Source organism: Thalia democratica, chromosome 8, assembly GCF_965202585.1.
Source record: "Thalia democratica chromosome 8, ktThaDemo2.hap1.1, whole genome shotgun sequence".
NCBI classification, from domain to species: domain Eukaryota; kingdom Metazoa; phylum Chordata; class Thaliacea; order Salpida; family Salpidae; genus Thalia; species Thalia democratica.
The window spans coordinates 21,554,323-21,626,411 of NC_139172.1; the positions used below are offsets into that span (position 1 = coordinate 21,554,323).

The 72,089-nt window shown below is 27.1% G+C and overlaps 5 protein-coding genes across 6 annotated transcripts; 1 reads left to right on the forward strand and 4 right to left on the reverse strand.

The window, feature by feature from the left end:
- Positions 1 to 13,988: 13,988 nt before the first annotated feature.
- Positions 13,989 to 26,427, forward strand: LOC145842329 (protein Wnt-10a-like). The gene is made up of 8 exons (XM_082949754.1): positions 13,989 to 14,145; positions 17,203 to 17,362; positions 19,257 to 19,374; positions 22,209 to 22,357; positions 22,534 to 22,728; positions 23,082 to 23,236; positions 25,546 to 25,680; positions 25,906 to 26,427. The coding sequence occupies exons 1-8, from the start codon at positions 14,108 to 14,110 to the stop codon at positions 26,084 to 26,086; spliced, it is 1,131 nt and encodes a 376-aa protein (XP_082805880.1). The 5' UTR covers positions 13,989 to 14,107; the 3' UTR covers positions 26,087 to 26,427.
- Positions 26,428 to 37,564: 11,137 nt separating this feature from the next.
- LOC145842769 (iron-sulfur cluster assembly 1 homolog, mitochondrial-like) lies at positions 37,565 to 47,906 on the reverse strand. Of its 2 annotated transcripts, XM_082950251.1 has the most exons (4): positions 47,708 to 47,906; positions 44,511 to 44,570; positions 42,667 to 42,775; positions 37,565 to 39,581 (listed from the first exon to the last, which is right to left on the reverse strand). In XM_082950251.1, the coding sequence occupies exons 1-4, from the start codon at positions 47,810 to 47,812 to the stop codon at positions 39,433 to 39,435; spliced, it is 423 nt and encodes a 140-aa protein (XP_082806377.1). In that variant the 5' UTR covers positions 47,813 to 47,906; the 3' UTR covers positions 37,565 to 39,432. The 2 variants fall into 2 exon arrangements, with proteins under 2 accessions (XP_082806377.1, XP_082806378.1); XM_082950252.1 differs by lacking the exon at positions 44,511 to 44,570.
- On the reverse strand, positions 47,834 to 48,350 carry LOC145842770 (uncharacterized). Its single transcript, XM_082950253.1, has one exon. The coding sequence runs from the start codon at positions 48,329 to 48,331 to the stop codon at positions 48,041 to 48,043; it is 291 nt and encodes a 96-aa protein (XP_082806379.1). The 5' UTR covers positions 48,332 to 48,350; the 3' UTR covers positions 47,834 to 48,040.
- A 6-nt stretch (positions 48,351 to 48,356) lies between these two features.
- On the reverse strand, positions 48,357 to 49,581 carry LOC145842768 (vacuolar protein sorting-associated protein 37B-like). Its single transcript, XM_082950249.1, has one exon. The coding sequence runs from the start codon at positions 49,509 to 49,511 to the stop codon at positions 48,801 to 48,803; it is 711 nt and encodes a 236-aa protein (XP_082806375.1). The 5' UTR covers positions 49,512 to 49,581; the 3' UTR covers positions 48,357 to 48,800.
- A 17,730-nt stretch (positions 49,582 to 67,311) lies between these two features.
- LOC145843001 (uncharacterized) lies at positions 67,312 to 67,845 on the reverse strand. The gene has a single exon (XM_082950471.1). The coding sequence runs from the start codon at positions 67,843 to 67,845 to the stop codon at positions 67,312 to 67,314; it is 534 nt and encodes a 177-aa protein (XP_082806597.1).
- Between the last annotated feature and the right edge of the window lie 4,244 nt (positions 67,846 to 72,089).

A 72,089-nucleotide genomic window follows, 5' to 3' on the forward strand; every position in this document is an offset into this window, starting at 1 on the left:
CAACTTAATATCTTGTTTTTTTATGTTGTTCGTTTTTTTATTTGCTTTATTTACTAGTAAGTTTCAACGTTGTTACTACCTAATTATTTTTTATTTGAAACTAAAACATGCGAACTTATTAGTATAATACAATACTAACTTTGGTACAAAGTTTTACTCCTTTGCTAAATTTTTTTCTATCGGTTTGATCTTGTATAAACTTTTTTAACCATTTTAAACTTAAATTAAAACGTGTAATATGCATAGAAATTTATCATTACATTAAAGTCTACTTTTAATTGTCACAAACTACTTTGATAATAAAATTAAAACACTTCACAAACAAGTAAAAATACATTTGAGGAAAAATATTTGCGTAATTTTAAAACACCTATATTAATACTATTAGATCTTAGTTAAATGTTGATAAGCTGCTCAATTTGCTGTGAGGATATCAACTTTGTTGATCATCAAATATCTTCTACAACTTGTGGGCATTTGTTTCACTACGCGTGCCTGAAAAAATGGTTGGAAAACAGTTCAACTTGCCCGGAGTGCCGTGTCAAAATAAATGAAAATACTTTTGTTAAGAAACTGTATGCTAACACGAATAAAAGCAATGTTGTAGTTTATAAGAACTTTTCCGACGAGACTAAAAAGGTTTTCAATGATTTTGACGACCAAACGAAAAAAATGAAAGAAGCGTTTGCAAATAGAATAAGTTTTCTTGAAAAAGAAAATTCAAAATTAGTGGATAATTTAAAGAAGTCTTTAGAAGATAAAAACGCAGCGACACAAGAGGTTTTACGTTTACAAAGAAGTGCATCCGTAGCTTATATCCTAGCAAGGTGCCAAGAAAATAGATTCACGGTATTGAAAAACAAAAACAATAGTATTCAAGCAGACCTTACAAAATTTTTAAAAACGACTTGGTTTCAAAAAGTTGACAGTGAAAAATTTGGTTCATCAAATGAAAATAACTTTAGTCTGTTAAAAATACAAAAAGAAATGCTAATGAAAAAGTTGTCGGCTGTGAAAGATTTGCTGGGAGATTCCAGTTGCTTACTTAGTGATAAAGTTCGTAGCCCTGGTAAGTCGTTTTTTATACTATGAATTAATAAGTAATAATTAAATCTGTTATAAAAAATATTGTAAAGTATCTGTGGAAAAAGCAAAAGCATTTTCTAACAAATAATTTGTTTATATTTAACTTATTAAACCATAACTTTTATTTTGCATGTCGGTCTGTCTTTTAATTTAAGTTAACTTTAAGTTAACTTGATTCTTTTTTTTTTTTCAACTGCTATTATCAACTAAGATGGTCATAAAAAATGATATAATCAAAAAATCTATTTTTTTAAATGTATAGATAATTTTGTTAAAACAAACTTAAGGCTAGTACCTTCTGTAGCTGTTATTTTATACTTAAATTATTACTGAGTCAATATAATTATTAATTTTTAGTATATTGGTTGAAGCCGTTAATATTAAAAGCAAACTTTTAAAGAAAAAGTAGCTTGCAGGCCGCAACGTATAAAAAAAAGTCTTCTACAAGCTAATAAAATAATTATAACTGTCAAAAACAAACTATAATTTAACAAAAAACTTGAGATAGTTTACATTTATAAATCACTAGTAGTAAACAGGTATTAACAATCATGTCCTGACATAACGTTAAACTGTTCTGGTGCATGACTCGATAACCAAAATGATTTTTCGTCCACTAGGTCCTTGGATCAAACTTGAGTATTTTTTGTCGTTCAATATTAACTTAAAAGCGTTATTGCAAGTTTAAACACAAAAACGTTTTTTTATTCTATTTTAAAAGACTATTTTTCAGCTGAAGTTATATCACGGTTTAATGACCCCCCTTTTACTATCATTTCTGCATTAAATTTAGCTTTAAAAACGTTATACATTGTATATAAAAAGACACTAAATATTTCGCACAAACGGTGGTCGTTTGAATAAATAGTTAAATACAGTAAAATTAAAATTTCGAAAAACAGTAGATTATCCTACTGCTGCATATGAATATCAAAAAATAATAATTTCAAATAAAAGCATATTATATACATTATGGAAGATTTTGTTTCTCGGTTTTTTATTACTTTAAGATATGAGATTCATTTTTTTTAAGTCAGTATCGTAAAAATAATTTAAATGTCCTATTTTATCTAAAACACTAGAGCTAGTTCTACTTTGTTTCAGGCCTTAAACCATTTTATAAAAACTAACAAATTTTGATCTAAAGTGTTTTATTTAGATTACTTTCAAAATATTCAAAAGATGTAGAAATAATATGTAAAGGGTTTTTTTTAAGTATTTAGTCAGTTAAAGGTTTTATGTTGTTATACAAAATTAATTTAAAGTAGCTTTCTGACATAAGTAGTCATGAAAAATCTAAAAGTTTAAACATCATATATACAGTTCACATTTTTGACAACTTTATTTTTGAAACAAAAATTTTTCATTCAACAGGTGAAAACCGTTTTATTTTCAACGGCCAGCAAGAAGAAGTAAAAGAAATATTAGTTAGAGATAATCCAAAAGCAGTTGTTTATAAATATAGACTAGGAGAAAAAGTATGGAAAAGAATAAATTGTGATAAACATGAAGGTTACGTTTATGGGATGTATGAAATTGACAAAGTCTTTTATTTAGTTTTCGGCAACCGAATCGTGAATTGGTCACAACAAAATGTGCTCAACGGTTTTCCGTCGGATTTAACAGTTAAAACTACCTGCCAGTTCAAAAAGCAAATACTGTTATTCAGTCTAAACGACCAAGTCAAAAGCAGACTTTTTGACACAAAAAACAAAGTTTGGAGAAATTCGAGCGTCAAACATCCTGGACACTCGTTTGCCATCGAGTACCAGGACAAGGTCTGGATGATCGGAGGCTTGAACCGTGACGGCCCGGGGGTGACCAATCGGATCGAAGTATACGATCCGGTCACAGACACTCAATCTCTTTCCCGTGTGAAACTGATCTATGCGAGGTACTTGCACCAGGCGGTCGCCTACCGGGACAAGTTGTACGTGTTCGGAGGAAACAGCGACCATGGCTTGCTGGACACCGTTGAGGTGCTTTCCCCGAATGCGAACAGCTTCGTCACGGTGGCCCCGATGCTGACAGCTCGCAGTTTTTTTGGCTGCTGCAGGGCGAACAACCTAGTGTACGTCGTCGGGGGATCCGGCATCAGGGGTTACACGAGATCAGTGATGGTCTACGATCTCGACAAGGACGCTTGGTCCGATTGCGTCGATTTTCCCTGCGAAACCTATCTAAATCGCACTTGCGCTATTACCTGTCCTTTTCAAAATGTTTAGAGTTTCTTTATAAACAAATATTCAATGTTTCGTTATAGTGTACGTGTTTCGGAAATAAAAATTTTTAAGGATGATTTGGTAAAAAAAAATAATACTATAGAACCTGACATGCAACAGTTTTTTAAGTTCTAGATTTATTTTATTAACTTACTTTACTTATTACTATTCCATTTCACAAAGTAATTCGTATAACTTTTCACCTTTTAAAAACACTTAGATTTTATAAAACTATTTGTGGAAGAGATAGTTATAAATCTAATTTCAGATTGCAAAAAATAATAACGAAACTTTAACAAATATTGTTTTCATATTTTATTTTGTGAGTTTTGCTTACCAGGATATACTTGTAACATTAATTTACTTGAAACATATTTTTTTACCTCTAAAAGCCTTAAAACAGTGTTTTTTATTACTTCGATATTTTACGTTATTATAAAAAATATTTACTAAACTTTTTGTTTAATTTTCTTTAAATTAAAGTTTAAAAATTATATATCTGAAGTGAAAATATTTTTCCAAATTAAAATATATTCTGATATTTAAAACAAAGTAAGGTTGTTTTACTTAAATGGAGTTTTTTATTTCTATTTATACTACTTTAAAAAAATATTTAGTAACTAGATTCTTTTTTCATAAAACGACTTCTTACTCTGTTAGTCAATGAAATGAATAGTTACAATATAATTCTAAAAAAATTTAAAATATAAAGGGCTTAACTTAAGTTTAGAAACTATATAAACCAGACAAAAAACCTAATGTAAACTGATAAAAACACTTAAGGTTACTATGAATTTAATTTTTAGAGAAATACGCTAACAAATTAAAGGTAAATAAACACATTTGAAGATTTTATCTACTGAATTGAGTTGTAAATGCTAATTTAATATTAAATAAGTTTATAATTAAAGTTGAGGTAAAATCTAATAAAAACTAGAGAAAAGCTTCAATTAAAATAATACAACAACAAAATGTAACTAAACTATGGAATAAACTTACCACACAAAATCTGAACATTAGTGAATAATTTTAAGCTACCAAGTTTAAGTGGTGTTTTCTTACTTAACACTAAAAACAGTATAAAAGCTAAACTCAAACTTAAAAACTATACTTGGGAATAAAAACTTGAATGATAATAAAATTTTTGGTAAAAAGTTTAAATCTGCTTTGGATGAAAATATATAAAAAACTTACTAAATGATACCAGATTTTTTTAAAACAGTTTTTAATCAATCGATTTTTTGTAAAGTTAGTTGTAAAAATGGCCATTATAACAGCTTCATAAAATTTTGTTATCATACACATGAATAGAAATAAGTTGCAAATTTTTTAACATCTCAAAAAGTTATTTTTTACATTAATAAATAAACTGAAATGCATTAAATTAATTGTTGTTAATTTCATTAGTCTTAGAGATATTTAGGAAAAAAGATTTACTTTTTGAGAAGCTCAAAACTCCGAAAACAAAATATAAAAGCCCTTGTTTTATATTGCCTTATACTAATCTATAAGCTGATTATAATAAGACGAATTTACTTAAATTTATGAATAGCCTTTTTTAACGTCACAACATAACTGATTAAGATTTTCTTAAAATACGTGTCTAATAAGTACTAAAATTTAAGTAAAAATTATTTGTATCAGGCTTAAAGTTATCAGACTTATAGGTCAAAACCGATGTTATAAATTTTTGCTGGAAATCCTCTTAATGACTTTTAGGTGCAGCTAATTTTAGTTGTAAGATAACTTTTTAACTAGCTATTAATAGTCAAAAGCATAATTTCCAGCTGGTTATAAAAATATGACATTTTTTTGTTGAGATAGGTTTTGTTTCAGAAAAGTTTTTTTATCTTTATTTCATCGTTAAGATAACTTGTTTAAGACCATATAACTTTAATAACTTATATCAAATATTTTTACTACGGTAATTTTTTTTTTTGGGTTTACATCCGAATTCGTTTTTTATTATCATTACATTTAATTTTACTTCTGAATACAGAAATACCAATACCTTTTACCAAAAAACTTATACCTGTTTACAATATTGTTTATCTAACGACAAAAAAAAAACGCTTAAAACGATTGTTCCTAGGATCTGATGCACGGAAAAACCTTTCGGTTATCGAGTCGCACATCACGGATACCTTTTAACGTCTTGTCTAGGACATACAAAACTAACTATGCACAGTTTTAAATTACTACGTTATGCTATATACATTTTCTTTTTCAAATTTACTTGCAAAAATATGTTTTAGTTTTTGAAGTTCTCTTTTATTAAGTTTATTGACAAAGATTAAAACCCTTCTAAACGTTTTAAAACTTAAATGTGTAGTAAAACTCAAAAATAGATTCAAAATACAATCATTAGATTTTTTGTCAACTGGTGCCGGTGAAAATTCACAAAACTACGTTGACTGTATCCTGGTCTGATTTAAGTGTTGTAACCTATTTATGAAGCTGGTCTTGTGTATAAAGTTTATTGAACGACAAAAAAGACGCTCAAAATATTTGGTCCTAGGACCTTGTGCACGAAGAAATTTTCGCTTACCGAAGTCGCACACCACAGATACCTAAAAACGTCTTGTCCAGGACTGTGACATTTCTACTATGATCATAAAGTTCATGAAACTATAACCGTAAAAAAATTCATAATAAATTTAATAATGAGCTAAAATATATTCGATTTTGGGCGATTTTTGTTTTAACTTCAAAATACGGTAACTTTAATGATAATTTTGGATAACCCGGCTCTAAATTAAAAATTATATTCTTTATTAAACGATAAAAAAAGCGCTTAAAAAGTTTGGTCTAAGGACTGGGTATACAAAGGAACCTTTCGTGAAAGTTCGAATAAAAGTTAATTTATGTCATATCTGCTCCAAAAAAATTCATACTATATCTATTTTACTAAAATTTGAAATTAATTTTACAGAGTTTTTGAGGTTTAAAATTCTTACAAAAATCTTTTAATTTGTCTAAATTTAGTTAAATTATATTGTTGATTTAGCATTAATAACGTTACACTTTGAATTTATTTTAAGTTTTTATAAAAAGGTTTTCGAAAATATGTTAGTAACTGTTATTCAAATAAGTAATTTTAAGTTTTTTTTTTTTTTTGAATTAAAAACACTTTTTTATTTGACTATTTATTATCCTTAGTTTTTTTCAAATATCTAAGCAATCAAAATAAAAAGTTTAATTTAAAACCAAAATAGATTTAAATATTGTAAAAAATATTTTTTCCCTTAAAGAGTAAGCAAATGTAATCAAATTAAATGTATTAATTAAAATTTTAAAGATATAGCAAAAATTCAGTTAGATTTTAAATACACAATAATGTAAAAAAGTAATTTTGTGTAAAAAATCAGCATTTATAAACTTAACACACAAGAAAAGTGAAGCGTTAAAACTTTATTTACCCTTAACAAAGACTTGTATACTAGTTTAGCTTTTAACTTTTCTCAACTACCCATTATTTAAGTTTAAAATACTTGAAATTACATAAGAAAACCAAAGACGAATTTAACTCTTCAAACCTTGTCTCATAAAGGCTGACACATTTTGTAGCATTTTAAAAGCTGTCGGCTTTTTCACTTCAAAAACGCGTGACAGCGGACGTACAAAAGTCCGAAACAAGTTTCTCACGAAAGCCGACGGCAAATAATGTTAAACAAACAAAAGCAACGGCATAATCACACACACACACGAGAACGGCGAAAAGGGACGGACAATTGCTTGTTCGGCACTGTTTGAAACGAAACAATTGCATGAATGAGGAGCTGCTGAATTCATGACACCTTTTTCGACACTTTCATTGTTGGCGCGAGGATTTGCCGCCACGGCCGCTTTGGCGTGTATCGAGCTGCGCAGGTGCCCCTGAAGATCTCAGTTCGCAGCAGTCGGCTTGTCACGACAACGTTGGAAGCGCTTTCTATATCCCGTAATCGGTTTGACCTCGACGGCGTCACGTGAGAGCAATAAACATTTTGAAAGGATATTGGCGCGCGTGTTTGCGAAGTTCACGCTCGTTTGGAAAAGCGTTCTTTTACCCAGTTCGCGTAACAGTTTGAAAATACTTTCTTGCCGTTAAGCAGCAGTAAACTGTGCTCGACAATGGGGCTGGTTGTTTACGACTCGCTTTATTGCTACAAGGAGGCTAATTGCTGTGATTAGGTGTTCTTGAGTTGAAGAAAAAGTGAACGCCAAAGTACTGTGTCAGTAAAATGTTTTTAAATACACCTGTAAGTTGTAAATATTGAGATAAAAATAACAAAGTACACGCTTTTAAACAATGGTTGTAAAACTTTATTGTAATTTTATGACAATGTCGACAATTAATGAATTATAAATGGTTGGTGTTTTGTACTTATACTTTTTGAAATGACTGATTTAAATACTAGTAATATTATCAAAAAACCAAATTCATTTATGTTAAAAAGTTTTGGCAATTAAAAAAAAGATTTTGTAACTTAATTTATAAATGGTCTTTTTAGTTACACAGTTTAAGTTTTTAGTATTAGTTTAGTTTTTCTGCAATAAAACGGATACAAAAACATGTAAATTTCTTTGTTATTTACTATTTGTAAGTTAGTTAAAGTTTTATGTACAGTAACCTCTCGGATCTTTACGCACTCGTGACGTTACGCACTCTCGTTTAGTTACGCATTTCAGAATTCTACAAAATTAAGAAAATAAAAACTTTCATTTTTTTTATTATTGCACAAATTAGGTTTAATGTATATTTTTAAATTAAAATATGTTTTTGAATGCTAACACACCTCTCTATATCTTTAGACTTTGTAAATTTATGTTCCTTGACTAATTGATAAACATTTAGTTATACCTCAGTATATCAGAAATTTTGTTAACAATAAGAGATTAAATCAAAATTCTGAAATAAACATGACTGTGTTTAATAATAAAAGTATAATAAAATAATGAGAGTTTAAAACAATAAGAAATAATACAGCAGTCTTGCCCTATATATTAATAAACACCATGTTATAATTGTAAAGAAATGATTAATTATAAATTGAATTTGCTAAGTAGAAAAGAATATAAATGTCACATATAAATAAAGATAATTTCTACTTATTATTAATATAGTAAAACTATTTCTACTTGTATTATTATTTTATAGAAATTCAAATCCTTTTTTCAATATATGTATAGTTTTATCTGTTGTTTTCATGTTTATAAATTAAGTAAACAAATAGTTAAAAGTGGGAAAGTGCCCAGTCTGCTTTTAACTAGAAGCAATATTAATAAACAGCCATTATAGTGAGTATATTTGGTACCTCTCATTTCTTTACGATCTCTCATATCTTTACGCACTTTTTCTGTGGACACAATGTGCGTAAATAAGCGAGAGGTTACTGTAAAGTAATTAAAATAAGTTTTACGAAGTAGAGCTGTTGCAGAAAAGACAGCTAGCATATCTTTGTTTCAAATTCGAATTTTTCCGTATATGTTGTTTAAGAATATATATTCTCATTATAACTTAAACTTAAAGCTTGATTAATACACTTAAAAATGCTTGTTTTTTTCCTAATGCTAGTTTTTATATAGTTTTATTACTTTAAAACTGTTTTCTCGAGCAGAAAAAAAAAATGCTACAAGGTTTTTTTGACCATTTAAAAAGTTTTTTTCTTAATAAAATTTTTAAACTAAAGAACAAAAACTTAAAAACACTGTGAATTTTTAATAACTTTTTTTTTATAATATAATGGTTTTATAATTAGTAAAACTAGTCAACTTTTTATATAGAAAGCTATATATTTGAAACTTCAGACTTTCAAAAACTATTTTTAAAATGTAGTTATACTACTACCAATTTAATAATTATTTTCAATAAGTTATTTTTTCATTAAGTGTTATAGTTATTTTAATTTTTACAAATGCATACTTGGGTAAAATATTTTGAACGATCTGCCTCAAGCTGGAAATAACTTCAAATAGGTTTAATTTGGCATGTCAGAGTAAAAACTTAAGTACATATTTATAAATATTTACTTATAAAAATAGAGTTGATGGAATTGATGTGATTTTTATAAACTTACTTAGTTGTAGTTTTATTTTGACAAAGTCTTCATTTAAATATACTTTACTAAAGAAAACTTCTTAAAATACAGATTTTTTTCTTTAGGCAAATGGTTTTTAAAAGTAGTAAAATTTGCATATCTAAAACTTGTAAAAGTTTTATTTGCTGATAAGTTTATCAGCTAACCTGGGAAAATTTATTCCCTGTTTTACACAAAACGATTGTAAATTGCCTTTTAATAAGTTTTATGGATTCGCTTGCTTATATGCTGTTATTATATGCGCTAAAACTTTTAAACATTTATTTTGAACAATTTAAGAAAGAAAAAGCTTAAAAACCAAAAATTTTAACACTTATGTACATATTTAATCTATCTATCGTAGTTTTATTTGTATTTTTTATAATACCTTAAAGTTTATAAATTTTGAAGAGTTCAGTATTTCTAAACTATTTATGATAACCTTATAAACTTCATCTTTGAGCAGTTGCCGAGTGTTTTTCTATGGGTAAATCAAGTTAGACAAACAAAGATTTCTATAGACATTTCAAAAATTTCACAACCCTCGCTCAGCTATTCAAACCAAACACGCTTGAAGCTGATTGATAGTACAAACAAGTCACTTACAAATGCTAAGTCGCTCATATTTGTCCACTGTCAAGAGATTTGAAAGTTAAACTGAAGACAAACAACTGCGGCACTTTCTCCACCCCTGTGCCTCTGTTTGCACATTCTACAGCTTTTACCCCGAATGTAACGTCGCGAACATGGGAGCCGCCAAAGCTGAAGTCAAACACGACCGGGGCAAAGGTGCGAGAGGTTCGTGCTCTGGCATGCGAAAATTACAATGGCGACAAATATTTGTATGGTTTCGGTGAAAAGTCCTCGCGATGCAAATGTCAGAGGACGGAAGCTGTAGGGTCTGCTATATACACGGAGTTTGCCTGTCAGCTACAATGTGATCAATATACAACTTACTTGCTCATGGACGAGTATTTTTAAATGGAATGTATTTTTTATTAGTGTGTTCTGCTTTTTTTTTTGTGTAGTATTAAAATGGTACGCACAAAAACTTTAATGGTAATAGTTCAACTTGACAACTAATATTTTGTTCCAAGTAATTTAAAGGTTTCAGTGTGGCTTGTTAACCTTTAAACCTTCACCGAGCTACTTTGCACGAATTCCATAAAAAAATTTACTCATAAAAAAGAGACTTGACATAAGCAGAGCGTTCGCAGGTGCTTTCTTGTCGCAAATGACGTAATGACTGCCTGTTGCGCCGATGGTGGCACGAAATGTCACCACTCGTTAACAAACTTCGGCGAAGCAATCAGGCGATGGCTGATTGCTGTGACGTCACAACCGCCTCAGGACAATCAGCTGAGAGCTAATCAGCAAGTTGGAAGGAAACTTGAACGCGCGCTGACACTTGTGCAAGGCCGAATGGTAATTATTTTACATTCGTCTGCCTTCGTACCGTTTACATAATTTTTAGAAAAAAACATAAAATGTCTGTATTTGATGGTTCAGCGCAACTTCAAAGTCTTATTACAGCCAAAAACATAAACAGGCAATAACTTTTCTTTGTTTGTCTGCTTATTTTGTTCTTTAAAACAACGAAAATACAAGAAAAAACACTTACATGAAAATAATTAAAAAGAAAAAAGGTTTTTCATTATTTTTTGACATAAATACAGTAAATGGCTTTCCCAAGTGTTATAACTTAACGTCTACTAATAAAGTAAAAGTTTATTATAAAATAAAAGTTTTAGTTTGAAAATAAAATACTCCAGCACTAAACTTTTATTATTAGTTGCAGAATTAAGTTTCGCTTTTTATTCTAAAATACACATAAAACCACAAACCAGTCTTTAAAAAAATACTTTCTAAGTAGTTAAACTTTTTTTTATCAAGTTTTTGTTTATTATTAGAAACTTACAAAACTTACAGTGTTTTACATAAATCGTGTATTCGAAGCCATTTAAAATATCTAGTTAGATAAAAAATACTTAATAAGATTGTTTTCATATGATTGTTTTAATTTAATTTAATATTAATAGTTTTTCTTACTACTTATGAATATTTTTGTTTATGTTTTCTATTAAAAATTTGAAATAATAGTTCAAAACAAGGCTAAAGATTTTTATAAAATATTGATATGTTTTTCAGTCTAAAATTCTATACAACCATGTATTATTGTAGTTTAACAGATTATATTTATTGTCTTAAATATTTTATTACTTTTTAAGTATTTTTTAAATTGCTTTTAGGCTTATTTCAACTTGTAATTAAAGTCTTAAAAAACTAAAATTGAACTTTAAATAGTTATCACTCGTTTTTTTCTTGTTCTTTATTTTTTAAATTGAGCAAAGTATTTCCTTGTCAATAATTGTAAATAAATATATAAATAATTCTATATAATAAAAAGTCAAAAATTCGTTTTTTTTTAAGTTTGATTCAAAGTTTACAATTATAATGAATGTAAGTAGAACTTTTTAAACACTGTACTGATTTTTTTAAGTAAGAAATTTTCTTCAACTGTTCTTTATTTTACAATTATTTTAGTATGTTTTCACAATATTTGAACAAAAATACTTAGCTCAATTTAATAAATAAAAATTGAGAAACAAGCGAATAGTTTTTGTTTATCAATTACTTAAGTTTTTTATAAAAAACAAAAAACACTGGGTTTTAGACAAAAGCTTTTATGACTTTTTTTAGTAATCTTGATATAAAGACAACAAATTTTTAAAAAGTTAACAAACCGTTTCCAAATAAATAAAAAGATGATGCACAATCTTATCTAAAAGTAATGATGAAAACATTTTGATTAAAAGAGTATTTCTATCAAAATTAAGAAGCTTTATAAGTTTAAACTAGTAAGATAAACAATATAGTGGTTTCTCAAAACATACATGAATAGAGTACAACTTTGTTTGTAAAGTAGAAACTTAAGTGCTAGTTTGTATCATTTAAAATAAAGATAGTTTCATTTTTAGCCTTTGCTAATTTTATAAATGAATTTATAAATATAGTTTAAAATGTTTATTTTGAAGTTGTTTTGTTTTTTTTAACAATTATAAAACTTAACGTTTTTATTTTTGAACTGTTCATTTTACCTAAGTTTAAATTAGTTTTTATATTATACTTTTAACTTTTTTTATAACAATTTTAAATTCAAATTTTAATTTAATTCAAATTTAAAACCAGGTTTATTATTATTATTAATAAATGCTTCAAAAAATAATTATAAAATGAACTGCAGTCGAGATAGAAAGTCGCTTTTTAGCAACAAGGAAGGGTTCAAGAGCCGAGGACGTATTAAACAAAATCCACTAAGACCGTGTAGCCAGTTTGTTTGAAGCAAAGAGCTCGCGTTGCAAGGTCAGCACTTTGATAAAAGCGAGCTAAAAGTTCACAGACGGCTCAGATGAAACTGTGTCAAGCGTCTGGGCGCATTGAACGCATTAATATTACATCACCGTTCGTGTGTTCACTCCCTTTTGTTTTTGCTGCACATTTGCTCTCTGTTAATCCACACAAAGTGCAGCTACAAACCGAGCTGGCTGAAGAGATTGTGTTGATTTTTTTTTACAAGAGTAGTGGTGGCCGAGAGCTCGATGGCGTGTTATTTAAGAGCGGCAATTAACTTGGCAAAACAAGATTAGCTGTCTTTCAAACCGCATATTTGCTCGAGAGGCAGGAAAGTAAAAGAAAAATCGCTGGAAAGCGAAACATGGCGAGAATGAAAAAAGAAAAACGTTTTGTTCGGAAAACTTTGCCGGTTTTAAACGCAAAAGCCAAAGGTTTATTCATTTGTAATTTTGTTAATCGAGGCAAATAGACAAAAAAAAAATTGAGTTGTCTGAGATGCGGATGTTGGCTGTTTTTTGTTAACTGTTGTTGTTAAACACTCTTTAGTAAACCTGTTAATTACGGTATGGGAAAACCTAAGAAGTCAACAAAGTTGAAAGATAATTAAGATAAGTATCATCAAAAAGAAAAATTAACATAAAAGTATCGACTTTATGGTAATTGAGCTATTAAAATCAAACTTTTTTTTTTTTCTCGCTAAGTAAAACTTATTTTTTACATTTACAGCTACAGGTAGGTAAAACTAACTTAGTTTAAAGAGTTAATAGTATGAAATTGAGTCGAAACTACAGTCTTTTTTTGTTTCTAATTGTTGAGGTTAACATGTTTTTGCTTAATATTGTTTAAAGTATTTATTAAAGGTTTTTTATTTTGTTATATAACAAATCTAAGACAGAAACATTTTGTTTTTGTAAGTACTTACGAGTTTAATAGTAAACTAATGTAAGAAACTAAGATTTTCTAGCTTTATCTAGATTATATTTTAAATGTTCCTTTGAAACAATTGTATAATATTGCTTTTTTAACTGACAAACACTAATACTTTTCTTGTATTAACAAAGACAAACAGTTAAATATTTTTTAGACTTTTTAAAGAAAACTTGTTCAGCTTAATAACTAATAATTTTTTTATATGCTGTTTGTCAAAGTTACACTTACATAGTATTTATTAAAAAATGAAGTATAAATGGCTATTCTAAAATCATTTTATTGTATTAATAAATAACAATATAATTTAAATAATTTATTTTTTTAGGTACTTAAATATTTTTCAACACCTGTTATAAAACTTCTTATAGAAATAGAATAATTATCTTTAATGGTGTAGTCAAACAAAACTAACTTATAAAACTAGATCGTCTATTAATCTCAATCCAAGAAACCAGAATGAAATACATTTCTTACTTAATTTACATAATCTGGAGGTAAGCTTATAAACAATTTTTGTTAATTACAACAAACTTGTATCATATATCAACAAAAGTACTTTTCTAACAACAGTTTAGTAAATTAAAAATTCAATACTTGCATCTAATAACGATAAATTTACTAAAACAACTCTTCAAACTATTTTTTAACTTCCAAAAAAAAACAATTACGAACGGTTACGGACTAATTAAATGTTAATTTTATCATATTACGAGCCAAAGCAACAGTTTTGGAAAGTAAATAAAAGCAATAAAAATCACAAGCTTTATTAACCGACGTTGTTAAGATTGATAATACATTTCTTTTTATCGACACTTAAGCTAATACTTTTTATATCCGTATGACGAAAAAATTGCATCTAGCTTACAAATTAATTCTATTTTTAACTTTTAAAAATTTTGAATTTGTTTATCACTAGACTTATTCACTTATTTATAAGTACAGTGTCGTAAATTTGCTGATTGTTGAAGCAAATATTTTTACTTCTGTACTTTAATGTTTTGTAATTTGTGAAACAGCTTATATAAACAGTGTCAATTTAACTATATATAGATATTTTTTAATTTTATTAATGAATAGCTGTAGAACAGTGAAAATAAAAATGATATGCTAATTTGTTTAATTACTAAAATATTTACAAAAATCATATTCTTTAAACTTAAAATTTAACAAGTTTCTAATTTGATAACCTTGATAAGCTTGCCAAACTTTAGGTGTAAATGGTAGATATTTAAATCTCCTTACTATGTATAAATGTTGAAAAAACACCACATTTTAAATTTTTACTTAATAAGTTAGAATATTCTACAAGTAAAAACTTTCTTGTTATGTTTAACTTTTAATATTTTAGGACAAACATTAGTAGTTGTTATTTTTTCTTATAACTTTGTTTGACAAAAAATAGTTCTAAATTTCTTAATTTTGTATCTTTTGTCAGCTGTTGATGAAATATTGGTTGTCAAGCAGTTTTAAAGGAAATAAAATACTGGCTAAAAAGTTTTAAATTATAATTTATACCAAGTGCTACTTTATTTACCTAACTTGTTTTTATTTAACTGGTTTTAAGCTTATTTTTTCATAGTTATAGTATTTACAATTTAAAAGAAAAAATTACTTACCCTTTAAACATAAATTTTGATACACCAGTCTCTAGTCTTAAAACTTTACGTGTTCTAAATGATTTAAAATAATTACTTTAGCAAAATATGTCCAAACAAAAAAATAAAAACAAAAGAAAATAAAAGTTTAAAATTCAGTTTTAATTGACTACATTTTACTAATAAATGTTAGAAGTTGTTTAAATTAATATTCTTAAATCTCTGTCTTTATCATAAAACTATTAATCTCACTGTTTTTAAAGTTTTATCGTTGTAATTAACTTTAAAGAAATACAGCACCTTTTTACCAGTTAGCAAAAGTTTATAATTTCTTATAAATTTAAAACACCAAATGAAAAACTTTATTTTTCTCAAAAAAAAGGAGGCTTTTATAAAAGCATTTTAAGTTAGTATACAAAGTTCTTCAGTTTTTTTTTTTTTGTATTTTTGTGTAATCAGCTAACCGTACAGTTTTGTATAAATAAGCTTAGTGATAATCTTTTACTGTTTAGGATAAACAAAAAGTTTCTTTTTGTTTCTACTTGTAAAAATCTTTTGAAAACTATTCATTTTGTAGTTTTAATAACTGTTTTATGCATAAATCGCATGTAATTTACTAAAATATTTTGTAAAAACTTAATTTTTAATTTCACTCTGAAAAGTTTTTATCGTGAGTGTTTTAACATTGAGTGTACCAATCTCTGTTTGCAGATGTTTTTTTTACTAAATTTAGAATAAAAAATACTTTTTGACCGCAAATTAGTTTGAAAACCAATAATTTTGTATCAGATTGTCCTGTTCTAAGTGAATTCATACAAACTCGCTGAAATTAATGGAATTGAATGTTTATGGTGTTATGTTGCACAATTATTAGTTTGTACTAGTTGGTGAAAGTACTTTAGCTGTTTTTTTATTGTGTAAGCACAAGGATATTTGGTAGCCGATAGTTAATATTCGAATAAGAAGAACTTTAAATGTTATATTTTTTGCACATGAATATAAAATGCGTAAAACATTTACTTTATATATGTTTTTTTATCTAGTAAAATATACTTAAACTTTAGAAACAAAAGTTTATTTTTTACAGTCTATTTTAAGAAATTATTGTTTTTATGTAAAGACAACTATGTTATGATACTTATTTACATAACTATTTAGATTAATGACAAATAATGTTATACAAAATTATAATTCTTTTTAGAAAAACGAGATTTTTAGAAATTAATTCACTAATTATTAATACCTCATAACTTTATTTAATATTATAAGGTATCAATATTTACATTTATTCGTTTGCTTTGAGCTAGTAAAATTATTATTTTACCACACTGCTGTCAGCTACTTTTTGTTCAACTAATAAAACTCGTATTTGTTAAAAAACTCTGCTAACTATATATTATATTATGTAATTTAGTAACTAATCAGCTAAACTGCACAGCTTTCATTTTCCACTAATTAACACATAAAAACAAATATATTAAACTTTAAATAAATAGTTCGTTTAATACCGTTATAAATTTTAGATTCCATTAAGCAGTTCATAAATTTAAAGTATTTTGTTTTTGTTTTTAATCCATCTAAAGTTTAGATTCTAAACTATGTTAAAAAACTTGAATAAACTTTTTTCCAAAAGTTCAAAAACTTTTCACAAAGTCATGCAAATACTCAATAAACTGTTTTCATCTTCATCTTTAAAAAAACATTGTATTTTTTTTTCTGTTACCAAAAGTATTCTAATTGTGTTTTACTGTTAAGCGTGAACGTATTATGAACTTAATAAAAGTTTTTTTTTTATTATTTTCCATAAACAACCTCAACTGTCTGGTAACAAAAGTAACGACAAATTCCAAAAACGTTAACGTTTAATTTTTACGCTAAAAAAGCTTTGATTCGGCTATACTGTTATATCGACTTTCTGCCAAACTAGGTAAATTTTCAACTTTAAAACTGCTACAGCGTCGGGTCATGCAGTGGCGACCAGCAGATACTCCGGGGAGGCGTCGGCGAGGGCCTGCACGTGAACGCGCACACGGTGTGCGGGAACACGCCGAGCTTGAGCGAGCACCAGAACCTCATGTGCCAGAAGAACGTCCACGCGGTCGCCTCGGCGCTACAGGTAGCTTCTACAGCTTTCTGTTTTTTTTTTTAAATAAGAACTAACTTAAGGAGTTTGTCGCGTTGAGTAGTACAGAAGTTATGCTTTGTACTGCAAAAAATTTTTTTTTAGTGTATTTGTTTTTCAGTCTAGGCTTACTAAATATTTAATTGTTTATTTTTAGCATTGCCTTGCTTTAGGCTATTACTTGTATAATTATTCTTTAGTCAATCTTTTTTATAGACGTATGGATATGAATTCTAAATACTATACTTATATTCTTTCCGAGATTTATAAACTCATAGTCAGCTTTAGCTTTAGAGCTTTTAATTATTTTTTATAGTTCTTTTTTACTATAGTGTAATATCAACATATCAAACTACTTAGCATGTAAAATTTACTTTTAATTATTTTAAAAAATATTAGTTATTTAAATATAAATTTAATTTTAATAAATATTAGTTTAATTAATTGTCATTTTTCATATTATAATTTAATATACAAAAATAAAAAGATAGTAAACTTCTAATAAAAGTTTCAAATAAAATTTGATAAAAAATTAATTGAAAAAACTTAAAACTACTTAGCTTTTTACTGTACATCTATAAGTAAAAAACAAATTAATTTAAAACCTAACATATTTATAATTAGCCCTCTTGTTATTTTCTACATTTTTTGAAGATTTTTGGATGCATTTTGATATAAAACTATTACAAGTAAAACAAAGTTTTCTACAGATTCAATAAATTACACTGAATGTTATTACTTTTATTAAGTAGTAATGAGAGGTTAAAACTTATACAGTATACTACCGCTTAAGTACGCACTTTTTTTGGTACGCATCACGCCTTAAGTACGCACTTATCCAGAAAGACAAAGTAAAGGATGTTATACTAGAACTTCAAGAAATTCCAGTTTTTTTGCCTAAATTTTCAATCATCAAGTTTCTCCAGATTATTTTATGTTTCCAGGTAGAATGGCCAACCTGCTGAGTTAGCCTGATACTTTGTTAACTTTTAAACTAGGGTGAGTAATCCTGAGTAGGCCAAGTGGCCTGAGATTGAGACAGTCCTGTTATTAAATGTTAATAAACTATATACTTATGTAGTGGTTGCAGAAAAGTAAAAAGAATAATGATATTTGAGCTGTAATGCTATAAAATAAATAAATCTAGACGACAAAGTTAAAAAAACCTACATATACAAAATAGTTAAGTCGTAATTTAATTTAAATGTACATACATTGATGTTTTGAAAATGTTTGGTAAACACAAAGTAGTTTTGTACTTTCCCTCTAACAAAACAAAATGTAGCTTAATATTTTTTTAAAATCATTGACTGACATTGACTTTCTATATTAAATGTATGTATTAATTATGCAGAAGCTTTTTATAGAAAAAATAAATCATTTTAAAATCTATTAAAAAATTTGCAAATTAGAATTATGTTTTAAATGTTATTTAAAATAAATGACTTGTTTATTTGGCTTAATTATTTGGTGGCTAGTTGTAAGAAAGAAAACAAACAACTAAATTTCATATTATACTATATCGTCAAAAAGTACGCACTACCCGTGCTAAGTACGCACTTTTTGGTCGGGTTCAATTTGCGTACTTAAGCGGTAGTGTACTGTAGTTGAAACATAAGGTTGAAACTTTCTAAAATGAATCAACATATTAAATGTACTAGATAAAACGTATTAAAACGTGGTTTCTTTTAATTAAAAACTTTTAAAATCTGTTCATAAGTACTTTTTGTGTATTGTAAGTTTAGAACGCTCTTTAAATAAAATCAATATCCTTTATGTATACAGCACATTTGTAAGCTCAGGTAAAAAACTATTTTTTTTTTTAACAAGATGTTAATGGCTTTTAATTTAACATTGTTACTATTTTTAATTGAATTATAATTTATAGGGAATGAAAAGAGCTATTCATGAATGTCAACTTCAATTTAAAAACGAAAAATGGGATTGTAAAGTTTTAGGTACGAAAGATGGAATAATACCATTTAACTCTCCATTTCTGAATAGAGGTAATCAAACAAAGTTGAAAATTTGCTTTATATAATAATTGTAATACATAAAACGTTCGTTTATACGTAATTAGCTTAGCTCATCAAAAAATTGTTATTTTTACTTCAAAATTGTTAAAGTTTAAAGCCTAACTTCAGCTTTAAAAATCAAATAAGAAGTTAAAAGCATAATCTAAATTAAATATGCTTATTATTTAAAATGATGAGTAGTTTACAAATAAGATGTGCCTCAGCTAGTAGCCGCAATCAAAATAATACGGACGTATCTCACCAATGACAAATTAACTTAATATAGCAGCAGCTAGACAAACGCCGTTTCTCCATAAAGCATATCAACTTGTCTGCGCATCCTTGCTGCAAATAACCCACGTTCAAACGATATACTTGCAATGAACTTGATCTGGTTTAATTAAGCGCTTTGAGTTTGTGCTTTTGGATCTTGAACTAGAAGATTTCTATCTGTTGTATAAGTTACGCGATGCAGGTTACTGCTGCTAAATGCTTTATTAGTTCTACAATTTCTAAGTTAAGAACTGCGTATAAAAACAAAATTTATGTAAGCATTGTAAAAAAAAAACTTTTCCTATAAACTAACACTCTCGTATCATCTTAATTTATTAAGTCCCCATGAAGCTAAATTTGTAAGCAAGTAGTACTAATATATTATTTTTAGAGTCTTTACAGCTACTTTAGACAAATATCACTAAACAGTTGCTAACACAGCTATACTTTATTTTTGGTTATGGTTTTACAATAAATTTGAAATGAGTTGAACAAGAAAAAAGTTAAATAATTTTTTTTTAAGTAAATACTGTTCTTTTAAATAATTTTTTATGAATATTTATGTATTTTATGTATCTATTATAGAAATTTTAGTTTAAAACTACAAAGAAAAAATAAATAAACGTTTAAACTTCAATTTTTCAAACTTAAAAACTTTATAAAAAATCAGACGAATTATTTGTTCTCTAATTTAATCTTGTAACGCAAAAACATATTTTTCGAAAAACACATGTGTTTCACCAACGGCTGTGCCTAGCACGGAATAATTTGAAATATAGGCCACAGTTCCAGACATTGCAAAACATTTAATAATATACAAAAACAAAACAGTACTCATTCAAGGTACAACATTATCATAATTCGATCTTTGTAAATTGCGCGCTTAATGACTTTTCCGTTCAGAGCTGTCGGTAGTTTTCATTACACACGTCTGCTGTGTCAAAATTGTTTCAGCACGTGAAAAAAAATATCTAAACTCACAAACAATCGCAGCAGCACAATGATCATTTTGTGCTGAGCCGAGAGAGAGCAGCTATCTGTCTTTACGTAATGCCTCTCAATGGAAGGCTGCTAAAAATAAACACACAACAAAACCCTTATTAATTGATTTCGTCGAGATGTAGCTCGAAAGTTTGTGCGGTTTGCAGCGCTCGCTATGTGTGAAGAGCCCGCTTTCAACGTGCTCGCGTGATAATTTCGCTTGTTGATACACGACCGCCGCGGCTTCCTCGCTCCAAATTATCCCATTTAACTCGCTGCCGACGGTGGCACGCATGCAGAGGCGGGAATTTTTTTTTTGATTGACAAAAAGCCGAAAGCGAGTTGTCAGGGCGGCCAATCTGGCCGGTTTAATTTGAGCGCGAGCGGTTCGCTGTCGGTTGCAAAGTGACAATCTGGACGGGATAAGCTGCCGTTTAAGCTAGTGCCAGCCCCGTTAATGCGCGAAAATTAGCCCGGCTGATGTGAGTTTGCAAATTAAAATCCAGCCATAATTTATGTAGCGTGCGGGCGGCTATTTTTAGCTCGTAATTTATTTTTGCACGTCTGCCGTGACTTTCTTTTTTTTTTGGAAATTTAAAGTGTTTTATTTCAATTTGAAAATATTTTAAGGGAAGCTTGTTATATTCAGCCAACTTTTAAGTCACTTTGTTGTTTTTGTTTAATTTTTAGGTATGAACATGTAGTATAAATTTGTTGTTCTAAGTTCAACGAATTATTTCTATACTCCTGATAGTTTTCTATTAAAAAAATATCAGTCTAATTATCTCAGATTGTTAAGCACAACAGTTATTGATTAACACTAGCATAATTATTAAAATTTAGCTTTGAAACTCAGTTAATTTTATTTACTACATTGATTTATTGGTAGTAATCGTAACAAAACACTTATATTTTATCACAAAAAAAAAACTGTTTTTATACAACAACAAATTTAGAAAAAATTCCAAAAATTAATATTTCGTTATGAATAACAGTTTTAATTAAATATCTTTATTATTAATGAAGTTCAAGTTCTAATTTTTTAACATATGAATCGAACTGTTTGCATAAAAGTTTAACACAAACTGTTTGTTCAGCTGGTTACCTTAAAAAGTTTCACGATTACTTTGACATCATCCCAACATTCCAATGGATATGACTAATTTGTTAATTTTTACTCCTAAACCGTGTCAGTGAATCACATCTCAGCTATTTGAAGTGTTTTTTCACTTTGCAAATTCGTGATCGGCTTCTCACGAAATCGTCTATTAAAAGTATTGTTTTATTTAATATATAAACTTTAACGTTGTAACCATCGTGTATGTGCGTCAACGCGCAACGGGTTTTTTGAAAAATTTAGGTTAACCATGTTTCGTTGTAGTCTGGTCAATTAAAAACGTATTAAATACCAGTTGGGGTGACAATGTTTGTACGAGTGCATTTAGCAACTGTTATAAATTAAGTTAGAATATATACAAGTTTAGTTTACTTAATTTAACTGAATATAAGTTAATATAAAACATATATGTTTATTATAATTTTTAGATATTAATAATAAAAAATCCTGACAGGTTACAAGGAAACGGCGTTTTCGTTCGCCCTGGCGTCGGCTGGGGTCACTCACGCGGTGGCGCTAGCGTGTGGGTTGAACATGATAAGCACGTGCGAGTGTCTGATGAACAAGCCGATGAGCGCCGCACAGAGAAAAAATTTTCACAAGGTGAACATTTGTGCCTGCTTGGACTATAGTGTGTTTTTTTATTAACGATATGAAAAGACTCAAAGTTATTTTTGACTTTAATGGTAGAAAAAAATTAACACACCTTTTAGGTTGTTTATGTTACCATCATTATCACAAAGTACCTTACTCAGTTTTTAATATAAAAAAAAAAACAGAAGCATCGTGGTAACCACGCGAACGAAGCGCAACAGCCGAACGGAACTGCGAGCGGGATGATTCCGAACTACTGCGACCACAACATCAACTACGGCATCGACTTCGCCGCCAACTTCCTCGACACCAACCACAGGCATCACCGTGACGACGCCATCGGCACGATGAGGTGGCACAACAACAGAGTCGGCCGCAAGGTGAGTGGCCGAAAAACTTACCACGTGATCAAGACTTTAATGATTTAGCTCATTACATCAGGGTTTCTAGATTTATTTTAATAAGGTCCTAGTTTAAACAAAAAATAAATATGGCCCTCTTCAATAACATTTCTCAAAAAAATAATCTTAAATACGCCTAAGACCTTTTTTTCGTATTCAAAATCACCTCCAGAATATCTAGTGTAGTTTTAAAATAGTAGCCTTATCGACCCCTCTCCCCGCCTTTGCAGCTTATGCCCAATGTTGGAAACCCTGTATTGCATTATCTCGCATCGCGTTATGTTTGTGTTGCTTTGTTACGGCGTCAGTTTTACGATTCTATAACCTTCCAGACTGTTTCCGATAGCATGAAGAGCAACTGCAAGTGCCACGGGTCCTCCGGAACGTGCACGGCCCAAACTTGCTGGCAGTCGACGCCCGATTTCAAAAAGGTCGCCGCAAAGCTCAAGAGCAAGTACCACAACGCGGTTTACGTGTACGAAAAAACGTTAGTTGAATATTTGCATGTTTGATTTGGATTAGAATTAGTTTTTTTCGCTGTTTAAGTGTGCAAAATAGACTACATAAATGAGCGCATGGTGAGGTAAAAAAAAAAAAAACTTACATAAGCCTATATGACACTTGTTGCACTTTCTATTGTACTTTTTTAGTTTTGGACGCAAAACTTAAAAGTGAGCTTTAGTGTTTTCCCTTTTTGTAGTCTAACTATTTTTTCATTCTACGTAAAACAAAGGTTAAGTCTAAAATTTCTGTATTTTTTGACATGGTATACAGATTATGCACTATTCAGATTTACCCAGTAAAAAGTGTTAAATGTTTATTATATTAATAAAATTTTATTATTATAAGTAATTAACTAAGAATGACGAAGTTGTTTTAAACTAGTAAAATTAAACCATAAGACGTTAGTAGATGAAGAATTAAGTTTTAATGCCAAAATAAAGACCAGGCATAAAGACCAAAATTCCTTAAATATTGTTTAAGTTCAATTGGACGTTAAACTTGTTTCCTTTACCCGGCTTAAACAAAAAAGTAAAATATCTGCTATATCATTTTCCTATAAAAACTTATGTCGTTGTTTTGTATTTAAAGCTTTTTTTTTTTTGTTTAACCTTTTTTTATTTTTACTTAAGCTAGTTTGTTATACTATTCACAATACATGTTTAAAAGCATTTCAAGCCACTCGTATAAATATTTCATAATGTATGCTAATCTACAATGTAGGCAATCCTCGGCCGCTAAGCCGCCACCAAAACAACAGAGCCTTAATGTGAACTTTGTACAAGGTAGTGGCGTTGAAACAATGCGAAAATTAAATTAACTTCCGTTTTATCGGATTAGAGGTTGGAAAGCGGCAAGGTCGGTATGAAAGCCCATGTTGATAGTTTGGCTATTTACAATAATCATATCGCTAAAAACGCTCGCAAAAAGGTATGGAAATTCTGAAAACCGCACAATGAACTATTGTTTGGTTCACGAAAAAAAAATTGAATGTGTAAAAATATTGTATGTTGTAACTTTTTTTCTACAAATGATTTTTTTATTCCCTGCCTTAGTCCCATAAACAATAGCTGCTTTCTAAATGAGTTCGGTACCAATTAATTTTATAACACTAAATTAAAAAATTGTTGGTAAAACAAACTTTTCTAAATATAGAAAAATGTGTGAAAAGTACATATTATTTTAATAAAAAAACATCTATGTTTTTGACATTGGATTAACTACAAAATACCACATTTTTAATTTAATACAATTTTAAGTAGAACTTTATAACTTGTCGAAAGCAACTATAAAAAAGTTTCATATTTTAGTGTAATTGTACATGTTTTTGAATAAACTTAAAAAATTGTTCATTGTCAAAAATATCTATAGCTTAGAACTAGTTTTATTTTATATTTACTAAATTATAACTAAGCTTTGAAATTTTAATATTCTATGTTTAATTTTTTTTACTTGGTGGTGGGCTTGAATTACTTTAGCCGTCAAATTTATTTTTGATTACAAATATTATATCAAAAACCAATAGTTTACCTGGGGTTCTTATTATTACAATTTTTTTTAACTCGCCGAAAGTAACGTAAAAATACAGGATGAAAATTAAATTTTAATTGAATATAACTAATGAAAAATAACCGTAAACAAAAAAAGTAAAAACTACCTAAATTTAAGCTAAATTCTTAAATATCAATATACAAAATTACAACTCTTACCATTTAATATTAGACTTTTAGATACTAGTCAGAGTCAATTTTCCTCTATTTTTAGAATTTTTATTTTTATAATAAGTAAGAACTAAAAAAATATAAACACAATAAAACAGCAAACTGAAAATTTTTCTAAAAATTGTAGGTAAAAACCAAACAAAAAAGTCCAGCTAATGCTATCAAAATTCATAAATCTTCATTATTTTTTGATTAAAACCTATAACTTGCTTTTTTTTTTCTGTACAAGTTCATTAATTTCTATCCTAACAAATTAGATAGAGCTTAATAACAAGTATGTTAATTCAAGAAAATATTTTAACTGAAATGTGTTGAAATAACTTTAATGTATGTTATAGAATTAGTTTAAAATACCTTTTTTTTTTTATATTAGGCATTTTACCACAAACTTTAAAAACTTTTTTAAGTTGAAGGAGATTTTCATAGAAAAAAACTAAGTTATTTTTACTAAAGTTTAACTTAAAGTAATGTTTTTTAAAATTGCAGTGAAATTTAACAGAGTTTTTTTTGAAAGTATTTAATAAGTAGTGAGAACTTACATGCCAGCAGCAATCATGTCGTTTTAACTTTAAAGGGGCAGAAGCCGCAGGAAAGATCGCAATCAAGTGCTGAAGGACAACTATTCTGATGATGATATGATCTTCACTGAAAAGTCGCCAAACTTCTGCAATCCCGATCCTTACCTCGGCTTGAAAGGAACAACTAGCAGGTTTCAACACTCATGTGTTTTTATGAGTGCATCTAATAAATTTCAAACTGCTTACAAATCAGAGCTAAGTGTACATAAAGAAAAAAGTGTTATAAAACCTGTACTGTTTTAACAATTTAAATTGACAACTTTAGTTTTGTTTAAGCTGTTTTTAAGTCATTTTTCAGCCAAACTTAAACATGGCTTTCTAACAACTAACAAGGAACGTACTTATCAAACCAACAGAAACTGCAACGCCACGGCGCCGGCCGACCGACCGGAGAACTGCGATAACATGTGCTGCAAGCGAGAGTACAAGACGAAAACCGAGACAAAATTCGAAGACTGCAACTGCAAGTTCCAGTGGTGCTGCATAATCACGTGCCAGAACTGCTCGACCACCATGGAGCACAGTGTCTGTAACTGAGTTGCAAAAAAAAAAAAGAAAAAAAGAATCCGTTGCTGGGCTCTTCAAAGCGAGGCTGGTGGAAAGTTGAAGGAGCAAGATTGTAGGGTCGGACAAGAACTCTATAAGTTGTTATTTAAAATTTTTATTTTTTCAAACTGGAGATCGATTGGTCCATTCCGGCAACTTTTTTGTTTCAGCCTTTGGCGCAAGATACACACACAATCATCAAACATTTTTTAACTTTTCTGTAACCTATTTATTTGAAATTAACCCTGGTTTTAGTAAAAAAAAGACGTGTTTTAAATTTGAAACAAAAAGCTTTTTTAAACTGATACTATTGACTATTTTTTTTGTTTTTTATCTTTTTTTATTAGCAAAGTTTTGATAATCATATCTGCTGCTTTTTTTCCTACGACCGTTTTTATCGCATTTGCATAAAAATAAATTTTAGCTACATTAGCTTTGTAAATCGACTGTTGTTGCGAATTATTTATTATAGCTATATGTGCTTCGATTGTACAGTATACTGATCTACTTGACCTTTACAGCAATGAAACAAAGGTTTTTTTAATGTTTTGGTTCCTCATTAAGTATTAAGGTAAATGTAAAAAAAAAAATTTTAACTTTAAAACTCTATTTTGTTTTTTGAAAAATATTTCATGTATTAGTAAGTATTTAGAATGAACACGTCTAAGTTAAGCAAAATTATCTAGTAAAAAAAAATATATGCTTGCCTTTAAATTAAAATCTAATAATAAACATCCTTACAAATGTTTAAACTAACTGATTGAAGTTTAAAACATTTATTATTAAATTCTAATAGTAGTCAAAGTAAAGCAACTAGATTTTCTGCACTTAAACTTCAAAGGAATCAACAAAAATATATTTTAAAAGCGACCATGAGCCCACTTTAAATTGCAACTTGTGCTTTAAAACTGTTCAGTTTAACAAAAAAAGTTGTTTCAACTGAATATTTAACCTAACAATAGTCTAAGTGAAGTTTCAATTTTTCATTTAAACTTGTGATTAAAAAGGACACTACATAAATAGCAATAAAGCTTGTAGTAGTTGTCATTAGAAAGTTGCCAAATTCATTTTGGTATATTTATTTCGAAGAAAAGTTTTGCTACGAAAACAGTTTTATAGCTAATATTTCTACCATTTTTCATCAACGTAGTATAGTGCCTATCAAAAAAAAAGTTAAGTTTATTAAAAACTCAATTATTTTGTTAATTAAAGTTACTTTATTTAAGAACGTAAGTAGTCTTCAAAGTATTGCTTGCAAAAACCTAAAATAAAAGTTTAGGTCTCATAATTGGGTTTACTATCATTTCTAACTCGCTATCATTTCTAACCCGATCACTTCTACCCCGATCACTTCTAACCCGATCATTTCTAACCCGATCACTTCTAACCCGATCACTTCTAACCTGATCACTTCTAACCTGATCACTTCTAACCCGATCACTTCTAACCCGATCATTTCTAACCCGATCATTTCTAACCCGATCACTTCTAACCTGATCACTTATAACCCGATCACTTCTAACCCAATCACTTTTAACTCGATTACTTCTAACCCGATCACTTCTAACCCGTTCACTTCTAACCCGATCATTTTTAACCCGATAATTTCTAACCCGATCACTTCTAACCCGATCACTTCTAACCCGATAATTTCTAACCCGATCACTTCTAACCCGATCACTTCTAACCCGATCATTTCTAAACCGATCACTTCTAACCCGATCATTTCTAACCCGATCATTTCTAACCCGACTTAACCTGATCATTTCTAACCCGATCATTTCTAACCCGATCATTTCTAACCTGATCATTTCTAACCCGATCTGACCCGAAAAATATTAACCCGATCTGTATTAATATGTTTGTTTATTATTGTTTTAAGGTTAGGGTTTGTTTTAAAAACAAATTAATCTCAACAAAGTTGTTTTTTGACAAATTTTAGTTAGTTTTGTATAAATTTAAATTTAATGTTCAGACAGCTTTTGTTAAAATTTAATTTTTGATATTCATTGCTGTTGGAAGTTTTTTTATTCTACGCATGATCTAGGCATCAAAGCTAAGCCACTTTAACTGAATGACACTTAACAAAGAGACGCAAATTTATATACCTTAAAGTCAAAAACTATAGTATTCTCTAATACTTATAGATTAACAGCAAAACAAATTTATACTTTAGTATAATACTAGTTGACTTATTTATGATTAGAAGGAAAAGGGTTTTAAAACATTTGGTTTTAACTCCACAATAAGCAACATTAATTAACATTAATTCTTTCATCGATCAGTGAGCTCTAATAAAACCAAACACAGTTGCACAATCTTTCAATTTAGAATTAAATTCCTATTTCTTTCCAACAAAAAAAAATTCTCCTAAAAATTCAGCAACACATATTGAGACGATTTAGTAAATTATTTCAACGATTTAGTGCAGCAATTAACAAAATAGTCTGAACTACGCACTTCTTCATTAAAAGAAGTTACATAGATACTTTTATAAGAACATACTAAAATGTCAGAATTCAAACAAATAACAAAAGTTCATGAATAAAATTTTTTCTTGTTCAAATATCAATCGGATATACACATCCTGATTTTTAGAGTTAGGTTCTTCACATTTGTGCAACCGTTTGATATTTCATTGATTTTATATCAATTGTTTTTGTTGCTTTGCCAAAGCATATTTGATCCAATCTAAATAAACATTATTGGAATAAAGGTACAGACAATTGTAAAAAAAATAAAAAAATTAAGTGCATTGACTAACCACTAAATTTAAATCCAAAGCACATTAGGAATACAAGCTAAATAACTATCTATCGAAAATATTGAAAAACCTTTTATTATTTAAAGAGGAAAGCCGCTGCTAATAAAATCAAATTATAGAATGAACCAAATTCTACATATTATATCAATGGTTTATAATGGTTTATTTTCGTGGTAATAATTATTTAAAAAAAATTTTTAAATGGATTATTAATTAACTGTAGTTATTTAGTTTTAAAAAAGAATTAGGAAAAGTATAAGTCTTCTGTATTCTAAAGATTAAATGTTAAGTTTTGATAGCTGCAATGTATGAAACATAATGAGTAATGCAGCGGTTAAAGACTATTATCTACTTTTTTTTTAAAGATATTCTATAGTTTTTACAATTAATATATATTTATTAAGTATGGAGACCAGATTAGCAAATTTAGGGCGAATTTATATGAAATACAACTTTTTAAGAATAATAATATCAGTATCTATGAAACTTGAAATAATAGACTTAACAAAATTTAGTTATCGTATTTAGTATGGTCGTTTCATTTAAAATTATCATTATAAAATTTTAAGTTCTTAAAACGAAAATGTATACTGTACAGTGTACAATAAGTGAAAAGTAGAGGTAGATGTTTATAAACATTTTGAACCCGTCATTTACTAGAACTTAAATCTAATTTTCTTTCTTTTAGCAAATGGTAAATTATATTTAGAGATTAAATAAGACATTTTATATAATAAACTTAAATATAAAAGTTAGGTGCCGAAAACTTATTATTTTGCTTTTTTTTCAAAATATGATGTATATAGAGCAAAACAAATTTATATTTATTATGAAAACTTAAAAGTTTTCAAAATTTAAAATTGCTAAACCGGTTTCTCACGAATAATAATAGATGCCTCTTTAAAAAATTTCTTGATATCTTTTAAAAGTTATTGTTTCACAGGTTTCCAAAAACACAAAAACTTAAGATTATTTAGCGATAATTAAATATGAAACATAAGCATAAGTTACCTGATAAATTTATCTATTTTTAAAACTTTTAATAAAATTGCTTTGTGTTGTAAAACTGTAGTATAGGTTTTAGTTTATAATGAAGAAAAAACTCATGACTTTTATAGAAATTTAGAGGTGCAAAAAAACACTGAGAATAAAGTCCATAGACTTCAAGCTGGCATTACTGTAATGAATAAAAAGTAAATATGTTGCGTGTAATAATTGTCGGAATAAATAGTTGATTAAAGGAAACAAAAAAACTTGATGTAGTTTTTATAAACTTCTGCTCTTAGTTATACTTAGTTTAACTGTAATTAATTTATTACTCTATTTAAAAATATTTTATCAGTACTTATTTTGTTTTTACTTACGTTATTTCAACTGTTCATAACCAAGTAAATTTTAATAAAATTTTTGTCAACTAAAGTACTAATTTAAGTCGTAATTAAAACATTTTGTATGTTATATATATTTAAGTGAAGGGTGTAAAGAAGATTACCTGGGCGAGATTTCAATGACCTCGGACTTGTTATTCAAATAAATATGTCTGTTTAATTGTTAGTTACTTTTTTGCTCTAGGACTAAGTAGGAATTAATTAATATCGTGAAATCAAGACGTTCAATCGACGTAAAATACTTTTGCGGTTTGTTATATGACATAACGGTTTTAATATCTAGGTTATACCTAAAAATCAGGCTTTTTTACTTAAAATAACAAAGGTATTTAATTTTTCCTAGTGTTTGTTTAAATTCCATTATCTTAATAGGCCTACGCAAGTTGTATAACAATTTGTAAAAGTTAGTAAAATGAAACTTAAATCTAACCTACTATAAATGTTAATACACTAGTCAGCAATAATACAACATTTACAACAGACTTACAATGTAGTTTTCTGACCGTAATATAAAAGTTTTTGTATCTGAATACTATTGTAAAGGTTTATTTTTATAAATTTGCTTATGTTAAAATTATTATAGTCACGTGAATATATTATAAGATCCAACTTAGATATAGTTATAAGTGCTACTTTAAAATCCTACGAAAAATAGTTCAAAATGTTATAAAGTAAACAATTTAGTGAATTGTATATTATTAACGAAAAACGTCTGTTAAAGTAGATTGAAAGAACAAAAAAATATGAAATATCAAAAAAAAATTTAAATTAATTGTAGAATGAAATATCAGAAAAAAAGGTGATAAAAATAAATTAAACCTATGTTAAGCTAGTACTAAAATTTAAGTTTATACTAACAATGTTTTTTACGTAACACATTAAAATCATAATGTTTTTACGAAACTAATAGAAAATAACTTTAATAATTTTATTAAGACTAGTTTGTTTTAGAATGAAATCTATATTAAAAAATAAAATATACAAGTAAAATGGGTTAGAAATGATCAGGTTAGAAATTATCTTGTTTGAAATGATCGGGTTAGAAGTGATCGGGTTAGAAGTAATCGAGTTAGTAGTGATCGGGTTAGAAGTGATCGAGTTAGAAGTGATTGGGTTAGAAGTGATCGGGTTAGAAGTGATCGGGTTAGATATGATCGGGTTAGAAGTGATCGGGTTAGAAGTGATCGGGTTAGAAATGATCGAGTTAGAAGTGATCGGGTTAGAAGTGATTGGGTTAGAAGTGATCGGGTTAGAAATGATCGAGTTAGAAGTGATCGGGTTAGAAGTGATTGGGTTAGAAGTGATCGGGTTAGAAATGATCGGGTTAGAAATGATCGAGTTAGAAGTGATCGGGTTAGAATTGAACGGGTTAGAAATGATAGCGGGTTAGAAATGATCGGCTCCCCATAATTGTCTGTATATTTACAATGTGCTTATTTATTATGCGTACTTGTTAAAAAGTTTGAAAAAAAAAAAAACTTATTTAATGTGTAAATCTCATTATTCCATTTGTTTATTTATTGTGCTACGTTGGACTCAGGCATCAAAATACTCACAAAACATAGGTTGCTATTGTTTTTAAAAAGAAAACTTCGTATACAAAAACGAGCACAAAATTTTAAAGCAATAAGATTTTACAAAGATTCTATTTTATCACACAATACTTTTAGTAATAACAGACTTCCAAGATTAACTAGTCAAAAAGGTTTAAATTTGTAAAAAAATATGTTTTTATAAAGCTAATAAAACAGTTAAAGACTTTTACGGGGAAGGCGTAGGGAAATTAAACTGTTAATTGTTTTTTAAACATTAGCAGTTTTTAATTGAGACAAAGGTAAGTTTTTTATAGTGTATTTTGCTTATGTTTCTTTTTTTTTTTGGAGTATCTATTGAAAATTACTAACAACTACTCTATTTATATCAAATGATATTGAACGAAAGAGTTCTACCTCCTCGCACAAAATTACATCCTTTGATATGTTAATTACTTCATGATTAAAGTTTTTAAATACCTCTCGTACATTATTTACCAAATTTTTAAACCTACTTAAAAAACTTTATCTTATTTTGCTTAACTTAAAAAGTTAAAACGCATATCGATTAACAAGGTATTCATCTTTAACCACCAGAAAAATATTTTCACTCATTAACTTATCATTTTATGTATAAAAAGAAGTTACTTATCAAACAAAAAAAAACGAGCTTGATTTAGTTTATGTTAAATTTGAGCAAATACTTTTTATTTTTTAAATCATGCATTAAACTGATAGCTGTAGTAAATACCTATCCGTGATGTGCGACTCGATAACCGAAATATTCTTCGTGCACCAGGTTCTAAAACCCAATGTTTTGAGTGTTTTTTTTTTGTCATTGAATAAAATAATATTTGTAACCTTGATTGTTAGCCTACCTAATTGGTCAAAAATAAGTATTTATTAAATTTATATTTAAGACTAAAACTTATCAAAAAAAAGAATCAAATATATTCTTCAAAAATTACACATTTTAGTTTTTTAACTGTAAAAATACGTCATAATTTTTTAACAAAAATCTTCTAAAATGTTAGCGCTTGCCCGTCCTAAACGTTTTATATACATTTTATTTTTTGTTGTCCATTGTGTAGTTGAAAATGAAGAAACTTTGAAAAAAGTTTTCATTGCTGATTCTTTGAAAACTATGTTTCAAATGTAGAAATAATTTAAAATGTTTTGGTGTCAATATAATGCACAGCTTGTCTCATAACAGTTAGTTTTTTATCGATAATTTCAGTAAAATTACTATTTTAAGCCTACATTAAATAATCAGATGATAGCATAGTGAACGTAACGTAATTAAGATTTTGTAGTCGAAAAAATATAGTATATAATTTGTGTATAACTTAAATTTGGCTTCATGACAATAATTTCAAAGTACCTAATAGGCTTACAATGTTTACTTGTGGTAATTTGATACCAGAGTACAGGGTGCCAAAATAAAACTTTCATCAGCAACTGTTGAAGAAAATTCAAAATCATAAAAATAAAATTATTAAAAATTAGTTTATAAATTAATTTAAATATTTTAAAATTCCATAAACTATTGAGCGAATGGTGTTATAGTTGAAATTTGTTTAAAACTGTGAACAAGAAGCTTTTTTCGAGCACTAGTAAATCAATATTTTTTAAAGTTAAGCTTTTAATTTTTATTTTTTTTAAAACAGCTTTTTTTCCGGTAAATGAAAATTTGTAACAATATAAACTAAATTTCGGAGGATATTTAATTCTCAGTGATAAAGCCTTGTTTGTGGATATATTTCTGCGGAAAGTAACCCTTCATTGTAAATACCTTTTGCTTAGTGGTCAACAGCATCTCCCATATAAAATTTTGTAGACTTTTACATTAATCTAATAACTATTGAGTGGTTAACTAATTAAAATTTTATTCAATCGTATGTGATGAACGTTCTAAATTATGTCACTCTGTATAATGATGACCAACTTGCATCTTTGAAGAAAAGTGTTATTGAATTAGCACAAGTAAGCGTCAAACCTGTTTATTTTTGGGACATTTCTTATGAAATTCTTTCTTTAGTTGGAAAATTTAACTTAAGCTATATGATGAAGTTAACAAACTTGCATAGAAATACTTAGCATTAAAGACTGCATTGTAGTAAATAACAATTATTTCGTTAACATAATTAATCAATACACTTTTTTTTTCTTACGAAAGATATAACTACACTACAGGAGCAAAGCATGTTCAAAAACATTACTAAGCTGCAAATCTAAAAATTACATCTAGTGGTCAACCAGATCTAGCCGAATAAATCCTTTTTAGATCTAGATCCGAACTGACACTAATCTATTAAAATATCCGGTATTAAGTTAAAAAAAATATCTGAATCCTATTTTTTTAGATCCTCATGTTATGAATCCGGTAGATCGCATAGTTTATTTTTACTCGTTTTAGCTTCTTCCAGTTTTATTAAATCGCTTTAAAAAAATTAAGTCTTTTAGCAGTCTACACGGGGTACTTAAACTTACATTAGATACTAGGGAAAAAACTTTACATTTGAAAGTTCATGGTGAAGAGCGAAAAAGGGTTTTTAGGCTTATCTAAGAGAAGTTTTAGAACTTAAACTAAATATTACGCCAAGATTTTCTAAATTTTATAAGTTTCGGCCGGATACTAATTAGAAAATAAGATTCTGTACGCTCTAGAGTAGGGGTGGGCAACGTACGGCCCGCGGGCCGGATCCGGCCCGCAGAGTGAAAATGACCGGCCCCCAAACCTTTTTTAATTTTAAATGGAATCCGGCCCGCGGACAACATTGATCCGGCCCGCAAGTGGATGATCCGGCCCGCTAAGCATTTTCAAAATTTATATAAAGTTTGGCCAGCCAATTTAATTATTACAAAACTTGTACAAAACCTTTTTTGAACTATTTCATTAAACAAAACTGTAAGACTTTGACCCTGAAAACGTTTGTTAAAATGGCTTATTATTTTGTGGTGATAAAACACTATTTTGTTATAGTATCTTGTTCTGTTTCAAGTCAACTGAAGTAATCTTTTCTCAAATTATCCAAAAGCAATACCATTTGCACTTTTTCTGCCATTGTTTTTCATTAAGGACTTTTTGATTAATTATATGGTTAAGTTTAGTGATGACCATTTGCTGACAATAGTTTCACTTGATAATAAGTTTGGTCGTCGTTTTGCAGACTTTTAACAATGAAGTGAAGAATTCGACATTATTTCATCACCGTCGACGTTTGACACCGAAAATGTACTTAGTAATATTGTTAGAACTGTTGAATTTCAATGTGGCAGTATACAAAAAGAAAAATTCAAAACTGAAAAATTGACAGATTTTATGATTTACTTAATAAGTAAAAGTTTGTTAATTTAAAAAAGATGACAATGAAGTTATTTCTTCTGTTTAAGTCTACATATTTTTGCAAACAAACTTTCTTAACCATGTATATAAACAAAAGTAAGCTGCCTTCAAATCTTACTGATACCAATTTGCAGTCATTAATGAGAATATATACTTCAAATAAACTTAAAGATTTTAAACAACTTGTTATAAACTTTTATGATCCAAAAATGTCTCATAGATTTCTTTTTAGTGTAATTATTCTTGCTAAATTCTTTAAACTTAACATTTAAAGCATAATGTGACAATTTTATGTTTTAGTTTTTCGTTTAGTAATATTTTCACTAGTGAAATCGATCTTAATCTAAAAGTCTACTAAACTAAAATGTTTGTTATGCTAAAAATATATATTAATTTCTTTTTTGTTTCAATATTTCGTTATTTTATGTTAGTACTCTTATTTAAGTATTTTAGGTGCACTGTTTGATTAATATTTTTAAAGTACAGAATTTAGTTAAATTTCGTAAGTTAATTATAACTATTTGATATTTTGAAAATAAAAGTGTTAAAATTTCAAGCCAAAGTAATTTGTTACTTAGGCTTAACTGTTTTTTAAATAAGTTGTTGAGAAAATTTAAAATCAAACATATAATTTTTGTTGCTTTTATAAGATTTTTAGATAGATTTTATGTATTATTTATCGAGCCAAAGTTTGTCAACTTCTAAAGATGACCATGAAACTAGTTGTGTTGTTCGATACTTCATACATTTAAAAACAAACATTTCCGACCATAAACATTAACAAGGATAAGCTATCTTCAAACCTAATTGGTATTTCAGTGCACTTGCAGATTTTCCAAAGCTTTCATGTAACTAGATTTAAACAACTCTAATACATGATCAACCTTAAGTGTTTCATCGAGATCTTTTATTATTTTTTTTTATGGTAAAACTGTTTATTATATCAGAATTATTTTTTGTTTTGTTTCTTTTATACATGCAAAAAAATGTAATGAATCTTCTTTAGCTTAATTAAATTAAATAACAGTAGTTTAATATTGTATTGTTTGTTAGTTTTTGAAAAAATATTATGACTATAAATTCCAGATAAGGATTTCCAAATTTTATTAATTTCGAGTAGTTTGCAATTTTTTTATGTTTTAGCTTGAAATGTTAGGCTCGAGTAACTTTTAGTAACCAAATTATAATTTTTTTAGGACTAACTAGTATCAATTCGGTCCAGAGTTGTAATATATATAGAAATATGAATACTTAACTAAACTCATCATAAAATTTCATACTTGAGAACCTTGGTAGTTAATGTATTGTTTCAAAATTCTGAAATACCCGATCAATAAGCATCTAACCGGATCCAAATCTTTTTGAAATTAGCTTCCATTCGGGATCTTTGTCTAAAACTAGTATTTAGCCGGATCCTGATAATATGTTTAAAATGGGATCCGGATCTAAAAAAGGATCCAGCTGAATCCAAAAGATCACTAACTTGAAACGATCCGGCCCGCTGAGGACTATATTTTTCTGGATCCGGCCCGTCAACTATTTACGTTGCCCACCCCTACTCTAGAGCTTGAAGGTTTAAAATATAAAATTTCAAGACTAAAAAGTTCTGATAATGTACCAAAAGCTATTAATGAAATGCGGTAAAATTCGATTAAATTTTAATATATAAATTTAAATTGAGTTGTGTTTAAAACATCTGGATTTTAGTAAAAAATCAAAGTATTGAAATAAAACTATACATAATTATTTTATTTTTAAATATTAAATTTAATATAAACTTCATGCTAACATGAGTGGCTCCCACTTAGACTTGTTTAAATTTGAAAATTTGCTATTATATTTGTTTCTTCATTTTCAAATTTTAGTTAAAATGTTATCAAAGCTAATCAAAATTATGAATAGCAGAATTTTTTTTACTAACTTAGAAAACTTAGTATTGTTTTACACTTAGATCTTAAGTTAGATTTTTTATTTTTTTAACTTAGATTTTTTAAACTCTTGTAACCTTTTAATTATGACTAATTAAAAAGCATGCTTAATAATAAACATTAATCACAAAAGCAAGTAATTAAAAGGAAATAGACTCGTGTAGGGCATATATTTAGGGTGGGCCAGATTTACTAGAAGTTTTTCCGGACAGGACTTGTTAAATAAAGGTCATTTCAAAGTAGAAGAAAATACAAGTTTATTTACTAATTGTACTTTTAGGTAGATCAAACTTGAAAGTAATCAAAACCAGCAACAGCGTAAAATACACACGATACAGACCGAAAAAATCTAAATTACAAAACTGGTAAGTTTTTCATTTCTGGATTTTTTTTCCTTAAAAATTGTCCTTTTACAAATTAAGTTTGAGTAAAAAAAATCATCTTAATTTTTTTAGTGTATATACATATATTATTTGGCTGTAAAAAAATTTAGAGTTTAGACGGTCTACAACTTTTATTAGTTTAGAAATTTGTTCGTTTAAATAAATCTTACCCTTTTTCAACAGTACAGAAATGGCACCTTTCAAAGCGCAGCAGGCGAGCAACCGGCGAGCGAGGTACACGGCGCCGAGGAGAAAGCTCAACCTGGTACCGTCGGCCGTGGAGAGGCTGCCGGCCAACCAGGGCAGCTTCCAGTTCAAAACCAAGATGATGTTCTCGGTGGAGGGACTCGACGAAAGCGCAAAGTTCAGCGGCGACCACAACGCAAAGGAACGCTTTCAACTGAAGAATAAGTGCAGCTCGGATTCGAGCGTGAGCGAAAGAGGAAACCGCAGCAGCTTGCAGAGGAGAAAGCAGGAAGCGATCGCGTCCAACTCTTCCGACAGCTTCATGAAGAGTCACAAGAGCAAGCAGGGTGTCAAGGCGAGGGAGAGAAAGGTGAAAAAGGTCAGAGCCGAAAGCTCTTCGCAGAAAAACCGCGAAAAGATCTCTGACGAGAAAAAGAAAGTCATTCCTGACTTTGGCGACTACAACAACATTCCTATTAAGCGTTTGAGCTTTTCTAAAACAGAAATTGTTTCAAATTACGACCGAGCAACGGAATCCAATTGCAACGAAACCTTGATTAGTTTCAAGTCTTTCAGGGCGGGGGGAGTTTACGATAAGAAGCTTAAGGATACATACTCACAAATATCTTCGAGTTCTCAGTCACTACAGCATTATAACGTCCCGGAAAGAAAATTAAATCACAATAGAACGCGACAAAATGAAGGAGAAACAAATACAGTCGTGAAAACTTCATTTTTTTCAATACACAACAAGCAAACAAGTTTGAAACTACCTTTTCAGTTGAGGGACCACGAAAAAATTTCATTCGGTTCTCAAGCGGTTTCAGCTAAAAGCTCGAGAGCAAAGAGCGAAGTCAAAAGTAAATCTGGTCTTTCTAATAAATCCTCGAAAAAAGAACCACTACGTGATTTAAAAATAAAAGAAAACAAAGGTCCAAAGTCAAAAATTAAAGCTTCGGCATCGAACTTGAAACCCTCCGCAGTAAAGAAAACGGTCAACGTTGGAAACAGTTGCGCAAAGCCGCAGCGCAGTTCAGATTACAAAAGAAGCGTCAGCATGAATCTTGCGGACGTTTCGGAAATAAGTTCGGAAGAAGTCATACGGCAGCCCGAGCAGAAACTCAAACTGTGGACGTGCGACTTGCAAAAGAAAGTGTTCAGTGAAAAAAGGGGACTTTTGGCGAAATCACACAAGTGCGTGGGGGTTGTTCTGGCGCATTCGGCCTTGCTTTTTTTGCTGCTGGCAAAAGCAAAAGTGATAAACGTTGATAAAATAAGCAGATTTTTTGTGAAGAACGTTCAGGAAAGCCCGCTACTGGAAGCTCCTCTAAGCAAATTCGGAGAAACGCTGTACAGTTTGAACGTGGAGTCTTTGAACATGCCGAAACCTTTTAAATAAATTGAACAAACAAGATTTTTTTGTATGTCATTCTTGGTATTTCGGTAATAATAAGTTGAAAAATTTACAAAAAAAAGTAATTACATTTTTTCTAGATGAAAAATAATAATTGCATTGTAAGTACATATAACTTTTAAAATTTATAAATAATCAAATAAAAAAGGTGAAAAGTTTAAACCGCATTTTTTAAAACAAGTAAAATATATAACTTTCAAGTATTTTATAAAGATTAAATCTGTTCAACCATTTAAGAAATCTTATATCACAGTGCGTGTCTGTTTCAAAAAAAAGTGTCTTTGTATTCAAAATAAACGTATATAAAGCAACACGACGAAACGGGATCAACTCAAACTTTCCGATGTGGACACCTCGTACACTTGGACTTTGTAAAACGACATGGTGAAAACAACTTCATATATTGAAACTCTCTCCGCATCCGCAAGTGCCCTTTATGTTGGGATTGTTGAAGACGAACTGGCTCGACAGCCGGTCCTCCATGTAGTCCATCTCCGTGCCCAGTAGCGTCAGTTGCGCCTTGGAATCAATTGTTATCTGCACGCCTGTAACAAAAAATAACAGTGGTTGAAAGATCGCCACAAGTGTTTTTTTTTTGTATTGCTCAAGATTGCCACAGATCAAGTTGAAAAAAATCTGACTTTTTCCTGACTTTTCTAAATCAAATTCTTAATTAAAACCGAATTAAAAACTAAAACAAAAGATTTAAAAAACAAATAAAGATGATAACAAATATTAATTCATTCCAAAAATTCAATTAGAGACCTTGAAAAAAAATTAAACTGCAAAATCAAAATTTTAGAAGATAACATTAGCAAAATTCAGTTTTAAGTGATGATAAACTTTCTTACTAACAGCATGTTTATATCAAGTATTTACTGAATTTTTTCAAAAACGCCAATTTTTTCCTTATTAGTAGCCACCCAGCTTGTTACAACATTGTTGTCTAGCCTATAAAACCGATAAGCAGCCGCTTAACCTTGATAAAACATCACTTAGTGTAGTCGTTGATGAAAAACATGTAACTGACAATTATCAAAAAGACACAAATAAACATTATGCTTACTTATGAAAAACCTGTGATAATTTAGATTTTTCTATTTGAGATAAGAGGCTTAAAAAAATGAAAATTAAGCTAACACTTACAAACATTTGAACTACTTCCAAATAATTACTTGATTGTTACTTAGATGTTAAAACATTTAATAAGCGTTGAATATCTAGATTAAATTTGTTTAATTTTTCTACCCAATGTTTTAACCAAACTCTGAACGCCCTCCTACCAGTGGCGTCGCGTGGTATTTTTTTTAGGTGGTGCAGAATTAAACAAAAAATCAATTATTTTAATAAAAATATATTTTTACTGTCAAGTTTGAAAACAACTGAACTTTTGCTACACCTGAAGATAAGCTTTGCTTTTAAGGGCATAGGGGGGATAAAACACTTTTTTCACAATTTGATCTTATTTTATGTAGTTTTTACTGAGCTACAAGATTCTTTTTACAGATTTTAAAAATTCAGTACATGTTTTAAGATATAGTTGGTCAAAGTCAAAGGCAACAAAAGGTTCATAATGGGAGGCACAAACTAAAACAGTGTTTAAAAAAATGTTTTAACCCCCCCCCCCCCTCCTCCCCTTTATGCCCTTAACATCTTCTTTAGAATTATTTTACTGAAATTACTTTATACAGTTTTAATTTTACTACAAGTCATCTTTTATCAATATTAAAAATTCATAAAAATTATTGAGATATGGTAATTCACAGTCAGAGGTACAAATGAATCCTTATTTTTATAATATAAACTCAAACAACAAATAAATGAAATCACTAAAATCATATCTTTTTTTTATAAGTTGGCCTCAAAATCTTTAGATGTTTCTTTTATAAAACAAAAAAAGTTGCTAAATTAGATATATAAAACACCAAAAAATAAAGTTATAACAAAAGTTTTTTTTTTGTATATATAAAAATATATATTGATATTTAAAAATTTAAAACTTCTCTTCAACAAAAGTATAAAATTTTATAAAAATTAGGATGAAAAAGTTTAATTAAAAATTCTTTTAAAAATAATGGAGAATATAGGTATTCAGTAAAATTGTATTTTTGCTGTTTTGGTTTGCTCCTTGTATAATAAACCATTGTACTCTCTGGCTTTGACTGGTTGTAACTAAAAGTTTAATTGGAAATTTCAAGTTTATTAAAGAGTAACTATTAGCTTTCTGAAAAAGTTAAAATAAGAAAAACATGTAAAAAAGTGCCTATACACCCTCCCCCCTAACCCCTCACTAATTTGCACATTTTTTATACAAACATTAAAATTTTTATAAACTTTTTTTCTAATTTTAATGTTTTTTGTTGGAGTTTTAAAATTCAATAGTTTTTTAAGGGTATCTTTTCTTTACATAATTTTTATTTGTTTTTCATTTTGATGACAGTATTTTTGTCAGAAGCTCAACTAATTTAAGTTTAGTTGTGAGGCTGTTGAACTTTTCATGAATTTTAAAGATAACCTATAAATATGTAACCATTATAGAAGTAAAAATTTGGTTAGTTAGTTTTCATGTGGCCATAGGAGTAAAACACTTATTTTTTAATTCTAAATAAGCTTGTTATTTTCAGAGTAAAAATTAAAACTGCTTTAGTCAGCCTGAATATTTTTCTAATTTGGTCTGTTTTAATTTATCTTGGGTCATCTTGAGTTTTTAACATTTCTAAGTTATCCTGATTATGAGGCAAGGCAACCATGTTTCAACAATTTTATCTAAATTTTTTGCTTTGTTTATGAAAAAATTAAACCAAAAGTCATATAAAGTAGAGGTAGACTAAATTTTCCTAAAATGTTAAACTACTCTAAGTAATCAAAGTTTCTAAGTTAAGGCTATTTACTTTATTATTTAAATAAGTGATTGTTTAAATAATACTATTTTTTATTTAATATAAACCTAAAATATTTTTCTGTAAGAGTGAACTAGAAGTTTATAATAAACTTCTTAATTCTTTTTTTCAGAACTTAAATTTCATTATTTATTTTTTTAACTTTATGATAACAATAATCAGTTATAGTTAAGTTTATGTATGCAGATTAAAATAAAAAATCAAATTTTTAAGACTTTGGTGATTTAGGGTTTTTATCTTTTTTCAAAATATGCAATTTATGGCAAATCTTTTAATAGAAGTGATCTGTTAAATTTAAAAAATCATGTGGGTACATAAACTCAAGTTTAATCCTTTGCAATAGCTTAGCTTTGTTTTTATTTTATGTTTACAATAGCTTGTAGATGATACTTAAGCAGTCCTGTTTTAGGGAATTTTCAACTTAGCTTACTTACCGCAAGATATTGATTTTGCGGTAATTCTTGAAGAAATTTTGCTTTTTTGAGTTCATTTGCGGCAGTCAGCTAAGAGTTTGCGGCAGTGAAGTGGGCAAAATGGTCGTTTTCAAAACTGAAGTTTTAAAAGAGATTTCGTTCAAAAAAATAACGAAAACGTTATAGATACTTTTTTTTTTCTTACAAAATTTCAAGGTGGTGCAGTTGCGGCAGTGCAACACCCCACGCGACGCCCCTGCCTCCTACTATAAATTTTCTTTAAACATAACAAAAAAATTTCAGTAATTTTTACCAACCGTCCTGATTAACAACTTCGTCAAACTTTTCTTTTTTATCATCGAACTCGAGCGTGTACGACATTCCGTTGCAGCCCCGCTGCCTCACGCTTATGCGAAGAATTGTTGTCTGTTCGAGTGTTCCGAAAATTATTTAAAATGTTTCAACCTGGTTTGACTTTACATAAATTTGATTTAAAACCACAGCCGTTTCGCAGGGTAGCCACTGGTTTTTGATAAAATTTCTTCAACGTTTTCTGAATTTCTTCCAGATTTTTGAAAGTACACGTTTTTGGGTCTATTTTAAGTTAAAAGTTATATTTAAGCTAAAAACCTGTCTTAAATAGTAAAACAACATTGAAAAGGTACTGTCAAGCTACATTAAATGTGTTTTTTAATAAAAAAAATTAGTTATGACAAAAAATTTTAATGATATAATAATTTTTTAGTTAAAATCAAAATTTTACTACTTAAATATAAAAATTGTTTAAAATTCCAGGTCTTTCCAGGATTTATTCAAAACTTCTTAAACGCCAGGTTTTTCGAGATTTTTTTAGCCTAAATTTTCAATTCCAGGTTTTTCCAGGATTCCATGTTAATTGGCCACCCTGCGTTTTCGGGCCTAGAACGTTAATGTTACAAAATTACTTTAAGCTGGAATTTTAAGTTTAAATTTAAGTTCAAAGCTGTTTTAGTTTAAACAAATACTATACAGAGAGGTACAAAATACATTTTTGTACAAATAATGTCTAAACCAGTATCCTACTTTAATTTAATTTGATAACATATGGTGAACGTCTAGAGAGAAAAACAGTAATTAGTGATTTTCAAAACGAAATATATACATGTAGAAACAATTCTAAATGTTTCTAAAATCATTAGGTTTTTTTTATAAGGGTAATGGTTAGAGAAATTCAAAGAGACATACTTTTGCTGCTGCTTTTAATTAAATTTGCATTGAAAATCTCAATGAAATCTACTGCCAGTTTTTAAATACTTAAAATTTATTGTATATTTTTCAGGAAGTGGATCCTGTTAGCAATTAAACTACATATTTGTACTATTAAATTAAACTACATTTTTTCTTATACTCGTGTTTTTAAACATGCATTAAAATAAGTATTGTCATATATTGCAATTAGAACCGATTTGTAGTTAATGCTAACTTAAAATACCTAGACAATAGCAAATTTTGAAGAACTAATTTACAAAAACTAGACTTTTTTCCTGTACTAGGTTAATAAAACAATATAACATACTGTGAAAATGTTAATTCAAGAAGTAGAACATATATGAAGAGATTTTATGTTAAATCGAGACTGTAATTAATAAAATAATATATAAACTATTACAAAAGATTAGAATAATATATAAAAAAGCAATTGCTACATTCAATATATAACAATGAAACAAATATTTTTTATGAGAAATAAAGGGATCTGTGCAGAATGTTATAAAAATAGTATAATTATTGTAGGCATTTAACAATAAAAATAAATAGATACATTTTTAAGATTATACCTTTTTTGAATGCTGTTTTAAATATATTTTTAGCATACAACTAAAAACACTACTTCTGAAATCTGTCTCATCTTCAGAAAGTATCTTAAGGTCGCCTATGTTATCTAAACTTCCTTAAAATCTTGTTTTAAGCACAATTACTTTAGTATGTTTAAGTAGTTTATAAGCTATTAAAAAACCAAAAGCACTGTACCTAGAAAACAGATTTATTTTTTATTTTAAAACATAACAAGTATTAAGCATTATTTTAGAAGGTAGTTGATTTTTCAAAAAAAAAAAAAAATTCCAACGATTAAATTATTAAGATATTTATTATCTAAAATATCCAACTTAATCGAACTTACTAGGTTTAAAGATTCTTGCTCTTTAGACAAGTCTTTTATTTTGTTGATGGCAGTTTGTGTCTGTAATAATTATATATATCAGTTAAAAACTTCATCTTTATAGATTTTATCTTAAATAATTTTTATAATCCTCTATATCTTGTATTTTCAGACAAGTTTAATAAACAAACTTATTTATTGTTAACTTAGAATTTTAAATTAACTGTTATCTGTATTTTTAGATTTAGCTATTTTTCTAAACTAAACATTGTGTACAATAATCTGTATAATTAAAAATTTCTCAATCAAAAACTAACACTTATTTCTCAAAAAAAAAGTTTTACACTATTTTTAGTGTCCATCAACTAAAATTGATCTAGACTTATTGTTAAAATTCTTTTAGTAAATTCAACCTTCGTAAAAGTATTTCAATAAAAGCTATTCAGTTTAAAAAGGACAATGTAAGATTTTGTCCTTTCTTCCAACTATGTAAATCATACCACAACTTTAAATTTAGTTTATAAAATTAGGTAAAAATGCAAAAGAAAGCTATAATTTTTTCAAAATAAAAGCTAAAATTTGCATTTGAATAACATTTCTAAGTCTAATTTTGGAATTAAATGTATTTCAGATTTAATTTTCTGTGTTCTGCGAAATGTTTGAACTTTAAAATTAAAATGATAAGTTGTTTTAAAGTTTTAGAAAATATACATTTAAAATGAAAAAAATAACTCTTTTATCTATCCTACTCAAAGAACCTGTAGGACTTTCTTTAAATAATTTTATTAAAGGTTGACGAAGTGTAAAAGATATGCTGAATAATATTAACTAGAAAATGGTTTTAAATGTAAAAATATAGAAGTAAACTGTTTATTATCTTATAGTAAAAGTTTAATTGATTCTTCAGAGGAAAGGCAAAAATATTATCCTAAAAATATGTAACAACTTTATTTACACTAAAACTTAAATGAGCAGGGTTGAGACAAAAAATATAGCCTAAACTTTTTCAAACCTAAAAAGTTTATGCGCACGGCACAATTTATTTTTCATTTGGTATTCATAAACATTTTAGTTTTTAAATATTGATTACTGCAAGTAGTAGTAGATGTTTAATTTATAATAATTTACACACAGGTGAGATATATTATTTATCGTGATTATTGTTTTACGCATTCAAATAAAAGTTTATAATACAACATTAACTTGTAATTAGCAACAAGGGGTAAAATGTCAATTTATAATAAAAACAAACTTTATAAAATTTAAAAAAACTAGACTGTAGAACATGAACTTACTTGAAAATAACAAAATGTTAAAGCGTAATCAATTTTTTTTTTTTTAATTTCAAAAAAAAACTAGCATTTTATTTATTTAAAAGATTGAACTGATCTGACTGTGTGGCAACCTTAAACAAGGTATGTCAATTAGTATGTAAATACAATTATTTAAAACTAAATCGAAAAATTTTTGTATATGAAAATCTTAAAGGATACTAGAAAAAAAATTCAAAATCATCCTAAAAAACTCAACACTTTTACAAAATTATATTTGAAAGTAGGCGCATTAAGCAATAAATTTTTTTTTTACGTATTAGAGTTTTGAAAAAATTTATAATTAATATTTACTTAATATTAAGTCTGATATCAGAAATAAAAAAAATATTATTCTATAGAAACAACATTATTTATAACGAACTTCAATTTTTAGGTGTAACTTATAACTATTGGAAAAAACCAGACAAACTTACGCTTCATAACATAATTTCTACGTTGTTTGATTAAACAAGAATTTAAAACATATTTCATACAATTGTTAATAAGATTCACAAAATACACATTAAATTAAACAAAAAGTATATAAGTAATTTCATTTGAACAATTACTAACAACAACAAAAAGTTTCATATTAAATGAGCTGTATAATTTTGTAATTCTAAAATCTTAACTGAATTACATTTAAAGATAGAAAACAACATTAAACTTATAGAATTTATGAAATGAATAATTTAATTAAATAAGCTTTAAAGAATATAAATACACATCTTAGAAAACAATTATTCAAAAAACTTAAACGTAGTAATAGCAAAAAAAAAGTTAAATTAACAAAAAAAATAATTTAGCATTTTACTTTTATAAATTATTTTTAAAAAGATAATATAAAGAATCTTAATCTATTTACAAATTAATACAAATAAGTACTTAAATAATTTAGTTTAAAGTAAAAAATACAAGTTAATTTAATTAACTACAATTAACGGAGATTAAGAAAACATCTTTAAAAACCTTTTACCACCATCTGGGACTAATTACTTTAGTATTAAAATTTAAGAGTAAAAAACGAGTACAGTTTACTGTTTAAATATTTGTGAATATTTGTTTTATGGAAATTAGTATTATCTACTATCAAATTTTAAAAGCATTAAAAAAATCAAATAAACTATTGAATTTTTAGGAATAAGGATGCTTGTAAATAGAATGTATAAATTAGTTGTGTAAAAAAATACAAAGTCATTTAAGATAAATTCCTTTTGCTGTAAGCAATTTTTTTTGATAGTCTGTTCTTTAAAATTTTTAACTAATTTTAAATTTTTTTTTTCTAAATATTTTTCTTGAATTTTAATTTTTATTAATAATACTTTTTAGAGTGTTATTTTCATTTCTAAAGATAAAAAGTCTTGAAACATTTTGGAAAATATTTTCCGTAAATTCAAGTTCGTAACTAAAAATCTAAGAGGAGATATATATCAAGTTTATTAGTTTAACATTAGATAAGAATTAAAAGCTAACTAGTTTATTTAACTACATTATAGAAACTTTTACAAAACATCAACATTTTAAAAATACATATAATCTACTAAAGTATACTACTAAGTTTAAAATCTAGGCAATTCAAATGCCAATTCTTGCTATGACAACTTTTTAAGTACAATCAATTAATCTAATTTTAGTGAAAATTTGAAATTTTTAATAAATATTTTTTATTAAACTAGTTTGAGTTAGCCTGAAGGGCAAAACTCAATAATATAACAAAAAATATACTATTTTTAAAACAAACATGAAATTTTAAATTCATTAACTAAAACTAATATATTATACTTCAAATATTCATGAGGTTGTGCTTTTGTCTAAAATAAATTTATTTTTTTAATAATCTAAAAAATAAGAGTCTTATAAGCTTAAAAAAACAGACTCTAAGTATATCAACAAGATAAAACTAACTAGAACAAGAGCTTGTCTTGTAGGTTTAAATCTTCCTTTGTAAGGTCTGACAGTAGCGCTTATACTTCTTGAGAAAATATTATGGAGTTTTGGTAACAAGTTCATTTTTAAAAATTATAGCAACGACTAAAAAAATTATAAATTAAAAACTAAAATAATAATTCTATCAAAACCATTTATTTTTCAATAGTATAAAATGTTATAAAAATACTGATGATAACTTAAAATGCAGTAGATAAAAAATTTGTTTATAATTTAAATTAATTAAATAAACTTCTTCTACGTGGCTTACAACCAATTGCATCTACTTTAGGCTTTTGTTTTACAGTTAATTTATTCCCCACTGTGCTGCATTTGGTTTTGTTTGGCTAGCTCCCTTTTGTACTCTTCCCAATTTTGCTTTTGGAAAAAATGCTTGACCCAAGATTTTGGGCAGGCACCGGCGAAAACTTTCTGCAGCTCGGCGCAGTTCTGCACTCGCTCATCTTCAGTGCTGTAAGCAATGCGGCAGTTGAAGTATTTGTCCCTGGCGCTCCAGCAAGTTTTTCTCATTTCTGCTGTGGGAGGGCCGGTCTTTTTTGTGACTTGTGAACTTTCTTGCTGAGCTGTGTTTTCTGAACTCATAGTCTAAATTTTTAATAACTTTTCTGTAGAAAAATTAAAATTGCACAACGTTTATGCAAAAGAATGTATAATCAGTTGTTATTTTATCATGCCTGTACTAGATATAATTAAAATTTGTTGGTAAAATTATATAACATTCAAGTATCATAGTGAAAAATACAAAACTTTAAACTTTAGTAAACTTATAAGCTTTATTTAGAGCTTTAGAAAAGTTTATATTTACAAAAAAAAAGTAAAACATTGACTTTATGAGAAAAAGTTTATTTATTAATTTATATTTTTAAAACTCTTAAAAATATTTAAAAAAGTATAAAACTGAGAACAAAAAAATTATAAAATTTTAAAACATTAGAAAACTAATAACTTTATAAAACTACAAACTTGAAGACTAAATTTAAACCAAAATAAAAAATAACAACATAAGTGTAGTCTGAAAGAGTTAGAACTGCAAATTTGTTTTAAACAATAATCAGTTCCACTTGTACGGGTTTGATGGCCCGTAATTTTGATGCTGGCTTGGATAAGGAGGGTGGTACGGGGCTCCGTGCATTCCCGGGTAAGAGGGTCTTGGTGGTTGCTGATTTTCAGAGACGGCCATGTAGGATTGGTTAGGAGAAACGTGAGAAGAGGCCAAACTGCTTCTGGTTGCTTCAATGACCAACTCACGCATCTTGTCACATTTAACTCGACGGAGGTGGGCTTCAGTCTTTTGTTTCCTGAACTCTGCAATGAACTGTGACACATCAATTTCTCCCTTGTAAAAACCGTTTGCAAGCTCCTCAGACTTTTCTTCGGACATTGCACAGTTGGCTTGCAACACGTTGAGCATTTCTTCGAGATTGTGACTCTTCTTCAGGGAATCAAGCTTCACAAGATTGATTTGAAACATTTCTTTAAGCTGTCGAATAGTCTCATATTTTGTTTTCAACTCACTTCTTAAACTTTCAATGACAGATTCCTTTTTGATGCTTTCTTCAGCTGTTTCTCTGTTTGAGATTTGAATTGAATGGATGTCCAAGTTTATTTTTTTAACTTTTTCCTGGTTAGACACCAGCTCATTAATTTTATCTTCATTGTTCATTAAATCTTCCAACTCATGTTTAGTCATCTTTTGTAATTGAGGCATGAAGTCATCACAATTACCAGCGTTTGGTAATCGATAAGCAGGATAATAAGCCATTTTGAAATTAGTTTAATTTTCAGATTTACAGTTATTCCTTTAATGTAAACTGAAAAATGAAAGTATTTAAACTTAAAGTATTTTATACTACAGCTGTTAACTCATGCATATAAAACAAAAATCGGCAACCAGTGGGTCGCATTCAAAATTTTGTTTAATACTAATTCAATACAATTTTGTTATCAAAAAAAAAAGTTTTATCTTTAAAATATATATATAATAATATTATTAATATCCCTTTTATTTCAGCATATCAAAGTTGTTCCTTTTTTCCTGTTGACCCCTGGCCTAAAAGTAATAGCTAAACTATTTATAAATAGTTCTAGAAACCTACAAAAAAAAAATAATAATATATCTTTGTTTATGATATATAATAAATTTGAGCTTAAACACTTGTTTAGATTTTTTTAAATATTTACTTACTTCACTATTAGTACTTCACTATTAGTAACAACAAAAATACTTACACATATTTATAAATAGTACTACATTTTCTACTAAGCATTTCTTGTAAATAAATATGAAAACTAGACCTTAAAAGTACTGGTTTTACTTGTTTTAACTCGTTTATTTAGTTTTAAAGTGTGTTATAGGATTTAAAAAATATACATTTAATTATGGTCATTTTTAGACATGTAAAACAATGGAAAGTTTTAGCATGACAACTTGTGTTTTTCAGTTGATTCAAGAATTATTCAATTATAACATTTTAAATATATAATAGGGGTAACCCTAGATGACTTAACAGGAGGTGTGAAACAACATTAAATACCTCAAATGATAACATTTTTTATATTTTAAAATTTTAATCTACATTGAAATTGAAAACTGTTTAAATGGAAAACTCAAGTATGGGAAATACCTATATTTGTTTAATTATAAATTTTATATGCTAACATACTTTTTTTTAAATAATCATTTTCACAGAAAATATAATTTTATCTTTAACAATTTATCTTTATACGAGCTAAGCTATGAAATTATGACTGAATTTTTTCAGCAATAAACTAAGATGTTTTTTTAACTTATTTAAAATTAAAACTTAAACATTTTTACAAACTTAAATATATGTTTTTAATAATAAACTGATTCTTCAATAATGCATATTAAACTTTTGTCTTTAAAGTTAAAAATTAAAGCTATCTAGAGAATTAAATAACTTCAATTATTTTAAGATTAAATTTCAAAACAATAGTTCACTCAAAAGAGAGATGTTATCTCTCTTTTTTGAGTGAGACTTTGTTTTGAAAATAAAATCTTATAACACAGCCAGTTATAGTACAAATAAATTTAATAAAATTGATAAAAACTGTATGGTTTACACACTAAATTAGAACGAAATTGACTTAAAGAACTTCTAAGACATCTTAGTTCAAGGTTACTACTTTTCAAGTAAAAAAAAATCAGCCTGAGTGACAAAAGTCTAGCCTGGTTTAGTAACAAAATTAAAAAATTGGCAGTAGGAGACAAAAACTTAATTGATATTAATTAAATAAAGTGAATAAGAGTGAATACTAAATAAAATACTTATAATAACAAAAGGACTTGAACTCTAGAATAAAACACGACTTTTAAGGAAATAAATTAGTTTAAAGTTAAAAATTTGTCCAGAGATTTTTCATAAAACCAAACTAAGCAGAGTTTTGCAAAAAACTACTAAGTAGCCTAAGTCAGCCAGGTTTTTACTAAAAGTTTTTAGTTTTAAAATGATCTACAAAAAACACATTCAACTAATATCTAACACATTATTTATTTTTTTTAACTACCAAGGCAAAACATTCAACTAGTAAAAATAGAAAGTATAACTAATGAAACAAACTCTATTTATTTTAATTGCAAGAGGCAAAACTTCTCTTTTATAGCAAATTAAAATAGCACTAAATATGTTACTGAAATATAAAAATTAAAATTAGTAATAGTAAATTAAATAAAGAACTCTTATATCTTGAAAATAAATTTAAAGGTTAATCATATTTTTTGCACTCTAAAACAAACAAAAAATGACCTTTTTTGGTTACCTAAAACTCAGTACAACTTTAAAGGTCACATGATAACTCAAATGCCAACAACTTAAGTTCTTAAATCAATGTTTAAAGAGGCATAACTCAAGAAGTAATATAAATATATGAAAAAACTAAAATAAAAAGTTCTTTTAGGAATAAATAAAGTTGTGGTATAAAAATTAATTTGAACAAAAATATTTTTAAGAGAATTTTCAAATTAGTAAAAACAAAATTAGTATTTGAATTTTTTAGCCATATCTCAAAAAATAAGTTTTGCAAAAATAAAAAATCTTGTTGTAAGTGATTAACGACGTCACAATAGTACAGAAAATAGTTTCAAATAAAAACGTTTACAAAATAGATAATCCAGAAATATTGAAATTTATAGAACTTGAATTCTCCTAATTCAAACAGTCTGCAGCCAACTCTCAACTTCATTGATTTAATAACTTTAAATTTGTTTAAAATTTAATAAGTTTTTTTTAATCTTAAATTAAATAGAGTTTTGCAAATTATATATTTTATTTGAGACTGGTTTTGGTGGCAAAAAGTTGCAAACTTTTCAAGCAAATTAAAATATTAAACTGCTATACTATAAACTGCTACAACTATATTAATCTTAAACCAAAAAAATATACATAAACATTTATACATATAGCATTGAGAAATTCTTAGCATTAACAATTTTATCGACTACACATAAGCAAGATTTCTTGTAAATTTAAATAATCAAAACTTTAAAAAATGTACGTCAAAAGAGTATCTAAAAACGATGAACTTCTATCAACTTAAGATGTTTCTGGAAAAATGTGTTTAATTTATTGAATAATTTAAAATTAAAGTTTTAAGAAAATAATTTTTAAAATATAACTATAACTTTTCTAAAGATAAAAAGCATCAACACACTTGACATTTTTCTTGAAAAAAAATGCAGGTATATGTTGGAAAAACATCTAAACTAACTTTTACATTCTTAGACATGCTGTTTAATCAAATATTAACTTTTAAATTTCTAAGAATTTCTTTTAAATATTGATACAAGCGTAAATTAACTAATCTATTTATTACCAGGTTTCAGTTAAAAAATTACCAGATATTAACAAAATAGTAATCTGCACTACTTAATGCTATTTATGTTATGAGAACTAAAACTTATCAATATATAGAAATATAAATAAAAATAAGATTGTGCATATTTGAAAATGTTTGAAAAGTTAAATGTTTAATTTTTCTATTTAAGTTAATTTTGAAAAATAATCTTACACTACTAGGATTAAAACCGGTAACTTTCTGACAGTTAATAAGAAATATTACAGTTATTTTTTTAAGAACAATTTAAAACGATAAAAAAATTAAAATAAAACGTATGTCTTAATACTAAATCAAAACTGTATTAATAAAGAAGAAAAACTTATAAGCAAATTAAATATCAAATGTTTTGAAAATAACACAATAAAAAATTGTGCTATTTTTGTTGTCAAGTGTGTTGATGCTTTGTAAAAAAGTTTCAGTTTCAGCTATTACCTCAAAAACCTTCAACCGACTAAAAAGATTTTAACCTATTTTCCCAATAAGAAGTCTATGAAGATCATTATAAGAAAGAAACAAAAATTTTTTTTTAAGTCTGCAAATTAAGTAATAAGTTTATGAAAATTAATCTCTTTACAATTCTTTTTTGACACATCTTTGACACATCTTTTAAAATTTATGTGATTTTTTCTTTATTTAGTACTATTTATACAGGGTTGCTACTTAAGCAAGATATCAGTCTGAGCAACCAAAAACTAGCTTGAATTTATTTTAAAACTTCACTTGTTTTTATGTCATTGAGCACAATAGTGAGCATATAATGAAATTTACCATTTACAAAAAAATCTTTGTGGTTTTGAAATACATGTTTTAATATATGCAGGGTTGCCACTATTTGAATCACAAAATATATTAGCGACCAAAAAATGTCTTGAGTCACCTGAAACTATCCTCAGTCTTTTTTAAATCCTTAATAAAATTTATCTACTAGGGCAATAATGACTTATTTATAACTAATTTTTCTTCTAAATAATAAAAAGAAACAAAAAATGTAACACATTCATAAGTAATATTAATAATAATAACCAGCATTTAAATTATTTTCATAAATTTAAAAATTAAACTTTCATATTGAAATAAGACAACATTAGTCCATCTATACTCATCTTTTAGCTTTGTATACTGAAAAGAAGTATTTATAAGTTATAACATTCAGCTTTATCTTTGAAAAAGGACATATAAAACAATAAGTTTGACTTAACTTTAAAACTATCTAAAAATAGAAAAATAATTAAAACTTTTTAATGCATGTAAAAGGCATATGAGGGAGGAATCACCTTTTTCACAATTAAGTCTTGTTTTATTGATTTTTAACTAAAATAAGAGGTGCTTTTTTCATATTTTTAAAATTTTAAATAATTTTTGAGATATTACAGGTCTAAGTTGGAGACTACAGTAGGTTCTTTATGGGGTCGCAAACTAAAACGGCAAATAAATAGAATTCACTAAAATCTATCTTCTCCTATGTTTTTTGAGATTTTATATAAAAATAAAAATTTTATAATAAAAAATGTTTTTTTTTATTATACTTATATTTTTTAAATTTTGTTCTAACAGAATTCTTTAAATAATGCAAGGAACATTTCCAAGGCAAATGCAAGGAATTGAATCTTATTGGAGCTCTAGAAAAAAACATATACTCAGTTTTTTATAACAATTAAAACTGTCCTAAGTCAGACTGGGTTAAATATAAATTCATAGTATACTAAGATTTCCAAAAAAGATCAAAGATCCTGATTGTGTGGCAACCCTGTATGAAAAATAGAATAAGAGTAAATTTTTATTTTTAAATATTAATAAAGTCTTATTATTTGAACAAATTATAAAGATAACTCAACCTTAAAAATGTTATCTGACAATCACTGCTTCAAGCTTAAATATACTTGTAATTTATTTTTAAAACAAAAAGTGCAATCCAGATATACATACTTTCACATTTTACAAAGTTAAATTGGTAGAAGTTAGTATGTGAAAATTTTTCAAAAAAGTGGTAAGTGACAAAAAAAAAAACAAATAACTTTTATTAAGCTTGTTAACCTAAAATACCATAAAAGCTTAGTATCTAGAAAACGACACAAATGCTTCAAATTTATAAAATCCAGCTTGAGATTAAGGGAAATTATCCAATCTAGTCTGAGCTTTAAATAATAACTCCAAAGAAACTAAGTTAGCCTGAGATATCAATTTAACCTTAAAAAAATTCAAACTAGCCTGAGTTACCGAGAAAGCTCCAGTGTATTCAATTAATTTAAAATAGTCTAAGTTACATCAAGCTTGCCTGAGTTAACGATAAAACTGAAAAATAATTATTCAAGTCAAAAATAAACTAACTAAAAAATAGTACAAATCAATCCTAAAAACAAAAAAATAATAATAAAAAGACAGTTTTGTGAAAAAAAAAATCAAATACACTATTCTATTTTCTAGCAAATATCATAACAAACCTGAGTTTTTGAAAAAAAAAATAAATAACCTGTTTTTCTAGTTCAAACCTTTTGAGTTATTATGAGTAGTCTGAGTAAATGGCAACTCTGATTAATTTTTAAAATGAAATCATAACTCACTAAATAAATTTTGTTATGTTTAAAATAAAACTGGAATTTCATGTGTAAATGATTATATTGAAAGAAAAATGTACACATAATAAAAAAAAAAGATAGATATTAAGGTAGGTAAATGAAAAAATTCATTAACTGGCGCAGCTATATTTAAGAAATAAACAAAACTTATATAAAAATTCCAGTTTTTCAGCCAATTTAAGCCAACATTACAAGTTTTCAAAAGTATAAATAAATAGATATTTCAAATTACTTTAAAAAAATAATAAAACTAATTTTTTAATTACACTTATGGTACTTTTTCTTTGCAGCCTATTTTATTACAGACTTCAGTGATAATCAAGGTTTTATTTCAAAAAGATTCTTAATACATTATAAATATATTTAATAAAAACAAATTGTACAGTAATCTTCCTTTATTGTACCAACATATGTTTCTGTGTGTTAACTAATCAACAAACTTCAACTGGGTTCTGTAAAAAAATAGGCTGCAAAGAAAAAGTACCAGAAGTGTAATTTAAAAAAATTTTAACAAACAATTAAACCTATATTTTTGAACAGTTATAAATATATTTAGTGATTAATCTGGTAAACATAACTTAACTTGGTCATAACCATTAAAAAAATGGAAAAAATATATACAGGGTTGCCACTCTTTGAGCTAAAAAATCTTCCCTGAGTGACCAAAAATTTCCCTGAGTAACCTTAAATTTCCCTGAGTTTCCCTGAGTATTTTTTAAATCTTAAAAAAAAAAATTCTCTTCTAACACATATTATTAATACCTCATTCTCATTTTTCTTCTTTAATAATAAAAGGAAGGTTGATGTGTATGCTTCTGCACTAAATTTATGAAAAAAACTGTTTTCAAAAACTCAATCTTAAAAGGTTTAAACCAATTAAAAATTAAAAACTAAATTTTTGCACAACTTTGTGTAAACTTGTAAACTGAAAACAAGTAGTTGTAAACAAATAACAAATAACTTTATTATTTAAAAAATAAGAACTAATAGTACAACATAGTGTTTTTTAAACTACATAAGTAACTAAAAATAAAAAGTTTATTAGAACTTTTCAATGAATAGTTAACAACAATTTTCATTTCTCTAAACTGTTTGATTTTACTTAAGTAAATATAAATTTAAAACTTAAAAAAACTACAATGTTAATACTAAGAATATTGAAGAACTAGCCGCAAGGCTAAAAAAATTCTAAATAACCACTTAAATGATAAAAATTACTACTTTTGAGCAAAATATTGAAACTGGATTAACTAAACCTCATTCTAGATCTATAAAAAAATTTCCCTGAGATTTTCAAAAACTTCCCTGAAATTTAGAGAAAAAATCAAAACTTCCCTGAGTTTCCCTGAGTTAAAAGAAAAATGCCAAAATTCCCTGAGTTTCCCTGAGATTCCCTGAGATTTTCTACAGTTTGAAAATTCCCTGAGATTCCCTGAGTTCCCTGAGTTCCCTGAGTTCCCTGAGTGTGTGGCAACCCTGTAATTAATATTGTCATTGTTACAACAAACTATAACATTATATTATTGATATATTTTTTTTTATTATTTAAATGTTATTTTTTTAAAAGCAGGTAGAATTACAGGTGATGACAAATTGCTTGCTTAACCTTCATAAAACATTTATTGTTGTAGAGGGAAGGAGAATTCTAATGTTCTTCTACCATAAAAAATACTTATACACTTTTATAGTAAAAAATACATCAGTCTCAAACTTAACCCTTTTTACCAACTAACTTTCTTTTCAAAATCAGTTGTGTTACATAATGTGTTATTTTACACGCCAAACTATTGTTTAACATTTAATTTACTAAAGCAAAATAAAAACTATGTTTTTAAATAATAAACTTGGTGAGGCAAAATTAGGAGAACACTCACAGAGGTTCAAATATCAACAATAAACATCACAAAGTATTGAAAATCATGAAGCTCAAATCCCAAGGAGTGTTCACTGGGTACTATAACCAAAAATCACAACAACAATCCAACCATGTGATCACTGCCACCAGAGTGAACTCACATTCAGTTGTTGACAAAGAACATTAAACTAAGATTATAAGAAGATATTAACATTTAAAAACATTCTTTTCAAAAGGATAAAGAAAGAAAAACGTGTACTCTTATAACTATGGTCAATGAATCGGTGTGGAGAAAGACTTTTCTGATTATCTACCTGCACAACATTACTGAAACAGTTTTAATTAAAAATAGTAGAAATAAATAATGAGTAATTTTACAAATTGATAAATTCTAAGTTTTTCATCTTCACAGTCATAGTTCTACATTTGGATAGTTAAAACTTTTTTTTCTTATATTTAAAATTTCAAAGGCATGTAGCAAAGTTGCATGGGAAGTAGAAACAAGATAATATGGCAATGGCACAAAATTTATTTTTGATGAGTAATAACATTTTGACTCATGATTTTTATACATTCTAAATTTCAAATAAAAATAAATAGTATTTATGCATTTAAGAGAAACTTGATAAAATACTTTTAATTGAAGTTATATTGACACAATACTTATAACTATAAAGACTCATATTGTTATTTTTAAGTTAATCATCTATTTAACAACAAGCGAAAAAAATAGTCAAAAGTTGTTAAACTTTCGCATATCCTTAAAGAGAAGAGTAATTATTTACGTAGTTCTACATAATAAAATTTATCAATACATTATCTATAGTTTATAAATAAACAAAACACAAATATGACATAGTATTTTTTATAAAAATTTTCATCTAACATTTATATTTATAATAACAAATCAATTTCATCACATAACCAACAAGAACAGTATCCGAATCAACCTACTACCAGTTTCATCCTTGTTAGGACTCATCAGACAAGCATAAGTCGCGATAAACCGCATTAAAGATCTAACAAGCGGACTTAAGTGCAACCTTTTGAGAGTATAACTGAAACAATTAAAACAGCTAAATCATTCACAGTTTATCATCTAAAACAGGGGTCGGCAAACTGCGGCCCGCGGGCCAAATGCGGCCCGCAAAGGGTAAATCTGCGTTTTTTTGAATGGAATGCGGCCCGCAAAAGAAAATTTTGCGGCCCGCGAGTATGTAAATGTGGCCCGCTGAGCAAAAATATATTTCAAGTTAAATTTATCTGATAAATTTAGTTTCAAGTTCCTGTATAACATTTTAAAAAAAAGTAAAAGACTTTACTGATTTAGCTTATAAATGTGAAAAAGACAGGTTAGCATTCTACCAGGTTATTTTATCTAAATTTTATAATAACTTTCTTCTTACAAAAGCAAATTATTTTCTGAAAAAGTAGTGTAGAAAGTACTTGAACTAGTAAGATAGTTTTAAAATACCTATTTGGTAAAAACTAAATGCAAATGTTTTCCGTTTTGTTCAAAATTAATGTCCAGTAATTAACTAAAATGTCATTTCTTTACAGTTTAGTTTTTTTTACACGTTTTTTATACATAGGTTTCTATTACAGATGTTTTATTTATAAATTTTATATTCTAGTTTACACAAAAAAATTAAAAATAACAGAATGATAATATTAATAATAATAATAACATTAATAATAAGAAATAAGGTTAATTTTATTTTGGTTTTAACACCTTTGATTTTTTAGAAGTTTTCTTTGCATTTTAAATTGATTCCTATGCACACCAATAAACAAAGATGTTCATATTTTAAACCACTTTTAATTTAATACTTAACGAGATAAAGTTTAGTTAATGCACAATTTTCTAACACTATTCTTTCTACATGTAATATCTAAGTGTGTATAGACACATTTAAAACAACATATATGATATAAATTAAAAAAGTTTTTGTTAGGTATACTTTTTGATTTTTCAAACCATGTTTTTTGGCAAAACAAGTGTTTATTTTTATACGTTGCATACTAATATAAACAGTTGCTGTTTTTTGAAACTACCTATTTAATACAAAGTAGATTGAGGAATAGTAATTTATTAGGTTTGTACATTTTTAATTAAAATAGTTCAAATTCGATCAAATAAACAAATATAAATTGCCACATACTCAGATATGACTATTTGTAGACTTCAAATCTCAGGCCGATTTAGTCATTTTTCAGTTTTTGGCTTGAATTGCTTTTTGTATGCTAAAATATCAGGCTAGTTTTGGTCACTCGGACTGACTTTTTTTGCGTTAAAGAGTGGTAAATTAAATTTTAGATGTGTGTTTTGTTCAGTGCACAGTGTTGGTTTGAATTAAAATATATATTCTAAATGTTAAGTCTTTCAGCTGATCTAACTTGAATTATTATTTATACTAATTGTATACATATAAATGTGAACAATAAGTGTTGCCAAAAAAACCTGGAAAAGGTTGGAATTTGACAATTTATACTTGAAATCTGAAAAAGCATTGAAATTGAGAATTATTGAAAATCCTGAAATTTTAAATACTTTTTACATTTAAAGTAATGAAATTTCGATTTGACACTAAAATCTACCATATAAATATTTTTTATTAAAAAACACATTTTAAGTATCTTAACAGTATCTTTTAAATTTTTCTATATTATTTAAGACAGTTTTTTTACCTTTAACTTAATTATATACTAAAAATAGAAACAAAAAGTTGTACTTTTAAAAACTATATATTGGTGCATTGCACCTTTGCTTTTAAAATGTCTTTATCTATTGTTGTGCTTTCTATTGGAACTAAACCTAGAGGTTCTTCTAAAATGTCAAAATTAGTAAAACCACCTGTATTAAAAATTCTAAAATTAGCAATATCTGTTGTTTCAGTTCTCGCATCTTAACAGATTGGGTTAAGTCCTAATTTGGTTTATGCGGCTTTATAATCTTCAGACATTTCCTAAACATGACTTATTCTTGTTATTGAAGAAATAAACAAACATATTTTACTAACGCAAACACAAATTAATTAGGTAAGTTTCCAATCTCAAGGTATCTTTTTTTAGTAATTACTTTTGCTTTTACTTTTACTGAAAATAATTATGTGCGTTGTTAAAACTGACTTGAGCGATTTTTTTTTCTCGCAATAACTCCAAACTAACATATTATAGTTCTTTCTTATAGCTCGTCTTATAATTCACATTTGCTCTTTTTAAATGCAGTATTTTTATTGCAAATAAAGAATTTCTATAATGCTCAATAAAAATATGTTTTTCTAAATCATTAATAGTTTAATAAATTTTTATACATTTGTTAAAAATGTTTAAAAACTTAATTGTCCCTTCAAGCTGAATTAAAATATTTTTTTTAATTATATAATTAATTCACTGTTAATAAACTTTGTTATATCTTTATTTTGTGAACTTTATTTTAAACAGGGTTGCCAAACAACAGGCTAGTTTTTTTTTTTTTAGACTAGGTTGAAGTTGTTTAAGAAATTTTTGTAAAACTCAGGTCTATCTGAAACTTTTATATCAAACACTTTGAATAAATCTTCGATCTCTCAGACTAGTTTTTATGAATGTAATGTAGTTTACTAATTGTAATATTTTGTCTATTTACATATTGTGCTGTTTTATAATAATAATATCTGAGTTATGTATATAAGCCTGATTAACAGAAAGTTTTTAGCCATTTTAACTTTTAGTAAACTTTGAATATAACTCAGATATTTTTGCTTTAAAGTGGCAACCGTGTAAAAGACTAATTAGTTACTAATAAGGTATTTTATTAAAACATTATTTTTTATTTTTCTAGCTTTAATTATGCTAAAAAAAATTATTTAGCTTATCTACAGTATAAATAGGTGTTAATTCTCTTAATTAACTAATTAATAAATTTTCTAAAGAGTGCAAACTATTTAAAACGCAAAAAATATTTACTAAAATTAACACTTTTAAAATATGAAAAGGTGGTTCATAATATATAAAATGTATAAAAGTGACCCACATATGTTTTCAAGCTCGGTTTTTATAGAGAGTTAGGTGGTAAGTAAAATACTAAAAGTAATTTATTAAGTTTAACTTATTAAGTATTTAACATATTTTATAAAGACTTAAGTTTGTTAAACAATGTAAATTCTATTACAATAGATATTTATATATTAAATAGGCATTCTATGTGTAGCTAAAGTCAATTAAAGTAATAAGGTGAATAAAAGTAAAACTATCTCTGGTGTGACCAAAACTAAAGCCAAAAAATTATTCAAATATCACTAAAACTAAAACTGTGGCCCGCGAAGATTTAAAAAACTTGAAATTTGGCCCGCGAGCACCAACTGCCTGCCGACCCCTGATCTAAAACATTGTCAGCTTGTTTTGAGATTATAGTCGGTGCTCGTTTGATCAGTTTTAACCAGTTTTTATTTCGGCAATCAACGACAAAGTTGAGTGAGATGTTTCGAGGCATCGTAAAAACATTTACTAGTACATTTACATTTGCAGTGAAAATATACTTAGGTAGGTTAAAAAAAAATAACGTTAATAAAACTTAAAATATTCATTATTAAATTATATTGTTTCGTATATTAAAAGTAATAATGTTATTTTTTAATAGCAAATAGAGACTATATTTTATAAATTAAGAAAGCATTTGAAACTATTAAGTTTTAAACAAAAATAAACCTGCAATTTATTCAAAACTCTACTATTTACTTTAATAATATTAAATACTGAGAGCTAAAGGCAATAAACGATAAAAATCACACTTTAATTTTTTTTTTAGTAATATTTGTAGTAAACTTTTACTTTGGTGATTTTTAAGTTAGTTTTATACTACGCTGTTTAATTCTATGCATAATGTTTTAGAAAATGTTAGAACATCATCACTAAAAAAACTTGTAAAAGTATTACTGTTATTTTTTACTATCTACTACTAAAAAAGTTTGTACTAAAAGATTTGTTTTTAAATTAAAATAATTTTTGTACCTGTTACCCAAAATGCATCTGAGTGGTACAAGTCGAAATTTTTTTAACTATTATCATTTGTTTATTCAAGTTAGTACAAAAAATTATCAAATTATTGCAGGAATATAAACCAGCAAAGTAGTTAAAAAGGTTTTTATTTATAAATTGTTTCATAAAACTGTTAAATATCTTTTGGTTGGAGTAAAAGCTACTACATGTCATATATACTCGTCAAACAAAAGAATAGGTGTTCAATACTTTTTAACTAAGATTAATAAACAAATTTCTCTCTATATAATGTTACTTTGAATAAAAAACTAACTAACTAAGATCAAAAAGTCTGCTTTTATTGAGTGTTGCTGTTAATAGTGAAACCAGTTTTATTACACAATTTTATACAAATAAAAAATGGTTAGGAGCTAATAAAAAAACAACTGTCTCAGTTTTTTACAAAACACTAACATTAAAAAGATCTTTTGTTTATTAAATAAACATTATCAACTCTGTAGAAAAAAAAAAACTAGCAACTTGACACATTTAAATACAGTAAATTAGATATTTTTAGTTATAAAATTAAAAAAAACTAGAAAGTTTTTAAAAATATAACTAAATAAAAATAAAAAATGGTTAAAAACCATTATTTTTATTTTACCAGTTTTAATGGTTTCAAACCATTTTTTATTTTTATTTAGTCAAATTTTCAAAAACTGTCCAGTTTTCAAAATCAAAAATGGGCAGACTACCTTCATTTAAACATATTTATTTTAAAAACTGTCCATTTATTAAAAATGTTATACATGTTTAAGTTATTGTAAAATAATTCAAAAATTTAACTGTAATTTAAACGTTGAATACACTATTTTTTACACTATTTAATGAGGTAAACTTTTAAAAAAGGTTCAAAAACAATAATATAATTTACTTATTGTTTAAAATTTAATAATTTATTAAATACGTTTTTAGATTAATATATAAAAACACTAAAGTTGTTAAATAACGAATGATTTTTGTTGATTAGACAATTTAATATGATATAAACTTTTACATTGTATCTTATTTTTTTTATTTTCTTCAAGTTTATAAAGTAGAGTCAGTAAATTAAATTTCAAACAATTATTAAATTTCAAACTAATTTTCAACTAAAGTTTATTTAATTTAAAATTGAAAGAAGTTATAGATGCGAACCCAATCGGTAGACCTATCGGTAATTGATTTTTAGAATAAAATTACTTTTATAAATGAAAACAAAAATTTTCAACTAACTTTTAAATTACCTATAATAAAATATCAGAATTTGTTCTGCTCTAGTCTTTAAAAATTATTCTGTTAGTATTTTGTTATGAAAAAGTTAACTTAAATTAACTAAAAATTTATGAGAAAAGCATTATACTGTAACTGTTTAACTGTAAGCTTTTTCGTTCATTAATATTCTAAAACTTTTAAACCTAGTTCCTTGGCGACATTCAACAGTTAAGATATTTTAAACGTCAATTTTCTTATGAAGTTGTTAGGAGGGTAAAAGATTGCTAAAAAATTCTGGCAACTATGCCAGAGACAAATATTTATTAAAAATATTTCTGACTTACTAGTATATAAAATAAAAAATACGCATACTAATTAATAAAGATTTAAAAACATAAATAACATTATTTACAAGCTTTTTGTTTAGCGTTTATATTTAATACAAGCTTTCATGTGTTTTAAAATTTGCACATTTTAAGATAACGTATAAAATCTTATGAAATTTTACTAAAAAAAAATAACTTTTGTTTTGATGTTCATTAAAAGCTAAATTCGTTAAACAAAAACTTCTCAAATATTTTCATACTACTTCTTTCAAATTATAAAGTATAAGCTACTAAGAAACGATTAGTTCTTTTTATTTCAAAACACAAAACACTGTTGTACTTATAATATGTTTAATTTAAAAACTTTAATGAAACAAAAGTTTATTGAAAAAAGTTTTAGAAATGATACTTACACTGCAGTGTACGTTTCTACTTATTTTTTATCAAAAAATTGTGCACAGAAATACTTTATCGATAAAAATATTAACGCTAAATTAAACTTTAAATTGTCTTTTTATTAGTAGGAAAAACTTACTATACTCAACACTTTTTGAAACAAATCAACTTTATTTATTGAAAATTTACCAGCTAAAGTTGATAAACTGCTTTGCCCAAAACGTAAGCTGTAGTGATCATTCGTACAAAATGTTTTAAAGTTTAATAATGTTAAGAGTATAGTTGTTTTATTGAATAAGTAAATTGTTAGTACAAAAAAATTACATTATTCTTTACATCTAGTATGAGCTACATAACATACACAAATGATAAAGCTTAGTTTTAAACCAAAAATTTTCAATGTTCTAAATTATACAGCTTAGAGACATAAATTCCAACTAAACCTGACGACTTATTCAATTTAATCTTGAAAGTACTGAAAAGCTTTTATTTAATTTATTATTAATAATTTGTAATACATATGTAATTGATCTCGTAAAAACAATTAATATTTTTGATGATATCTTGTCAAGTTCGAAAGTTTATTTTTACTAAATAAACTATGTATTTCCGTTAAATTAAAATTTTTATAAAAAAACAAATTATTTTGAATTTTAAACTTCAATATGTTGTGTTTTTAGTATTTTTCAAAACCGAATAAGCATAAATTGTTTTGCTGAAAAACGTTTATAACAAATCGTTTAATTTTTTATTCTTTTTGTTCGATAGCTTAAATAATTTTCGTACGGATTGCTCAATGCAATAAGCTTAAAATAAATAATTTTGTTATCTAACTTTATAAAAGTTTTTATTTTATAACTTTAAAACCATAAGTTTAAACAGATTTATATATAGTTTATTAGAAGTACTGTCATATAACTTCAATATTTGCGACTTAGTAATTAAAATCAAGATCTATTCTTCCGAAAACTGTACTTTTGATAGCACATTTTGTACATTGATTGGTCCGGATTTTACTGTGCGTGTTTTTAAACTGCTACTTCTTCTTCTAAATCGGTACCTCTTTTTACTGGGACATATCTGAAAAACTTAAAAAAATAGTTTAACGATCTTTTTAAAACCTAGTTTCTATAAATATGATTTTGATTATAATCCTATCTAGGGGTAAGCATTTTTTTCTATTCGGCGAGTCCGATTCAAAAAAAGGATTTGCAAAAACAAAACTTTAAAAAGTTACTTAAAATTAAGAAAAACATAAAAGCATTATTTTAATGATAATCCTTTAGTAAGTACTAGTTTAAAAAAGCCTAATTTTAAGCGCGTTTTAACTAAAAACCTCTTTTTGCTTGTTTGGCAAATTTATTTTCAAGCAAAAAAGGGGAAAAAAAACAATTGATACTTGCATTTAAGTCAACTGTAAAATAAAGATGCTAAAGTTAAGTAAATATTATATTAGTTTTTATTTAGATTTCTTAGTTTGTAATATATAACTAAACAAAAGCATCATAAGTTACTCTAAGAGTTTTAATTATGTTTTGCTGCTTTTTCGGTACATTTTAAAGTAGTTCAGTTTAGTGTCCGATAGTTAGTTAGGCAGTGTACACAACTTAATAAAACTATAGTCTATCACATTGGAAAGTAATAACTTACTGTCATATCATTCTCACAGTCCGTGTCATCATCTAAACACATATCGATATCACATTGGAGGTAAATTGTATGCTCCAAACTCGTCCACACAAAAGCCTTAAATTCAAAGTAGGGAAACGGGTTAGATACAAAACCAATTTCTACTGTACTATCTGCGGTGTTGGCATAGCTGTTGTTTTTTTTATTTTATTAAAGAATATAAAAACTGAGTTAAGTTTTAGAAATATGTTTTAACAAAAATATTCTTGTTATACTACAAACAAAACTACACCAAAACATTTTCAAAATAAAATTTGACTTTGTGTATTTTAGATAACTGAATATAAAATTATTCCTAACCCATTACTATCAATCACTTCGTAATCATCGTCGTAATCGTCGGTTTTAGATGCATAGCAGTTGTACAACTAAAAAAATAATAATACAACTTTGTTGAAATTTTTTTTTTAAACTAACCGTTGTCACAAATCTATCTGTATTATTTACTATATCTGCTTCAACTTAAATTGTATCTGTCAAATTGTAAACTGTACCAGCAGCTATATCGCTAGTTGGGGTAGTACCATCTGGTGCAGTAGAAACTAAATGAAGTTCAATCACAGCTGTTGCGTTTTCAGTTAGATTTCTTCCTACGTAAGGACTGTTGAATTGAAAAAACAGATGTTGATCATTTTGCATTGTGTATTAAGATGTGTACTAAAGTTTATTTTAAGCAGCTATATTTGAACGGAATGGAAGTATAAAGTTAATATTTTTAGGCATATTTTTCTACAAGAACGAAACCTTGTGGCTTAAACAGAATGTAGCGAAAGGTGTTTACATGATTTTTTGTACCAATTAATTGCTAATAACAAAATTTTTTTCATTTAAACGGTTTATTGAGCAATGCTTTGAAAATTTAACTAATTTCCTTGTCAAAACAAAATAAATACTCACAAAAACTAATTAATCAAACAAAATATGAGTAAACTAAAGTAGCAATCAATATAAAACTAATCAAATTAATCATAAAAACTAAAATAGATAATTAGAACAAAAATGGACTATTTAAAAATGTAAAGTGTGATTCTAGATCCTTTTTCAGGACCTAGTTGGTGATTAAGTTTAGGTTTAATTTTTTTAATCATAAAAGCCTCTACTGCAAGTAAAATATTTCTATTTTTACAAAATTTAATTACCTCAAAGCAATTTAAAATATCATTATGATTCTGACAGATTCTACATTGTTCTATATGTGAAAATACTGCACTATTTGTAGGTTTTGTATGTTCTTTAATTCTGACGAACAGTTGTCGCTCCGTTTCTCCAATATATTGGGTATCCAGGTCACCTGGACATTGAAACTTATAAACGATGCAATTTCTGTAGAGTTTATTGATCTTTTCTTTCAATGAGAAATAGTTTCCAACTTGAGATGTTCTGAAAGCTACTTTGATATTAATTCCAATTGTTTCCAAATTTTTTGTCATATTTCTGCTGAATTTTTCTTAAACCTTTTTTATATAAGGAACTGTTAAATACTGTTGTTTAAGAATTTGTGGCTTATCTTCTAATTTTTGAAGTTTTTCTATTTCATTTTTTATAAAATTAATCGGATAACCGTTTCTCAAAAGAAGATTCTTTATTCTATTTGTTTCTAGGTTATGTAGTTCTTCTGACACTAATCTTTTGTTTCTGGTGAGCAATTGTCTAATCAAGTTTTTCTTCCATGATTGCGGGGTACAAGAGTGAAAATTTAACATATGTGTTTGATGGTTTCTTGTAAATTGATGTAGTAAATCTGTTCTCTTCCAGCTTAACACTTATGTCAAGACAAGGAAGTTTATTTGATGTACTTGATTCCATTGTGGAAACAAGATCTTGATGTAGAGTATTAAATTTTTGATTGAATTCATTTGCCATTTCTTCATTTGAGAAGATAGTAAAAATGTCATCCACATAATTCTTGTACATTTTAGGTTGAATTTCTTTTAGAAGACCTGTTTCTAATTTGCTAACGAACCAATTGGCCAAAAAGGGGGCCAATGGCGATCCCATAGATAGTCCATCTATTTGTTTGAATACTTGATTATTAAAACAGAAGATGCTCTGTGAACAAGTTTTCAGTATGTTCTTGAATACTTTTTTTGTTATTTTTGATTTCGTGATTACTAAAAGATTTTCATTTGAGTATACATCGTCGGCTACCATGTTTATCGTTTCCTCTAATGCAGTGGTCGGCATGGTGTACACTGGTGTACACTAGTGTACATGAAATTTCTTTTAGGGTGCACGAGACTTTTGGGGTGCATGAAACTTATTTTGGGGTACATGATTTTTTTTTTCTTGCAGAAACTAAATTATTATTTTTTAAATCTTTCTATATATAAGACATGTTCAACCATGATATCTAATTGACCATTTTGTTGTTAATAAAACGACCATTTATGTACTCTTCTAGTTCTATTCTGTTACATTAAGTAAAAATTCTTCCACCCTTAGCCACCCAAAGAAAAACCAAAGTGAGCAAATCCATTAAATAAGTTCATTTAAATTTACCATCGAACAAAAAGGACCAAGACTACTGATTGTTAATTGGGGTAGTGGCAATGTATTAAATTAATCTAGTTAGTATTTTAGACCTGGGTAATACGAGTAAAGTATTGTTGTAAAAATTAGATCATTGATATTAAAAATTTATTGAAATGGGTAGAATAGACTAGTAAACGTGTAAAAATTAACTAGATGTTACCGAATTATTAATAAAAAAAAAACAATTAAAAGTGTTTACATATTTTTTAACACTAGCGGCGCTAAAGAATGCAAATTAGGGCGCACAGAATTTTAATTTTGTGATTTAGGGTTCATGGATTCGAAGTAGCTGCCGACCACTGCTTTAGAGGATCAAAAATTATGTGGATCTAGTGCTTTTTATGAATATTAAGCAAAATATGTTCTTTAGATTTAAAACAAATTTGGTTGAACATTAAGTAGAGCTTTCAATATAAGTATAAAATAATTCACAAGAACAAGATTTAAAAACCTAGTTTTTTAACTAATAAAGTATAATAGAACCTGTTTAACAAAATCTTTTTATGCAGTATTGATAAAAATAATTAAGATACAATGTGCAATTATTTAGTGCTTATCTGTTTACTTCTGTTTACAATTTCTAATTGTCATGGTAAGTAACAAATTTTTTTAAGTATATGAGTTTAATGAAAATTTTGTCATAACAAAACGAAGAGTGATGTTTTTGTTAAATTAGTTAGTATGATATCTTATAAAAATTTATTATGTAAGTACTAAATTCTTACTTATTATTACAAAAAAATATTTAAAGGTCAAACGATCACTGCAACTTGTGGAAACAACATCACTATAATGTAAGCTTAGATATTTTTTTGAAATAGTGAGAAAAAGAACAATATTTCTTTAGTACTTTTAAAATTTTGTTTATTTTAAAAAAGCTAGGTGCATGACAATTCTAACACACATAGAATTACTTTTCAAAGTATGACAGTTTATCAAAAGAGTCATAGAATTTAATAACTTTGCCTTAGTATTAATTTGAAAATACTGCCTACGACAAAATTGCAGTGTGGTACCTGATGCAGATTTCCCTGTTGGAAGCGCTGATGCAAGGGCTAATGCATCGGGTTTAGTATTAGGGACTACACAGTATTGCGATCCCAGCGGAGTGGCACCTGCTTCAGAATGCGAGTTCACTGAAAATTCAGGGACTTGAAATTAAAGATTTTGACTCTTGCGGTATTTCATCAGTGTATAAAAGTTCTGAAGATTATCTCAGTATAAATTAAAATAATATACTATTTTTATTGTAAATGTGCTGTATGTATTTTTATATCAACGTATATTTAAATTTGATAATTGGTTATTATGCACTTGACTTTTAAGTTATACGTTAAGTTATTAGTTATTTTAAAAACTTAAAACTTGATACCATAAAAAATCTTACAGACTGAAATAACCATGCTTGTTTCAAGGGTTCCACATATGAACTCAACCGTAATTAGAAGATCAGAATGTGGAACATTTTCAGTGATTTGTCGATATAACAAGACATTAGAAAATGTCACTTACGACACTTCTGTGAATATAACTACACAGTAAGTTTACAATTAGCATAGCAAAAGTTCAGTCAGAAGTTTTAGAAAAGGTTACAAAAATGCTTTATTCTTAACAAGAATAGTTTTATAGTTGTACTTATTCAATAACTCTTGTTTTAAATACATATATTGTTATATTGATAACTTATAAAATAAAAATTAATGATAAGATCAATACTTTTGCTAAAAATACTACATATTCATCTAATTAAGTCACAAGGTTTTGTTCTTGTAGTAATATATGCTTAAGAATATTAACTTCATACTTCCATTTTGTTCAAATATAGCTGCTTAAAAAAAACTTTAGTACATATCTTTGTACACAATGCAAAATGATCAACATCTGATTTTTCAATTCAACAGTCCTTACGTAGGAACAAATCTAACTGAAAACGCAACAGCTGTGATTGAACTTCATTTAGTTTCTAGTGCACCAGATGGTACTACCCCAACTAGCGATATAGCTACTGGTACAGTTTACAACTTGACAGATACAATTTACGTTGAAGCAAATATAGTAGATAATACAGATAAATTTGTGGTAACGGTTAGTTTATAAAAATTTAAATTTTTTTTCAACAATATATATTCTTCCTTTTTTAGTTGTACAACTGCTATGCATCTAAAACCGACGATTACGACGATGATTACGAGCTGATTGATAGTAATGGGTTAGGAATAATTTTATATTGAGTTATCTGAAGTACACAAAGTAAAATTTTATTTTGAAAATGTGTTCGTGTAGTTTTGTTTTTGGTATAAAAAAATGTTTTTTTTAAACATGATTTTAAATCTTAACTCTGTTTTCATAATCTGTAAATAACATTAATAAAAAACAACAGTTGTGCCAACGCCGCAGATGGTACAGTAGAAATTGGTGATGGTACCCTTCCAGTTACTCCTTACCCGTTTCCCTATTTTGAATTTGAGGCTTTTGTGTGGACGAGTTTGGAGCATACAATTTACCTCCAATGTGATATCGATATGTGTTTAGATGATGACACGGAATGTGAGAATGATATGACAGTAAGTTATTACTTCCAATGTTATAGACTATAGTTTTATTAAGTTCTGTACACTGCCTAACTAACTATCGGACACTAAACTGAACTCCTATAAGATGTACCGAAAAAGAAGCAAAACATAATAAAAACTCTTAGAATAATTAGTGACGTTTTTATTTAATTATTTATAACAAACTAAGAAATCTAAATAAAAACTAATAAAATATTTACTTAACTTTAGCATCTTTATGTTTACAGTTGACTTAAATGCGACTATCAATTGTTAAACTTGGGTCCGTTTTTGAAGCAAAAGTGTTTGCCCTAATATTTGCTAAATCATCAAATGATTTACTTTTTATTATACTTATACCCTTAACCCTAACCCATTTTACCCAAAATACTTTTATTTTATTTATTTATACCCTTATTAACCCTAACATATTAAAAACTAATTAAAACATAAAGTTTGTATAATATTTTTATGCTGACTCAGCAAATACTGTTGGATTTCCGTCACATCAACAAAAGGACTTGTTAAATTTTGTGCTTTTTTGCTTAAAAATAAATTTTCAAAACTAATAAAAATATATTTTTAGTTGAAAAGTGCTTCTAATTAGATTTTTTAAACTAGTGCTTACTAAACGGTTATCATTAAAACTAAGCTTTTGTGTTTTTCTTAATTTTAAATAATTTAAAAAAAAATTTGTTTTTGCAAATCCTTTTTTGAATCGGACTCGCCGAATAGAGAACATGCCTACTCCCAAGTAGGATTATAATTAATATGATATTTTTAGAAACTAGGTTTTAAAAAAGTCGTTAAACTATTTTTTTTTAGTCTTTCAGATATGTCCCAGTAAAAAGAGGAACCGATTTAGAAGAAGAAGTAGCAGTTTAAAAACACGCACAGTAAAATCCGGACCAATCAATGTACAAAATATGCTATCAAAAGTACAGTTTTCGGAAGAATAGATCTCGATTTTAATTACTAAGTCGCAAATCTTGAAGTTATATGATACTAATTTTAATAAACTATATATAAATCTGTTTAAATTCATGGTTTTAAAGTTATGAAATAAAAACTTTTATAAAGTTAGATAATAAAGTTAACTATTTTAAAATAACTGCATTGAGGAATCCGTACGAAAATTATTTAAGCTACCTGAACAAAAAGAAGAAAAAATTAAACGTTTTGTTATAAACGTTTTTCAGCAAAATAACTTATGCTTATTCGTTTTTGAAAAATACTAAAAGCACAACATAGTGAGGTGCAAATACCATTTCTAAAACTTTTTTCAATAAACTTTTGTTTCATTAAAGCATTGTAATGAAACATAATATAAATATAACAGTTTTT

Bases quoted from the DNA above. Each gene is read 5' to 3' on its own strand.
- LOC145842329 (XM_082949754.1), top strand. From the start codon at position 14,108: ATGAAATACATTTCTTACTTAATTTACATAATCTGGAG. The intron at 19,375-22,208 runs GTAATCAAACAA...AAATCCTGACAG, and splicing joins CTCTCCATTTCTGAATAGAG to GTTACAAGGAAACGGCGTTT. The intron at 22,358-22,533 runs GTGAACATTTGT...AAAAAAAAACAG, and splicing joins AGAGAAAAAATTTTCACAAG to AAGCATCGTGGTAACCACGC.
- LOC145842769 (XM_082950251.1), bottom strand. From the start codon at position 47,812: ATGAACTTGTTACCAAAACTCCATAATATTTTCTCAAGAAGTATAAGC. The intron at 44,571-47,707 runs GTTAGTTTTATC...TAATTATTACAG, and splicing joins CAAGACAAGCTCTTGTTCTA to ACACAAACTGCCATCAACAA. The intron at 39,582-42,666 runs GTTGGTAAAAAT...TTTTTGTTACAG, and splicing joins CGAAGTTGTTAATCAGGACG to GCGTGCAGATAACAATTGAT.
- LOC145842770 (XM_082950253.1), bottom strand. From the start codon at position 48,331: ATGAGTTCAGAAAACACAGCTCAGCAAGAAAGTTCACAAGTCACAAAA.
- LOC145842768 (XM_082950249.1), bottom strand. From the start codon at position 49,511: ATGGCTTATTATCCTGCTTATCGATTACCAAACGCTGGTAATTGTGAT.
- LOC145843001 (XM_082950471.1), bottom strand. From the start codon at position 67,845: ATGCCGACCACTGCATTAGAGGAAACGATAAACATGGTAGCCGACGAT.